This window comes from Neoarius graeffei, chromosome 11 (assembly GCF_027579695.1).
Source record: "Neoarius graeffei isolate fNeoGra1 chromosome 11, fNeoGra1.pri, whole genome shotgun sequence".
Lineage (NCBI taxonomy): Eukaryota > Metazoa > Chordata > Actinopteri > Siluriformes > Ariidae > Neoarius > Neoarius graeffei.
Window position 1 is genome coordinate 811,804 of NC_083579.1, and position 72,089 is coordinate 883,892.

At 42.7% G+C, this 72,089-nt stretch overlaps 2 protein-coding genes across 4 annotated transcripts; one reads left to right on the top strand and one right to left on the bottom strand.

The window, feature by feature from the left end:
* Nucleotides 1-2,838: 2,838 nt before the first annotated feature.
* Nucleotides 2,839-10,733, bottom strand: ankrd1a (ankyrin repeat domain 1a (cardiac muscle)). Its single transcript, XM_060932844.1, has 9 exons — nucleotides 10,596-10,733; nucleotides 9,592-9,750; nucleotides 9,332-9,457; nucleotides 9,111-9,218; nucleotides 6,160-6,258; nucleotides 5,644-5,742; nucleotides 5,031-5,129; nucleotides 4,822-4,920; nucleotides 2,839-3,296 (listed from the first exon to the last, which is right to left on the bottom strand). The coding sequence occupies exons 1-9, from the start codon at nucleotides 10,620-10,622 to the stop codon at nucleotides 3,198-3,200; spliced, it is 915 nt and encodes a 304-aa protein (XP_060788827.1). The 5' UTR covers nucleotides 10,623-10,733; the 3' UTR covers nucleotides 2,839-3,197.
* Nucleotides 10,734-21,810: 11,077 nt separating this feature from the next.
* pcgf5a (polycomb group ring finger 5a) lies at nucleotides 21,811-37,603 on the top strand. 3 transcript variants are annotated; one of them, XM_060932846.1, is made up of 9 exons: nucleotides 21,811-21,895; nucleotides 23,685-23,939; nucleotides 24,168-24,264; nucleotides 24,390-24,445; nucleotides 30,533-30,592; nucleotides 30,854-31,005; nucleotides 33,651-33,749; nucleotides 34,808-34,897; nucleotides 36,879-37,603. In XM_060932846.1, the coding sequence occupies exons 2-9, from the start codon at nucleotides 23,828-23,830 to the stop codon at nucleotides 36,924-36,926; spliced, it is 714 nt and encodes a 237-aa protein (XP_060788829.1). In that variant the 5' UTR covers nucleotides 21,811-21,895; nucleotides 23,685-23,827; the 3' UTR covers nucleotides 36,927-37,603. The 3 variants fall into 3 exon arrangements, with proteins under 3 accessions (XP_060788829.1, XP_060788828.1, XP_060788830.1); XM_060932845.1 differs by having other exon boundaries at nucleotides 23,728-23,939; XM_060932847.1 differs by lacking the exon at nucleotides 30,533-30,592 and having other exon boundaries at nucleotides 23,728-23,939.
* Nucleotides 37,604-72,089: the final 34,486 nt, after the last annotated feature.

Below are 72,089 nucleotides of genomic sequence, written 5' to 3' on the forward strand. Positions count from 1 at the left end.
TGAGAAAAGAAGAGGCAAAAACTCAAATGCACAGAAGATCCAAAGGTCAAAACAAAATCCACAAAGTCCAAAAGAAAGAAGCAAAAACCAAGAATACAAAGACACAGGCAAGGTACATGGGACAGAGGGAACTAGCACTAACAGCATAGCATAGGAAAAAGACTCCGTGACAAGGGAACAAACAGAGGGGTATTTATACACACAATAAATTGAACACAGGTGACGATAATGAAGACAAACAGGCAATCAACACAAACACAAAACACAGGAACAGTGGCGGCCTCTAGAGGCCAAAACAAACATGACAAGAAAAGGAAATAACAGCGGCCTCTAAAGGCCAAAACAGTCCCAGTCCTAACACTGGTACAGCTCTGGTCAATTAGGAGTCTGTGTTATTAGCCCTTATGAGATTTTCATCCATCCAGCCATTATCTGTCAATGCTTATCCTGTGCAGGGTTTCAGGCAAGCTGGAGCCTATCCCAGCTGACTATGGGTGAGAGGCGGGGTACACCCTGGACAAGTCACTAGGTCATCACAGGGTTGACACATAAACAACCATTCACATTCACACCTACAGTCAATTTAGAGCTATCAATTCGTCTAACCTGCATGTCTTTGGCTTGTGGGTGAAATCGGAGCACCTGGAGGAAACCCACGCAGACATGGGGAGAACATGCAAACTCCACCCAGAAAGGCCCCTATCAGCCACTGGGATTGAATCCAGAACCTTCTTGCTGTGAGGCAACAGTGATAACTACGACACCACCGTGCTGCCCCTTACGGGATTTGCTAAATGATATTCAGTCTTATCAAAAGGTGCAGCTGGATGGAAAAGAGACTTTGAACGAGTGCAAGAGCAGGAGTGGATGCTGTGTGCTCCATGTTACTTGGCCTTTTCTCATATGGTCTCTGGTTCCTTGATCTAATAAATATGGTGTACACTGTACTGGCCATCTCAGTGATCTGCTCCCTAAAGTGACACTGATATCTGAAATGATGCAAGCAAGAGGCACTAATTCATTAGCAGGTTGATTCCCACTTACTAAGTCAGTGCAGTGCTTGTCTACCTCACAGCAACAACCATCATCAGCTGAAAGCATGTCATACAGCAACAGTAGGGTCGCCTCCATACTAAATCAACACAAAAGGGTGTATGTGTGTGTGTGTGTGTGTGTGTGTGTGTGTGTTTATAAATATGTGTATGCATTTATAAATTTTCACAAAAAATTGAGGAAGCAATTTGCAGTCAATTTTTGGGGGCTATTTTTTTTTTTACCCCAGGTAAAAAAGTTTAACCTACTTTATATTTAATTGATTTTTGGTTAAAAACAAACTGTCAATAATAGTGCTGAAAGCACAGGTTCAGAGTGGCCTCCAAACATGGCCACGATGGACTACAACGCCCAAGCGTCATAGTGCCCCTCCTCCCCAGAATACTAGACACACCTGTTTCATAATCACCTACTCACCTACTGTATATAAGACTCAGACAAACGGACAATGTGAAGTATTGCTGTGTCCCGACCTGACTTTACTGAGCCTTATTCTCTTGTTTTCGTATTCCCGTGACTCTGACTTTATTGCTCTGTTTATTCCCAACCTTAATTTAATTTAGTCTCCGTTACACTGTTTGCACATCGACCGAATTTAGCCTGCCCCTGACTATGCTGCCTGGATTACAACTTGGATTTGGCTACCAGTTTGTGCTCCCCTGTGTCTGCATCCAGTAAGTGCCTGCCCCCTGACACAAATGTCATGTGACCTCATTGACTGGATTTAGCAACTGCAGATGCCTTTAGCAGCTACTAATGCCTATATCAAGGCCGTGTACTGCAAAGACGCTCTTAGCAAAGTTCCTCTTAAGACGCTTTCTTACGAGTGAGTTCGAGAAAATCATGTACAGAGACAACGTTCATTGCTTAAGAGCATCTTTAAACTCACTCTTTAACCCTAATTTGCAACATTATCGGGAAACCCACCCCTAGCCATTTTCCTCTGACCTCTCTTATCAACAAGGCGTTTGTTTCCACCCACAGAACTGTCACTCACTCACTCAGTGTTTTTTGTTTTCCGCACCATTCTGTGTAAACTCTAGAGACTGTTGTGTGTGAAAACCCCAGGAGATCAGCAGCTTCTGAAATACTCAAACCAGTCCATCTGGATCAAACCAACACCCAGACCACAGTGAAAGTCACAGAGATAATACTTTTTCTTCATTCTGATCTTAATGCTTTACTGTCCCAACTTTTTTTTGAAATGTGTTGCAAGAATCAAAATTGAAATATCTTTATTTTGAAAAAAGGGGAAACCCCCCCCCAATAAAATTCACAAGTTAAAATATCTAATAATGTGCTGATGACTGAGTGCAATACAGGTCAAAGATTATTTGCAAATCACTGCTTTCAGTTTTAATTTCAACATACCGTCCCAACTTTTTCTCATTTGGGGTTGTGAATGAAATACAGAAGAAAAATCATACTGCAATTTAAAGAAAAAACAAACAAAAAAATCTTTATTAAAATATAATAAATAAATGAAGCAAAGGAACTGAAAAGAACAAAATGGAATTGAGCAAGTTGGAATAATTACACTGAAAGGAAAAGTAAAAATACAAATTAAACAAAGGCATCAGAACAGTCAGTCCTTTCCAAAAACTAAATCTGCTCATAAATCAGCCGACATCCTGAAACCTGTCATCACTTTCTCAACATCATTATCATCATTGACTGACAGTGACAAGACCCATGATGGCCACTAACACCCCCCCCCCCACACACACACACACCCCAAAATAAAGTAAAGAAAAATCAGAATTAAATTCCCAGACTCTTCACCCTTATTCAATCAGAAGTCTAAAATATTTCTATAAAAGTTGTGGTGCTTTAGTTGCGATGTGGCCTGCGGAAATGAAAATAGTCACTGTGCAGCCGAACACCATCATCAAGTCAAGAAACATCCAGAAAGCACATTAACTTTTCCAAATCCATCAGCTTTCTGTTTCTCCAACATGGACCGTTATTGGAAGTTAATATTTCACCACCATTAAAAACACATCCGCATAGAAATTTTTATATAAATAATGTCAATGAAATTGCCAGCAATTACCATCACTGTTTGTCTGATTTAAAGTGAATCAGATGAAATGAAGCCTGGTATTATTTCCCTCTCAATGTTGTTTTAATGATATTTTCTCTCTTCACTCAGTAACAGCATGCGTCTCGTCTTTAAAGTCACTCAAGATGTTTTTAGCTCCACTTTGCCACAGGAGCAGACTTTCCATCGGCGTCTTTCCATCCTGAGAGACACAAAATCACACAGAAATAACAAATAATTACATGTTAGTTACAGCACTGTCTAAAAAATTAAAGCAAGTTTTAGAACAGTCCAAAATTCTGGAACTAAACTGAAATTGGGATTATATGTCATGATGGAATGTCTACACAAAATACAAACATGCTAATCAATACTGAACTGGAGCAAAAATCAATATTGATTGCAAAAAAAAAAGTCACGGACAAATTTTTGGGAAAATATCAGTTCGAGTTCAGTTTAAAAAATGAATGACAAAGAAATTATTAAAAATTGAAAAGAATAAAACACAACCACAACTCTACCAGTCTCTAAATCAGTGAATGGGTAAAGACAGAATTAGTCAGAGAAACAAGTAAGATGTTAAGGTGCTAACACCACCATGCTTCACAGTTGCCCCTTTTCCACCAAAGCAGTTCCAGGGCTGGTTCAGGGCCAGTGCTTAGTTTGGAACTGGGTTTTCTGTTTCCACTGACAAAGAACTGGCTCTGGGCCAGAAAAACCAGTTCCAGGCTAGCACCAACTCTCTGCTGGGCCAGAGGAAAGAACCGCTTACGTCAGTGTGTGTGTGTGTGTGTGTGTGTGTGTGTGTGGGGGGGGTTGTTAAGACCAACAACAATCGTAAGACCGTGAAAGGTCGCCATTTTTAAGCGCCGAGAAGCAGCAGCTGTACAAACGCAAAGTCATCCATTATTGTTGTTGTTGTTGTTGCTGCTTCTTCTTCTCCATGTTGTTGTTGCTTCGATATTCGCGCCAAGGTTTATGCAAACGCAGCGACGTAACTGACGTATACATCAATGTAATGACGTGGCTCCCCTTAGCACTACGAGCTATGGAAAAGCAAACTGGTTCTCAGCTGGCTCACAAGTTGAACGAGTTGTGAACCAGCACCAGCACTGGCCCCGAACCAGCCCTGGAACTGATTTGGTGGAAAAGGGGTATGTGTGGATGGTGTTCTCAGGGGGTTTGTATTTCCACCAGGCATAGCACTCTGTGCCAAGGACAAAAACCTTGGTTTTGGTCTCATCAGACCTGAGAACCTTCAAAATCTTCAAAGTGGATTCGTACTGCTATAAAACAAAAAAAGACAAACAAACAATAAATAAATAAATAAAAATCTTGTGGAAGGTTCAGATTGTGGTTTTCCTGTGAACAGCTTCTCTTCTCTGAACTGTGGATCTCCCCAGATCCTTCCTTAACCTTGGACTCCTGATTGCTTCTCTGACTAATCCCTCTTCAGTTTTCATAAATCTTTGTAAATCAATATCTGCTGCATTTAAATAAAATAACTCCTGGTTTGACCTTCAGTTGCTTGAACGATTAGTTTCTGCCTAATGATCGCTCTGGTTTATCGCTCTTCCTCACTGGTTTGTCTTGGACCTGCACTTGCAGGTGCTTCATGACCTTTAATGAGAATTTGTGTTTTATGTTGCCAATGTAACATGTCATTTCTTTTCCCGGTTGTTCCAAATCATTAGCAGCATAACCACTGCAATATTATTTGCACTCACATTATTGATGTTCTTGATGTTAGCGCCGTACATCAGCAGTAGTTTGATCATCTTGAACCTGTTGATCCTCACTGCATCATGTAATGGTGTGTCTCCATCCTATACACACACACACACACACACAGAGTCAGTTTTGATGATTATAGGAATATTTTATATTTTATATGATTATCCCTCCTGTAACAGTGGTGCTGTTCTGGAGCTCTTACTCTGTCTCTAGCGTTAATATCAGCTCCGCAGTGGATCAGATGTTCTGCACACTCATAGTGACCCGTCCGAACTGCCACGTGCAGCGGCGTGCTGAGTAACTGAACACACACACGCACACACAGCATAATGAGGATGTTGTATTCATTCAAGCGTTTGGTTGCATATGGTTATGGTGAGGGGTTGACTGGGGGCAGATTCAGCAATTAGGAAGATGATGTGTACATTACAGATGTTTTTTAATATTGATTTAATGTAATAAAAATTTAATTTAATTTAATTTGTGCTGCATTTGATTACATCAGAAGACAGAATTATAATACTGGATCAAAAATGAATAATTAGTGCATATAGTATATAAATATATCTATATAATATATAAACAAATACATTTTAAAATCATAGCCTACATCAACCCTAATTCAACATTCATTTTTGCAGATTTTTATTTATTTATTTATTTACGTTGCTATGGACATTAAACAAAGTCTATACAGACACATAGAGTATTCTTATTTTTTCCTTTAGGAAATTTTGCTTATTTATAGAAATGACATTTTTTTAAAATATATTTTTGGTCATTTTATTCTTACATTTTTGTGAGGAAGCTCTTACTTTGTCTCTGGTGTTCAGTTTTCCTCCTTCGTTAAGCAGCAGCTCCAGTGCAGGAAGACTGCCTCCTCTACAGGCCCAGTGTACTGCTGTCGCATCCAACTACACACACACACACACACACACACACACTTGTATTAAGTACAGGTGTGATGTGATTGCATGGGAAATATGAAGCAGGTAGCAGCACATCCCTGAGTGTTTTATTCCTCTTACACCACAGCAATTTACCAACGATTACAAATGATTAATTTATTAAAGAATGACATGGTATAGCTTTATCCATTTATAGTTACATTCAATGTTTGTTTCTGCTCTCGGTTATGTTATAACAGCTGTAAACAGTTGTTCCCTCACCAGTCACTCTTTATTCTCTCTTCTGAACGCAAGACAAAAAAATGCAGCTTGTTACCAAGAAACTGCAAAGAAATGTAAACTCCTCTGTCCTGATGGCATCAGAAAACTTTGGCTAAAGTTACAGCTTTACTGTAATCAGTATACACTATGTTTACACTCTACCTTGTCTGTGTTCTCTATGGACGTTCCGGCCTCGAGAAGTTTCTTCATGACATCGATGTGACCACGATAACATGCTTTATGCAGAGCAGAGCGCTTAAACTGTAGACAGGAAGAGACAGGAAGAGAGGTATGAGTGATATTCCACATGGTGTGTTTTATTTCTGTCACAGTTTCTCATACCTGTAGAGTTAAAGGCTTAAATTCACAGTTGTAGCTCATACGGTATATATTGACATTAATGTTTATAAATCACACATTTACCAAATACACATTCTTGTACGTTTCTTGCTATGAGTGCATGTTATAATAAAAATTATACAGACTGATAAACACATGGGTACACATATAATTTATTATCTTTCTATTTGTCTATCTAAAGAATAGGAGTCATTTTTAATGGAGTAATTTGTGTTTATTTTTGCACAAATTAACATTTTGTGATTTAAATTTCATTCAATATGAATTATTATTATTATTATTATTATTATTATTAATGAGATGAGATGAGATGAGATTATATTTTCTGTATTAAACAGAGTAGCTTTGTTTCTCTTTCAACATTAAACCATCTACTTTACTGAATATCAAAGGAAGCAAATAGCAATTACTTATAATGTTCAGAAAATAAAATACATCAGGAAAAAAACCACAAGCACGCCTACACAAATTAATAAAAAATGAAGAAACTTCATAAATACATTTTAAACTTTTTGTACATTAATACAGAGCTCATCATCTTTCAACTGCTGTTGAGATAGACGACACAATGCTCCACCAGCGGGGCCCATCAGACATTGCCCAAGCTAATTCCTCAAAGACTAACCTGGAGTCTCTGGATAGAGTATCAGGGAACACTAAAGGTCTATTTTCCCTTTTTGGGCATGGTAATTTCCACAAAATGACATCAGAGGTGATTTGATCTTCTGCTTGGAAACAATGGCTGGTGAATCAAGCTCTCCTTTGTGCCACTGTTCTAGAGATGGATGGGACTTCACCAGAGATCACAGTTTTGGTTGGGTGGTCTTTCCAGGATAGGTTTTGGACCCGCATTAGCAGTCTTGTGTATGTACCATCAAGGCGTTTTTCAAGTTCTTTACTAATGGTCCATGTTTCAGCACCATGAAGTGCTGAACAGCCCACACTTGACCCTTTCTTGATATACAGTCCTTTATACAGCCAGTTACAAAAGATCCAAGAAATTTAAAGTCATTCACCTCTTTTATAACAGAACCATCTCTTGAACGGATTAGATTGTGGTCCCCATCTTCATTTATAGCCATGCAATCCGTATTCTTTGTATTGCTGCTTCATCTAGAGACACAAGGAGCTCTTGTGCTAATGTCAGCTGCTCGGCTATTGAGGTATTTCACCTGACGTCACAGGGTCACGTGATGCCCTGGTGTCTGCCATTTTGAACGTCAAGCTAGCTAATGTCAACAACAGTAGCTAGTATGTTACTGTAGCAATGTTTATGTTCAGTCATTTGGATGACTGTTAAAACCTTTCAGTCTCAAGTTTTTCCTTTACTGGATTTACTAGTTTACTGAGCTAGCGCGCTCGGGCAAGCTGGGAGCTAGCGCGCGCCGGCCGCCGGGGAGCTAGCGCACGCTAGCTCAGTAAACTAGTAAATCCAGTAAAGGAAAAACTTGAGACTGAAAGGTTTTAACAGTCATCCAAATGACTGAACGTAAACATTGCTACAGTAACATACCAGCTACTGTTGTTGACATTAGCTAGTGCTAACAGCTAGCTGCTAGTGCACTGCTACAACTACACCGACCCTAATAATACAGTTCTTGGTCATTGCCTGGTAACAGCAAATTTATAACGGGCCATGTCTCAACAGACTAAGAAGTTATTTCAATGACATTTAATAACATTTTGTTTATCCTGAGGACCGAAAGTAAATGAAAATGTGAACAAACCTTAGCTGTAATAAGATGGCGACCACCGGCTCCAGGGACGACCCGCTGATGTAGGCATGTTACCCAGCCTGACACAAAATATTTGTAGGCATCCAAACTCTTATACGCTTTCAGATCAATACCTGTGTATGGCGATGGGTTTTTAACGACATAGGTATACAGATCATGTGGGCCGAAGTCAGGTAAAGACGAGGGCTTCGTGTACTTCTGTACGTCAGTGAGCAATCCTGGTGGAAGCAGGTAAACGTCGTTCTCTAAGCCTGCTAACCTCAATTTTTGCAAATACCTCTCCCTCTGCTCGCCCTGTAAATGCCCTACATCGCTGGATAGTGAAGGTGTTTTCTGCATCTCGCTCCTTTTTCTTTTATGTTTTTCATTTGTCACCTTCCTCGCATTCAAACTGATTCGAGCCGTGCCGTCCAAAATGGCAGCGTCACATGACTTGGTCACGTGGGTGAAATACCTCAATAAAAGCAACGTTGTCAGCATAGTCTAGAACATTTAGGTGCTTACAGCTCTGACAACCAGATCATCTGCCTATGGCAAGACCATTATGGTTGATGGTGTCAACTGACTGTCTTAGGACATAATCCACAGTGATGATAAAAAGAAAAGGATATCAGCTTGGAGTATACATGCTGTTGTTGGAAACGCCTTTGTGGACCATCCAGAATCTGTACAAAGCATGATGGATTATGGTACATAACCGCAATCACCTTAACTATCTCCTCTGACACTCCATAATTGAGTAGGATATGGAGCATCACTTTCCTGTTCACACTGTCAAATGCTTTTGAGACATCTACAAACAAGAGTGATGCATTCTTTGAGACTTTCAGTCCTTCAATTATTTGTCTGAGCGCAAGGATCTGTGGTAGTGTAGAGCTTCCTTTGCAGAAACCACTTTGGTTTCTTTGAAGGAGTGGCTCAATGTGTGGAGTTATTCAAATTTAATCTGTGTGTGTGTGTGTGTGTGTGTGTGTGTGTGTGTGTGTGTGTGTGTGTGTGTGTGTGTAAAACACTCACATGATCAGAAGTGTTTGGGTCTCCACCATCAGAGAGAAACTTCTCCACCACTGGCAGATTATTTTCTGCTGCAGCTATTAAAAACATTGGTTCGTCCACTATTTCAGGCTATAAAACACACACACACACACACACACACACATAGTTTTATTAGTAATAATGTAAATAATGTTTTATGTTTGTTATCTCTCTTGGCCTGTCTGTCTGCCTGTCTGTGTCACCAGGATCTCGGGTTCAGGTTGTTTCTGATGTATTTGTCTCTTCCTCTCTTTCCTCCTCTGTCTGAGCTGCAGGATGTTGTACAGATCATCAACTGTCTCTAACTTCAGATGTCCTGATATGTCCACCTGAGAGAGAGAGAGAGAGAGAGAGAGAGAAAACATAGAAAGACAGAGAGAAATAGAGACAGACAGATGTAAATATGACAGGTAAATAATATTGATAATTAACAGTCAATTTGTGTGTGTGTGTGTGCACCGACATTGAGTTTGATGTTGTGTTGTGTGTCCTGTGTGCTGTCACTCTGCAGTGTGTTTGTTGGTGTCCCATCCTGTTTCTCACGGGTCACAGTGGATTCATACTCGCCAGCCTCTACACACACATGCCCCGCCTCCTTCTCCTCACTGCTCCGCCCTGTCACCTGTGATTGGACCACACACCTGTCAATCACCTGGACATGGACGGTCTAATACACATGAAGGAACAGATGTTTTTTCTCTCTCTCTCTCTCTCTCTCTCTCTCTCTCCCCACACACTGTGTTCATAGACACATCATGTATTCATGTTTTGTGTGTGTGTGTGTGTGTGTGTGTGTGTGTGTGCAGTTGCTCTTTCTGAAGCATGACTGATGTGACTTAATCACCATGCAAGTTTTAGTGCAAGCATATGGTGTCCACACACACACACACACACACACACACACATCCTCAAGCACCCATTTTCAGTTTGTCTCTGTGCATCAGTAACAACATGCAAGTATACGTGTGTGTGTATAGAGTAGCTTCAGTATTTTAGTTTATATTACCTCACAGCATTGTCAGATAACATTAGCTAACTTGCTATGCGAGATTAGCTGTGTGGATGATTAACGATTTTAGCATCAAATACTTTACATTAACTCTATATTACCACTATATAAACTCAACTCTAACTCTATATTAACACTATATTAATGCTACAGTAACTCTACGTATATTAACTCTATATTAACTCTACACTGTGCTAACTGTCCCAGCCTGCATGTCATAATCTGGTAGTAAAATTCAAATAAAAAAATAAATGTATTTATTGTAATATCATCATCATCATCATCTATACTGTTGTTGTGGAAAAATAACATTAAAACTATCAGATTTAATGATCACAAAATACAAATAATAATAATAATAATAATAATAATTAATGATTTACTTAATTACAACAATCATATTTAAAACAGGATGTAATTATCACACAGATAATAAGCTTATCGCATAAAATTCTTACCAAATCTGCAACACGTAGCAATCCCATTATCGCTCTCTGTCCTTTATCTTTTCTTCTTCTTTATTCTTTGCCTCTGTCTGTCTCACTCGCTTTCCTTCTGTCTTTCTCTCAGCGCTGATGTCTGAGAATGAGTATCTGATCTCCGTCTCCTGGGTCCAGTCCCAAAGCGTCTCTGCTCTGTAAAGCTCTGTGGACTTCCTTTCTGTCATCCCTCTTAAATACACTCTCTCTCTCTGTCTCTCTCTCTCTCTCTCTCTCTCTCTCACACACACACACACACACACACACACACACTGAAAAGGAGCATGACAATATAAGACAGTGACATCATCCCTGACCTCAGACCATTCATGACTGTTCATCATTCTGTGATTTCACTGCATCGGTGTCTCCAAAAGACACATTCCAACAACTCGAGGCACCTCAAAACAATTCCAGCCATCTCTCTCTCTCTCTCTCTCTCTCTCTCTCACACACACACACACACACACACACACACACACACACACACACACACACACACACACACCTGACACTGGAATTTAGTAACTGTATCTATGCTCAAACAAGGGCATCATGATGAAGCACAGTTACTGCCCGTATCATCAGCAGAACTCCTTCAGTAGAACATATTGCTCCTGCCCTCCAGCAGCTTCACTGGCTTCCTGTTAAACACCAGAGCGACTCCAAGATTCTGCCTCTCACTTTTAAGGCCCTTCATAACCCATAACCGAGCCTCTCCAGATCTCTCACTCACTTCACACCTGCACACTTTCTCGTACTCTCAGATCTTCTTCCATCAGTCTCGTTACACCTCCAGCTTGTTTGAAAACCATGGGGTTTCAAGCCTTCAGTCATGTTGCTCCTCACCTCTGGAACGCTCTTCCTCATCACATTCGGAATATTGATTCTCTTCCAACCTTTAAATCCCCCCTTCAGACAATTTGTATTAAAAAATGTCACTGTGTAGTTTTTATTCATTTATGGTTACATTTCATGTTGTACGATGTCACCAGCCTTTCTTTGTTTTAATTAATAAGACAAAAAAGCATGGCTTGTCTCAGTGTAAGCATTAATCCGTTAATCTGTTTCTGTGCCACGTAACAAATCCGCTGTACACGTCCCTGTGAATGGGCTGTTACTATAGAAACGATAACGTATCAGAACAAGAGTCAAGTCAAGTCAGTTTATTTGCATCACCTTTTTAACAGCAGACACTGTTGCAAAGCAGCTTTACAGAAAATTAAAGACTTTAAACAATTTTATCTCTAATAAATTTATCTATCCCTGATGAGCAAGCCTGTGGTGATGGTGGCAAGGAAAAGAGCATTAATATAAACCTGCGCTACCGTCAGAGCTACTGTTATAGAGAATTAATCAACACCTTCTGACCAATCAGAGTCCAGCACTCAGCAGTGCTGCAGTAGCTGCTACAGCGTTAGTGAGAATAGGAGCTATTTTGTCTCGTGGATGTTCCACAACATTAAATGTAACTATAAATGGACAAAAATATGGCCTAATTATTAGACGTGTGTATTGTGTCCATATGTAGCTAAGAATTGGCAGAGAAATGATCCTGATATCATTTTACACACTAACATAAAATATAAAGAAGTTTAAACATTATACTAACCTAAATCATGTGCTAACTAAATCCTGTATGTGTGTGTGTCACAGTGATGTCATCAATTCCTGAAAATGTGCGCTATATTTACTGCGTGGCTCGAGGTGAGAGTGAGATGATACCACACACACACACACACACACACACACACAGAGAGAGAGAGAGAGAGAGAGAGAGAAAACACTGACCACAAGCTCCTCAGGAATGAACATCTACAGCTTCACTTACACACACACACACACACACACACACACACACATCTCTTTCTTTCAACACAACAAAAAGTCAAAAAGTCCTGTGTTTAATGAAGAGTTACAATATAAAGTGAACACATATGGTGTTGAATGCTAGCTCAATTCAACATGGCATATGCTAGTTACACTGGTTAGCTAGCAATAGTTAGCTTTTCCTAGCTATTCAGTGTAACTAGCATTACATTATAAACTATATAATGAGCATATAAAATTAATACTGCAAATAAACTTTTGCTCTGTTGCTTTTCATGGTGTTAGCATTACTTCATCACACACTCATTAGCTAGCTACAACATAAACGATGGAGAAATATGATGACCTTATTTGCTAATCAGCTGACACAGGGCTGACACATAGACACAGACAACCATTCACACTCACATTCACACCTACGCTCAATTTAGAGTCACCAGTTAACCTAACCTGCATGTCTTTGGACTGTGGGGGAAACCGGAGCACCCGGAGGAAACCCACGCGGACACGGGGAGAACATGCAAACTCCGCACAGAAAGGCCCTCGCCGGCCCCGGGGCTCGAACCCAGACCTTCTTGCTGTGAGGCGACAGCGCTAACCACTACACCACCGTGCCGCCCTCAAATGTTCAAATATTCAAGTTAAATACTTAGCAACAGTATCAATAAATCCACACATGAACAATAGCAATGATATCTCTGACCACAGCTAATGTGCAAAATATTAAAGTTAAATACTTAACAATATCAACAAATCCACACATGAACAATGGCAAAACATCTAGACTTAATTATACAATAAAGATACCTATGAAAAAAGGTGATTTCTTTTTCACACACACTGTGATATCCGGACTCCAGAATTCATCACACCTGCTCCTGCTTAGCAACTTCTAGAATGTTCACCTCTGTTGCGCACATAGAAAAACCAACAGCTGATCTAAGCTGCGCTAACAGCTCTGTGCACACACGGAGCTACACATTTCACGTGTCCCGCTCCCAGAATCACACTGTACCATTAGTAAAAAGGGTGGAGGGGTGAAATGACAATATCATAAATAATTCAAGAAAAATGTTATAGCAAATCATAACCATGTATAATTTGCATATTTTAACAGATGAAATGAAATATTTTATTTCAAAAACTTACACAAGGCAATACTATTAAAATAATATTAATATCCCTCACAGGCCCCCCTGTCAGTGCCAGGCCCTTAGAATCGTCCTAACTTTCCCCCCCTAGCGGCGCCCCTGCCCACGCTGCTCAGTCGCAAACGTCGCGAGTGGCGAAAACTGGGACATATCTGTGTCCCGACAGACTTTTGTCGGGACTCGGGACACACAACCCCAAATCGGGACTGTCCCGGTAAAACCGGGACGTCTGGTCACCCTAGTTAAAAATGATGTATGTTCATATACAGTGTGTTATGGCTAACACACACTAACACATACACACACACTCATGGATAACATTAAAAACGGAGGGCTTTTTTCTTTTAGAGCCTTAACAGGCCAGTATTCTAATAAGAAGAACACTAAGTAGATGTGAATTGTGGTGTTAGCAGGAATTACAGTGTTACTTCCTGGTGTTAAATGAACACAGTATTTGTTTTAAATGTAGACCTGTAGAGTTGAAACTCTTACGAGCTCATGTAACACAAAATCAACACTTGGCCGGTGATGCTGATTGTGTCACATAAACACCAGTCATACTGAATTAACATTTATTGGGTGAATGTTTACAGTCTTTGTGTGTTTATTAAACGTTAAGTCAGCAATGTAAGCCTTCACACAAACACTGCCCTCAATACTATATATATATATATATATATATATATATATTAGTGCTGTCAAGCGATTAAAATATTTAATCGCGATTAATGTCGCGACTGTCATAGTTAACTCGCGATTAATCGCAATTTAATCGCACATTTTTGTCACATGAAAAACCATTGTAATTCTCTTATCAGCATAAAAAAGTGAATGAGCTTGCTTTGTACCAATGTTTTTTTTTTTTTTATTGCAGAGCATAACACGTCTTGTCACAGCCACTGACATCCATAACTTCCATATTAGATGAGAAAACCAAGGGATGAAAAATAAAGTGCATATCACTGTGAAACTAAAAAAATGTTTTATTTTACTCTTCATTAGTTTCTTTTGAAGAGAAGTATTTGCCATAAAAGAAGAAAAAAACAGATAAAAATAAAAACATTCATCATACGTTCAAAAACGTTCATCATAGTGTGGCACTGTATTATCTAATTCTCACTGCTTATAACTCTACACCCCCCCGGTGGAGATGAGCTGGGAAACTGAAGACTGAAGGAACAGTATTGAAAAGTATTTTTCCAGTCTCACCTGTGAAAGGTAATCCCATGTGATCTCGTTTGGACGGTAAACCTGTTGGTACAGTTAAACGCAGCACATGAATGAGGCATCTTTATTCTCGGCTACTGTCTAGACGCTATACCAGAGACGGTTGAAGAATCTCCACTTTGCCCCATCCAATATGGCGGCGAGGATGTTTATATGTCTATGCCTTTCTCCATCACTCACACGTACTCTTATTGAAGCAGCGCGCGACAAGCCTCAACAGGAACTACGGGTGACTCGCAGGGCCAAATTAGAATTTGCGTTAACGGCACAATTTTTTTAAATTGCGTTAAATTGAGATCGCGTTAACGCATTATTATCGCGTTAACTTTGACAGCACTAATATATATATATATATATATATATATATATATATATATATATATATATATATATATATACACACACACACACACAGTGGTGCTTGAAAGTTTGTGAACCCTTTAGAATTTTCTATATTTCTGCATAAATATGACCTAAAACATCATTAGATTTTCACACAAGGCCTAAAAAGAGATAAAGAGAACCCAGTTAAACAAATGAGACAAAAATATTATACTTGGTCATTTATTTATTGAGGAAAATGATCCAATATTACATATCTGTGAATGGCAAAAGTATGTGAACCTTTGCTTTCAGTATCTGGTGTGACCCCCTTGTGCAGCAATAACTGCAACTAAACGTTTGCGGTAACTGTTGATCAGTCCTGCACACCGGCTTGGAGGAATTTTAGCCCGTTCCTCCGTACAGAACAGCTTCAACTCTGGGATGTTGGTGGGTTTCCTCACATGAACTGCTCGCTTCAGGTTCTTCCACAACATTTCCATTGGATTAAGGTCAGGACTTTGACTTGGCCATTCCAAAACATTCACTTTATTCTTCTTTAACCATTCTTTGGTAGAACGACTTGTGTGCTTAGGGTCGTTGTCTTGCTGCATGACTCACCTTCTCTTGAGATTCAGTTCATGGACAGATGTCCTGACATTTTCCTTTAGAATTCGCTGCTATAATTCAGAATTCATTGTTCCATCAATGATGGCAAGCCGTCCTGGCCCAGATGCAGCAAAACCGGCCCAAACCATGACACTACCACCACCATGTTTCACAGATGGGATAAGGTTCTTATGCTGGAATGCAGTGTTTTCCTTTCTCCAAACATAACGGTTCTCATTTAAACCAAAAAGTTCTATTTTGGTCTCATCCATCCACAAAACATTTTTCCAACAGCCTTCTGGCTTGTCCACGTGATCTTTAGCAAATTGCAGATGAGCAGCAATGTTCTTTTTGGAGAGCAGTGACTTTCTCCTTGCAACCCTGCCATGCACACCATTGTTGTTCAGTGTTCTCCTGATGATGGACTCATGAACATTAACATTAGCCAATGTGAGAGAGGCCTTCAGTTGCTTAGAAGTTACCCTGGAGTCCTTTGTGACCTGGCCGACTATTACACGCCTTGCTCTTGAAGTGATCTTTGTTGGTTGACCACTCCTGGGGAGGGTAACAATGGTGTTGAATTTCCTCCATTTGTACACAATCTGTCTGACTGTGGATTGGTGGAGTCCAAACTCTTTAGAGATGGTTTTGTAACCTTTTCCAGCCTGATGAGCATCAGCAATGCTTTTTCTGAGGTCCTCAGAAATCTCTTTTGTTTGTGCCATGATACACTTCCACAAACGTGTTGTGAAGATCAGACTTTGATAGATCCCTGTTCTTTAAATAAAACAGGGTGCCCACTCACACCTGATTGTCATCCCATTGATTGAAAACACCTGACTCTAATTTCACCTTCAAGCGAACTGCTAAACCTAGAGGTTCACGTACTTTTGCCACTCACAGATATATAATATTGGATCATTTTCCTCAATAAATAAATGACCGAGTATAATATTTCTATCTCATTTGTTTAACTGGATTCTCTTTATCTACTTTTAGGACTTGTGTGAAAATCTGATGATGTTTTAGGTCATATTTATGCAGAAATATAGAAAATTCTAAAGGGTTCACAAACTTTCAAGCACCACTGTGTGTGTGTGTGTGTGTGTGTGTGTGTGTGTGTGTGTGTGTGTGTGTGTGTGTGTGTGTGTGTGAACAGAGCAGAAGATGCAGCATGAAATGTACTATTTTTCACAAGCCTGCGACAACTTTGGTCTCACCATCAGCACCCAAAAGACTGAGGTAATGTACCAGCCCATGCCTGGAATGCCCTACCAAGAACCACATAACAGTGAATAAGCAGAACATTAAGGCAGTCACCAAATTCGTTTACCTGGGCAGCACCCTTTCCTGAGCAGTGACCATAGATGTTGAGGTGAACAACAGGATTGCAAAGGCCAGTGCCGCTTTCAGGAGACTTTGTGAGAATGTCTGGGAACAGAGAGGGCTCAGCCTTACTACTAAGCTGAAGGTCTACCATGCTGTGATGCTTACCACCCTGCTTTACACCTGCAAGACCTGGACTGTCTACAGCAGAGATGATAAGTAGCTCAATCACTTCCACTTGACCTGCCTCTGCAAACTCTAACATATCATGTGGCAGGACAAAATCCTGGACACTGAGATCCTAAAATGGGCTGGACTTCCCAGCATTAACACTCTTCTGCAGAAAGCCCAAGCCAGATGGACTGGCCATGTTGTCAGGATGCCAGACAGTTGACTGCCCAAATAGTTGTTGTATGGAGAGCTGTATTAAGGCAAGCACTCGTCGGGGGGGCAGAAGAAACGCTTCAAGGACAATCTCAAAGTATCCCTCAAAACCCTAAAAATCAATCTCAACTCCTGGGAGTCACTTGCTCAGGATCGTCCAGCATGGCGAGCAAAGCTCACCAGTGGTGCACGTGCAGCAGAGATGAAACTCATCACCGAGGCCCAGAAGAAATGAGCTGCGTGGGAGGCTCAAACTATCGCTACCCCACTACAGCACCTACCCACGCATGCCCAACATGTGGGCACACCTTCAAAGCCCGGATTAGCCTCATCAGTCACCTCCAGACCCATAACCACCACCCACCAAATTGAAGTCATGGTCATCTTTGACCCCAAAGGATGAACATCATATAATGTGTTATAATGTCACATCTTTATGATGAATGTGTTATTCATTCTTTAAATGTAAACAGAAACAGTTATCGCTGCCAACCAATCAGAAGAGCTGGAGACTCTGGGAGGATCAAAATAAACACACACACAAACACACACATACACACACACTTCCTGATATGGTCATTTGGACTCCAGACTGTTTTTATGGTTTTCCACAAAGGTATGTAACACATGTGCACACACACTAAGGAACAGGTGGAAACAAACACACACACACACACACACACACACACACACACTGCTATATAAGTATATCTATATGTATATAATTGTTTAGCCCTGCAACGACCTGGTGACCTGTCCAGGGTGTACCCCACCTCTCGCCCATAGTCAGCTGGGATGGGCTCCAGCTTGCCTGCGACCCTGCACAGGATAAGCGGCTACAGATAATGGATGGATGGATGGATGGATGGATGGATGGATGGGTATATAATTGTAACGATTATGGAACCAGTTGCTGGAAGTTTTGTTCCCAAATTTTTTCATGTTGTCAGTAAAATCACCATAGCAACTGATGACTTTATATATAAATGTAGGTCAAGTTGAAATAGCAAACATATTAAACATGACTGTGTGGTTTTTAAATGTTTAACCTAAATGTTTAATCCTTTCCATTTTGACAACGCTCAGCTAGTCAGCAGGAAAACACTGGGAATGACGTCATCGGAGTGAAATATCGGGAAATATGTCACTCAGATCCGGGATGGGCGGCACGGTGGTGTAGTGGTTAGCGCTGTCGCCTCACAGCAAGAAGGTCCTGGGTTCGAGCCCCGGGGCCGGCGAGGGCCTTTCTGTGTGGAGTTTGCATGTTCTCCCCGTGTCCGCGTGGGTTTCCTCCGGGTGCTCCGGTTTCCCCCACAGTCCAAAGACATGCAGGTTAGGTTAACTGGTGACTCTAAATTGAGCGTAGGTGTGAATGTGAGTGTGAATGGTTGTCTGTGTCTATGTGTCAGCCCTGTGATGACCTGGCGACTTGTCCAGGGTGAACCCCGCCTTTCGCCCGTAGTCAGCTGGGATAGGATCCAGCTCGCCTGCGACCCTGTAGAAGGATAAAGCGGCTAGAGATAATGAATGAATGAGATCCGGGATGTATTTTGTATGAAAAATGTGAGTTTTTCAACATGAGAAGATAAACTTCATATCTTCAAGCCAATGTGTGATTTTCTTTTTATTATACTGATACATTCACAAACAAAGTATCCAAATTTATCAAAACGAATCATCGATTTCCTCATGAGTGACATATAGAGATTTATGTCACGGTTTTGGTTCTTCATGTCCCGGATGGAGCTGAGATGAAAAATGTGAGTGGTGTACAGTATTTCCCAGTAAAACACTCGTTTCCATATAACCTAAAAGAATAAAGTGCTAAGACATGTTTAATTGCATTTCCCAGAATGCACTGCAGCCAGGAAGCATGTGATTGATTGTTGCAGAAAAAAGATGCAATAGGAGATAAATGTATAAACTGCACAGATTTGTTTATCTGTGTCCTTTTTTGTCTTAGCTGTTTATAAATGTATATTATTGTGCAGGAGCAGTTTCTCAGTGTGTGGATTCTTCTCATCTAACCAAATCGCCGTTACTCTGAAACAGCTGAGGTGAGAGTTCTAGGAAATGCAGACTTTCCTCTTTGATTGTGCAATGTAAAAGAATAAAGCATTAAGTGATTTTTAACTACATTTCCCAGAATGCACTGCAGCCAGGAATCAGGTCACAGGAATATTCCCATCACTTGTCATCACTGAGGAGGCATCTTTCCCTTCCTCACGCAGGAATTTTTGATCTTTAAATTTGGCTTGAGCTCCTACAATTCGATTGGCTCAGCAGGTTACTGTCACCTTGATTCTTCATTTTCTCTAGAAGGAAGATGGTGAAGAAGACGTTATCAAGAATAACCTTTAGGTGTGTTCAGACTGAAGAGTTTTTGGGACTTATTGAGAGGAACTACCCCTGAGGAGCTCTCCTGAGAACTACATACCTTCCAGGGCTTTTCTTCTGTTTGTATTCACAACACCAGTAAGAACACTGAAGTGGTGCAAGATGGCTTGATGCTAGCAGGAAATGCAAGCAAAGATTTTTATATTTTGCTCAGGTGTGTCAAAATTGTGCTGTATTTCCTCCAAAGTTTTAAAAATGGTGATTGATGGTGCTGCGTTGGCTTGTGTTCAACCAGTCAACATACATTTATGTCTTGACCAATCACCATACACTTCCATCGCTCGTGGTTCCTCTGATTCTGGAAGAGTACCTACCCTGAAGTAGATTTTTAAAAATCCCACAAAATGGCATTCTAAGGACTATGATTGTTCTCAGTTCCTGCAGTACGGGGACACAAAACAGTGGGAACTTCCTCTGACAGTTCTCAGAACTATGAAAGTGTCTTGTGAGACTCTTCTCTTTTACTGTATGTCCTCACACAGCTGGAGAACAGCTTCTGTTGCCATGCCAAGTTCCCCTACATGACCTCTGCCTCCACTGGCTCCCTGGTGGAGCTCAAACTGGTGGTACATGTAACCAGATGCCCCACTTTGAAGCCCCAGGGCTTGTGTTTCTTGGGAATGCTTTGTTTTTGAGGTTGATGGACATTGGCCTCATTAATACCATTTTGGCTGACCAACACATTGTAATTCTGAGGGAGCCTCCTTGCAGCATATATACTATAATTATATTATATATCCATGGACCATTTTTAAAAACTATTTAGACAATAAATATCTATCTGGCATATCACTTCAGTGACATGGCCACTCTGATGGCTTCAGCCATCAAAGTCTCTAGGGAAGAATTACAGTCGTGGGTTCCTGATGCTTTCTATTGGATTATTATAGAGGTTTTCTCCTCTCAATCATTCACACTCACACCTATGGACAATTTAGAGTCACCAGTTAACCTAACCTGCATGTCTTTGGACTGTGGGGGAAACCGGAGCACCCGGAGGAAACCCACACAGACACGGGGAGAACATGCAAACTCCACACAGAAAGGCCCCCATTGGCTGCTGGGCTCGAACCCAGAACCTTCTTGCTTTGAGGTGACAGTGCTAACCACTACACCACCGTGCCACCAATAATAAATATATCATAATATTAATGACCTCATGCTATTTTATCCAAGTAACACATGGAGTCCTGATAAACAGGATGTAACCACGGACAGTGAGTGCACACTGATTCAACAGAACATAGGTTTTTACTGGTTATTAATATTCCAGAGGTCACAGAGTCATGTCCAATGACATCCGCCATTTTGGATTTATGATGCGATATTTCAGGGTAACAAACATTAATAAAGGCCCTGATTACACAGAGAGACAGTAAAGGGTGAGGGGACGCCCCTCTGATGGTTTGTAGTCAGAACTGAAAATCATGTGGTTTAAAATGATGTTTAAAAACAGTCTGTAGTGGACACAGTGCAGGAAATATAAATTAAATAAAATACACAGATGAGCCTTTTATTCTTCTTCTTATTATTATTATTATTATTATTATTGTTTCTTGTGACAAAAATCTATTTTAATTATTTTAAACATTATATGTATATTTTACATCCTACTACTACTAATAATAGTACTTTTTAATGAATATGTTTAAAACATTAATTCTAAATTAATGTTTTATAAATTAATGTCTAATTGTAATTTATTTATAATTATTTTATAATTTATCATGAGTAATTATTAATTAATGTTAAATTATAATTAAAACATTATCATTCAAACTAATTTAGTATTATATTTTAATTATCAGAAACAAAACGTTAATAATAATAATAATAATAATAATAATAATAATGTGTTCCGGCCGGTTGGGCTGCCCGCGCGCTCTCGGGGTTGAGGATGAGATGAGAGTGAGCGCGCGTGACCCCGCCTCTCCGCTTCCTGCGCGAGCTGTGCCGCTTCACTCGTTCCGTTTTTACCGCCTTCAGAACTCGCGTGCGTCATTAACGGCGGCACGACGGAGCACCGGTGAGTCGGTGAGTAGATCCGAGCGCGTGGAAGTGAGCACGCGGTTCCGTTACACCGTTATTTTATTTTAGGGCATGGAAGTGTGTGTGTGTGTGTGTGTGTGTGTGTGTGCACGCGCAAAGTTTTGCTCGGGGGTTCGGAATAACCAGAACCCGGTCCAAAACAAAACCCGGACAGACTCCCCCCCCTTTTAAACGATGAGCGGTGACGTCACTGGTGGTATGGCGTACAGAGACGGAATGTGCGCGCGCGTGTGATGAGGGAAACTGGGTTTCGCGCGTGTCCGCTTCGCGCGCTAACATTCTAATGTGACGTAACCTATTTGCGAGGCGTTAACGGCACACACACACACACACACACACCGGTAACTCTGTGGTGCGCGAGCTGACGCCACCTGTCCCGCGCGCTGCGCGGCTGCTATCAAAATGACGTCACATGAAGGTTCACAGAGATGACGTAGCTGGGAAACAAACACATACAAGCATTATACACACTGTTACATAACAGCTTAGATAGGTTGGCTGTGACGTCATGGGGCGGAGCAACGGCACATTTAGCCCCCTATTGAGTCAATCTACTACACAATGAGTGTAAAAGTTTTACTCTGGAGTCTAAATATTATTTATAGTGTGCACTGTGATCATCATGAGAATTATACACAATACAAAAGCGTGTGTGTGTGTGTTCTGTAAGCACTTTATCCCACTCAGAGTGCTTGTAGATCTGCAGTGTATCAGTTACACTCATTCCTATAGTCAGTCCACCTACTGCCAGATGTGAGGAACCTGAAGGACCCTGGAGGAGATCGTCACAGACACGAGGAGAACATGTGAAGCTCCACACATGCAGGAAACTGAGCTCAGGATCCGACTGGGATTACTTTTCTTTGTTTTGGACTTGTTTTCCAGAGCTCCTTGTTTTCTAGTTCCTGGTTTAGACCTTGCCAGTTTTCCTGATTCTCCAACATGGATTAGTCCAGGGGCGGCACGGTGGTGTAGTGGTTAGCGCTGTCGCCTCACAGCAAGAAGGTCCGGGTTCGAGCCCCGTGGCCGGCGAGGGCCTTTCTGTGCGGAGTTTGCATGTTCTCCCCGTGTCCGCGTGGGTTTCCTCCGGGTGCTCCGGTTTCCCCCACAGTCCAAAGACATGCAGGTTAGGTTAACTGGTGACTCTAAATTGAGCGTAGGTGTGAATGTGAGTGTGAATGGTTGTCTGTGTCTATGTGTCAGCCCTGTGATGACCTGGCGACTTGTCCAGGGTGAACCCCGCCTCTTACCTGAAGTTAGCTGGGATTGGCTCCAGCTTCCCCCACAACAATAAGTGGGATAGATGGTGGATGGATGAGTCCAGTCTAATGTTGTCTTCCTGTCTGTCGTCTCACTCTGCTATAGTTATTGACTCATGAGTTGCTTAAAATAAAAAACACGCTGTCCTGTTTGTAACACATGCACACATTAATGGTTGCGTATTAAGAGATCAGTCACTTTAGTCACATATCAAAATGTTTGTAAGTGAATGTACTGTCAGTGTTTCTCTCTTACTGTATATAGATGACTTTTAACAAACTGGAATCTGGGAGTCATAATGACTGATTATGATCGTCAGTTCCTGTATATGTGTGTGTGTGTGTGTGTGTGTGTGTATATGAAATTGACAGGTTTTTTTTGAGAATCATCCAGAAGTTACTCTTAGTGAACCCACACATACGTTCCAGCAGTGAGACAGGACTTTCCACAAACGTCACAAATCTGTTTTCACTTGCTCAGAACCTGAGTTAGGTGTATGTTTCTTTTCTTTAAGCTGTTCATTTCAGACCTTTTAAAACTCCTCACTTGTCGAGCAGAAGGAGGATGCAGTGGCTGCCTCAATCCGGTGATACAGCACTGTCACCATGGCGACCCAGTGCTTGTTTTTGACCCCTGACCTCTGACCTTCTGCTGAAGATGGCAACCCAGAGAAGGCACCTGGTCAGGGACTTTAACCGCTACATCACCTGCTCCGTGTGCCGGGGTTACCTGATCAAACCCACCGCCGTCACCGAGTGCCTCCACACCTGTGAGTGCACTTATGACCTTTGAACCTTATCATGTCATCATCAGTGTTCATCATGACCATGTTCTCTAGTAAACCTGGTCTTCCAAGGAATCCGCTAAATCCCCAAAGATTCACAGATATCCTATGATCGAATACAGAATAAACTGCACACTGGACTGCTGACAGCATCAGACAAAATGAATAATAATATGAAATAAATCGTGTGTGTGTGTGTGTGTGTGTGTCCAGTCTGTAAGAGCTGCATCGTCCAACACTTTGAGGAGAGTAATGAGTGTCCTGAATGTGGCATTCAAGTCCATGAAACCAATCCTCTAGAGATGCTGAGGTAACACACACACACGCAAACACACACACACACACACACACACACACACACACACACACACACACACACCTGTATCTCTCTCCTATTAGTTCTGTAGTTCTCACATTTCACCTTTCTCTGTTAAGGTTGGATAAAACATTGGAGGAAATCATCTTTAAGCTGGTGCCTGGTCTGAGAGAGAGTGAGACACACACAGACACACACATGCTTTTTTTACACACATCTTTTACACGTATATATATATATATATATACATACATACACACACACACACACACACACACACACACACACACACACAACCCCGATTCCAAAAAAGTTGGGACAAAGTACAAATTGTAAATAAAAACGGAATGCAATGATGTGGAAGTTTCAAAATTCCATATTTTATTCAGAATAGAACATAGATGACATATCAAATGTTTAAACTGAGAAAATGTATCATTTAAAGAGAAAAATTAGGTGATTTTAAATTTCATGACAACAACACATCTCAAAAAAGTTGGGACAAGGCCATGTTTCCCACTGTGAGACATCCCCTTTTCTCTTTACAACAGTCTGTAAACGTCTGGGGACTGAGGAGACAACAGGGCCTAAATTTGGGCGCGGGATTGCGGGTATTGCGCATATTTTTTAAAATTCCCGCACCTTTAATGATTCTAATGCGAGAGATTCCCGCACACATTACTGCATTGCCTGACAACGTCAATCTAATAATGGATCAGTGTGAATGCGCGACTACCTTCTGTTCTCAAGGTTACTTGAATTGAACCGTCCTTTTACTGACTGACCCCCCTCTTATCTCCCCCCGTAGCCTCATCTCATTATCTGTAGCCGCTTTATCCTGTTCTACAGGGTCGCAGGCGAGCTGGAGCCTATCCCAGCTGACTACGGGCGAAAGGCGGGGTTCACCCTGGACAAGTCGCCAGGTCATCACAGGGCTGACTCATAGACACAGACAACCATTCACACTCACATTCACACCTACGCTCAATTTAGAGTCACCAGTTAACCTAACCTGCATGTCTTTGGACTGTGGGGGAAACCGGAGCACCCGGAGGAAACCCACGCGGACACGGGGAGAACATGCAAACTCCGCACAGAAAGGCCCTCGCCGGCCACGGGGCTCGAACCCGGACCTTCTTGCTGTGAGGCGACAGCACTAACCACTACACCACCGTGCCACCCCCCCGTAGCCTACTCAGAAAAAAAAAACAGCAGACACAGACAGTTCACACACACACACACACACACACACACACACACACACACACACACACACACAGATACAGCGCGTGCGCTCTTCATCTCTCAGACTTTAGCTGTAAAACACATGGACCGCTGGCTAAAACGTACAAGTGCAGTGGCAGAAGTTTCCCCTGCTAAAAGGAAAACTCCTGAATTCGATGGTGGTAATAGCAGTGTGAGTGACACCGTTGAGAATACTGCTGAGAATACACAGGACAAGACAGCTAACGTTAACATCGACGTTGCAAAGAGGAAGCGCAGAAACAACTTTCAGGCAACCTGGCTGAAAATATATCCTTGGCTTGAATTTAATGATGGTGAAATGAGCTGCTCGATTTGCAAAGCCCATAGCACTGCAATTTTTAAAAGCAGATGTTTTAAGACGTCAACGTTAATTTGCCATTCAAATGGCGTTTCCCATACCGCAGCAATGAAACGCAAGCGTGAGGCTAATTTAGCAAAGAATGCCATGGCTAATGCGATCGAAGTAGTCCAGTTCCAGTGCGAGGAGGAAACAAAAGGCCTTCTAAAAACCGCATACTTTGTTGCAGAGGAGGAAATGCCCAACTCAAAATTTAGCCCCTTAGTTAAATTTTTGGAGACGGAGTGTCCCGCTTTCAAAAAACCGTCACCAGACAGTTATGGAACTTATGTGAATGAGAAGGGAGCAACAGAAATGCACCAGGCTATCACAGACACACTCACAGAAGATCTTGACGCTGCTGTGCTAAAAAGTCCTGTGTTTGCCTTAATACTAGATGAATCCACTGATATAAGTAACATGAAGCGACTTATTACATATGTGAGGTACATAAATGATGACAAGATTAAAACAGCATTGTTCAGGAACAGTGAAATTATGGATGGAAGAGCAGATACCATATTTGAGGATGTAAAGAAGTTGATGACAGAAAAGAAATTGGAAGGCAAAAAACTTGTAGCAGTCTGTACTGATGGAGCTGCGGTCATGACCGGCTGCCGCCGAGGAGTTATTAAGAAACTCAGAGATGAATTCAACTCTGCTTTGATAGGGGTACATTGCACTGCTCATCGACTTTCTCTCGCGGCCAGTGATGCAGCCAGATGTGTGAAAAATGTGAAAAAATTTCAAGAAGATTTAAGTCTATTCTTCTGTTTTTCAGTAACTCCGCTGTTAGGAGCAACAAGCTCCATGAATTGCAGAGACAGTTAGGTGAGGCTGAACTGAACTTCACCAAGCCACATACAGTCAGGTGGCGCTCAGTCCACAATGCTGTGTCTGTGGTGTGTAGATCACTGAAATCTCTTAGAGACGTCCTGGAACACATGGCTGCATCCAATAACCAGGATGCTGACAAAGCCAAAGGTTTACTGAACTCTGTCAGGCAGTTCAATTTTGTTGCCCTCTGTCACACACTCAAAGATGTACTTATGCATGTTGTCATTCTCTCTAAACATTTTCAAAGACAAGCTCTGGACTTCTCCACAGTCCAACCAATGGTTGAAGGTACCAAAGAGGCTCTGAGAGAAATAATAGTCCACCCTGGCCCAGCGGAGCAGGAATTCTTTAGCTCTCAGATGGCAACAAGTTTAAAGGAGACAAGCTTTTTGACCTCAACACTCAAAAGCCTGCCTTTGACATCATGAAGAGTAGGTATATTGGGGCACTTATTGATGAAATTGACAGAAGATTCCCTGCTGATGCACTCACTATTTTGGAACCGAAAAAAGCCATAGTGGCAAAGCGATCCTCTGAAAATTTTTCTCTTTATGGTGCAGAGAAACTTGAAAACCTCCTAGCACACTTTTCAACTGATGTAAGTGCAGGTGAAGCTCGGTCAGAGTTCGCATTGCTTAAGCAAGTCATAGTTTCCAGCGATTTGTATGCTTCATTCTTCTTTCAACAGTTTGCAGAGTCTGTGTTGCTTGATCATGGTGGCATCTTCACTGAAATGGAGAAACTCATTAAGATGGCAATGGTCATGACAGTTGCCAGTGTGTCATGTGAACATGGGTTCAGCACACAAAACAGGATTAAGACCAAATTCAGAAATTCATTGAGTAACACCAGCCTCACCAATTTAATGATCATTTCTGAGCTTGGCCCTCCCCGAGAGCAGTTCGATTTCAAAAGAGCTGTAATCAAGTGGGAAAAGATGAAGCAGAGGCGACAGAGGACAGGGAGAGATTAAAGCAAGGAAAAGGAGCGATAAAAAGGAATTTGCAAAGGATACTGATGCAGATCAGAGATGACTACTAAGAGAAGGAAAAGGGACGACTACACAGATATGCAGTGCTGCGGTCAGCAAAGACTGGTCATGTAAATAAAAAGTTCATAAATTCATTCATACATTTTTTGAAAGTTTTTTTTTTGATTAGAGACATGAAGAGGACAAGGATTAGATCAGAGCATGGCTATAAGAAAAAAGTATTTACAAGGAAAAGCAAAGGACACTGATGCTGACAAAAGGGAGGACCACTAGGAGAAAGAGTAGGAAAGACTACATGTGTACAAGAATCCTGCACTCAGCAAAGATGAATTGTTCAGTGTTGAGAACAATTTGATTTTTTTTTAAATTAAAGATGGCATATGACACAGGAGACAGGGCTATATGGTATAAGAGAATCCTGACAAGTCAACAAAGACTGTTGTCATGTTAACGTTCTATATGTGGACTGAAACAAAGTTTGTAAATTCATTCAGTGTTAAGAACAGTTTGATAGTGTTTTCTTATTTTAATTGTAGACATTAAACAGAGGACAGGGATGATCAGCTCAGACATGAGAATAGAAAAATGATATAAAAGTTGATAAAAAAAAGATGATATAAAAATGTTATAAAAGGAAAAAGCAAAGGTCACTGATTAAAGAGATGGTCACTGAAAGAAGAGACAAATTTAAGAGAATCCTGAAAAGTCAGCAGACTGGTTTAAGTTAGATTTTAAGTTAGACTTGTTGTGTCAATAAATTCATTGAGTGCTATTAAGAACAGACTGATTTTTTTCTTTTTTTATAATTAAACGAAGCAGTGACACTTAAAGAATAGTGCATGAAGATGAGGAAGAAGCAGCTGTGTAAAGCAACACTAAGGAGGTTGTAAAATTAGCTTCACTAAAAGGCACACAACCTTCCAAACTCTTCCTCGAGCCTTACTCGCACTGCTAGAAAACGGCTATTGGTGTTTGATGGCATAATACAGTCAGTCAGCAATGTCATGCTGTAAAGGATCTCTTTCATTTTGTGGTGGTTTTCTACCCTCCACCCGAAACTGAACAGTCCATATCTTAGACGGCTGGTGGGAATAATACTTGCATTTATCCACCCGGCCTTTGTCTGACAATGCTATCCAAATTTGGAGATATCAAAATGAAAAGTCTACTAAAAAGGATCCCTCAAATGGTGACAAAAGGTTACAGACTGTAGAGATCTTCAATCTGAGTAGTGGCAGAAGGTAAGACCTAAGCTATTTAAGCCCACAAGTAGCGTTCCCCGCAAACTGTATAATGTTTGGGGGGAAACTGTGTAAATCCCCCCCATTTGAGTCACTGAGGGGGGAATTCCCCCCCATTCTGAAAAATGAAATTCAGGCCCTGGACAAGTTGCTCAAGTTTAGGGATAGGAATGTTAACCCATTCTTGTCTAATGTAGGATTCTAGTTGCTCAACTGTCTTAGGTCTTTTTTGTCGTATCTTCCGTTTTATGATGCGCCAAATGTTTTCTATGGGTGAAAGATCTGGACTGCAGGCTGGCCAGTTCAGTACCCGGACCCTTCTTCTACACAGCCATGATGCTGTAATTGATGCAGTATGTGGTTTGGCATTGTCATGTTGGAAAATGCAAGGTCTTCCCTGAAAGAGACGTCGTCTGGATGGGAGCATATGTTGCTCTAGAACCTGGATATACCTTTCAGCATTGATGGTGTCTTTCCAGATGTGTAAGCTGCCCATGCCACACGCACTAATGCAACCCCATACCATCAGAGATGCAGGCTTCTGAACTGAGCGCTGATAACAACTCGGGTCGTCCTTCTCCTCTTTAGTCCGAATGACACGGCGTCCCTGATTTCCATAAAGAACTTCAAATTTTGATTCGTCTGACCACAGAACAGTTTTCCACTTTGCCACAGTCCATTTTAAATGAGCCTTGGCCCAGAGAAGACGTCTGCGCTTCTGGATCATGTTTAGATACGGCTTCTTCTTTGAACTATAGAGTTTTAGCTGGCAACAGCGGATGGCACGGTGAATTGTGTTCACAGATAATGTTCTCTGGAAATATTCCTGAGCCCATTTTGTGATTTCCAATACAGAAGCATGCCTGTATGTGATGCAGTGCCGTCTAAGGGCCCGAAGATCACGGGCACCCAGTATGGTTTTCCAGCCTTGACCCTTACGCACAGAGGTTCTTCCGGATTCTCTGAATCTTTTGATGATATTATGCACTGTAGATGATGATATGTTCAAACTCTTTGCAATTTTACACTGTCGAACTCCTTTCTGATATTGCTCCACTATTTGTCGGTGCAGAATTAGGGGGATTGGTGATCCTCTTCCCATCTTTACTTCTGAGAGCCGCTGCCACTCCAAGATGCTCTTTTTATACCCAGTCATGTTAATGACCTATTGCCAATTGACCTAATGAGTTGCAATTTGGTCCTCCAGCTGTTCCTTTTTTGTACCTTTAACTTTTCCAGCCTCTTATTGCCCCTGTCCCAACTTTTTTGAGATGTGTTGCTGTCATGAAATTTCAAATGAGCCAATATTTGGCATGAAATTTCAAAACGTCTCACTTTTGACATTTGATATGTTGTCTATGTTCTATTGTGAATACAATATCAGTTTTTGAGATTTGTAAATTATTGCATTCCGTTTTTATTTACAATTTGTACTTTGTCCCAACTTTTTGGGAATCAGGGTTGTGTGTGTGTGTGTATATATATATATATATATATATATATATATATATATATATATATATATATATATATATATAAAATGTATGTGTGTGTGCGTGTGTGTGTGTTTTACTATCATTACTAAACCAGAGGAGGAACAACAGGAAATGGATTTCTGGCGGAAAAATAAATCCAAAGCTAATGGGGAAGGTAAGACACACACACACACACACACACACACTGTCCTGGTCAGTGTATAATACATCTGACTATAATAATTTTCTTTCTTTATTAATTAATTAATTTGTTTGTTTGTTTACATAACCCTCATGCACAATATCTTCACTGTGGAGTCTTTAAACTATTGGCACCCCCTGTGATCGATTCCGTCTTCTTCAGTAGGCAACAAAAGCACAGCTTGCTTTAAATGATCTGTAGTGTTACGTGTGTGTGTGTGTGTGTGTGTCTTAGATGGTCCAAGGGCTAAAAGGTCTCGTGTGAGTGAGGATGAAGAGGACAGAGAGGAAGGTGAACGAGGTGATTATCACAGGAACGACCCACAGATTGCCATCTGCCTTGACTGCCTGAGGAACAATGGCCAATCAGGAGAGAGCACAGTGAAGGTGGGCGTGGCTTATTCCATTTACAAATAAAACTAACAAATCCAGATTCAAGCAGAAGGATGACTGGAAATGATTGTGTATTTATTTGAGATTTCATTTTTCAGCTGAATGAAAGACTAAATATATAAAAAAAACTTATGAAAATTTAAAACTATGATAACTCTGGATCACACACTGCACCCGGGGCATTAATTTTTACCCCCAGTGAGAAGGAGGACTCGGGGTATTAGATATAATGTGGATCAGAGCCAACACACCTTTCATCCCGAGTTAGAGAGCCGTTTTCTCTGTTCTGTGTGTCTGGGTTGAAAAGACTCACGGTGCCATTAGCAGGAGAGTGAGAGCCTCACTTCAAAAGGAAGCTCAGTGGGAAACTCGACACTCATTCTGCTGGAGTCTGATCAGACTGATCCAATCTGAACCATCTGTAGGTGTTTTCAGACCAAACAGATGTCTAAGGGCTCATTGAGAGGACTAACCCTGTGGGGATCCCCCCTGAGTACCACAGACCTTCCAGGGTGTTTTTCTATTTGCATTCACGCCAACAGTAGGAACACTGAAGTAAGCGAGACGTTCGTAGGAAATACCAGCAAAATTGTTTATATTTTGCTCGGACGAGTCAAAATCACTCTGTATTTCCTCCGTCGTATATATGCTCCATAAAGCCTGGACTTCAGATTTTCAACTGTCAGTCCATTTGTCTGTGTGTTTTATGTGGCTGATGTCTATATGGCAAAAGTTTTATATGGATTTTTTTAAAATAGCATTTGACCAATCAACCAATTTACATCACTCATGGTTCCTCCTGTGCTGGGAGAGAACCTACCCTGAAGGAAGAGCTGAAAAAGTCCCTCAGAAGGGCATTCTAAAAATTATAAAAGAGTTCCTCTGATCCTAAAGTGCCTCACGTGTCCAATCCGGGGTGTTTCTAGAGTGGGCCTGGAGTGCTCTGGGGTGGTGAGAGTCTCAGAAAGTCTTTTCACTGACCCCAGTGTTAGAGCAGCCGTGAGCCACGTGTCAGGAACACTATTCTGGATTTACCACCACCACCAACAACAACAATAACACTGCATTTAATCATGAAGGAATCAGTCTTTTTAAATGAGTCATTAAAGTAGGGTGACCAGATTCCCCGAGTCTAAAACCGGGACACTTTGCGCGTGACCGTGATACTCGTGCACACACGCGCGTTTTGATGTAAACATGCGCGGCTCAAACCGGCTCAGACAGGTGCCTTTATCATTTTGTAGAAGTCACTTTTATCAACATTTCAGAGAATAATCAAGTATTTTCTTGTTATCTACATGTACTTCTATCACAATTCAGTTAAAGTAAGAAAATCAGACAGCAGGTGTGATGATGGGGAATAGGCCAACAGCCTAAACTTCAACTGATTTGTTTCACCTTTGTGAAAACGCCAAGAAAATGCATTGCTTGTATATTAACATCAACATTTTATGCGATGACCTTTTTTTTTAAACAATAGGCTATGCATTGTAACAGGAATGAGCGCATGAGCCTAATCGCTCTCACCTCCGAACCTTTAACCAAAATGCCTCTGTTTAATCTTAACCAGTGTCGGCTATTAACTCTTTTGAAAACGTGAACCCTGAGTTGACAACAGCATCAAACACGTCAAGACAATCTGTGATACAGATTAAAGACACATGAAACAGATGAAAGACAGCAAAAAATGTTTCAGAAACACAGCCACCCTAAAGAAGATGCCATTTTATTGCATATATTTACATGATGAGTGAATTTGCTCCAGTAGCGCTTTATTGCCCGAGAGCCTGCTGGGAAACTGCGAGCAAGTATCGTCGAAATTGGCCCGGGTAATGAGCAAGACTTCGAGAGTAGGCGCGGTCATGCGATTCCTCTCGTCAGTCCAGGTGTTGCTCATGAGTGAAAATATTCGCTCAGCTGGAGCAGTGGTGCCAGGTAGGCACATGGCAAACTGGCAAAGCTGGCTGACATTGCTGTAAGGAATCTCCCTGCTCTTGAAGTGCGTGAACATCTCCGCCCAGCGCTCATCCGTTCAGCATTGTCGCGCAGTAGTTGACAGCTGCTAGCGAAAAAAAAGCCGTTATAACGCGGCCTCTATATTGCAACATTGTACAAATAGATACATTGTAAGGTTGACTGCGCACACGCGCACACTGATGCTGAATTGCTAGAAGCTTTATTGACATCGCGTTGGCTATATATGATCGCTGTAACCGGGACAGTTTGTTAGTGTTTGGTGTGAACTGGGACATTTCAGCGTCCCGACGGACCTTTGTCAGGACTGGGGACACGCAACTCAAAATCAGGACTGTCCCGGTCAAACCGGTACGTCTGGTCACGTTACATTAAAGTGAACAAAGTGAATTAGAAGTGATTCAGTCCTTCTGAATGAGTCACTAAGGCAAATTAATCAGTATCTATCACAAGAGATGTTTTATTAATCAGTGATTCAGTCTTTGTGAATCACTCAGTAAGGTGAATAAATGAGTTGTTTATGTGAATCAGTTACTATCCATTAATGGAATGAACGTCTGCTATGATTATTTTTTTGTTTTTTTTAGACTGCATCTTGTAATTTATGTCCTACTTTGCTGAGTGGATATAAATAAATTGTTTAAACGCGTGTGTGCGTGTTACAGGGTCTGATGAAGAAGTTTATCCGCTGCTCCACTCGTGTCACCGTCGGCACCATTAAGAAGTTTCTTTGTGTGAAGCTGAAATTACCGAGCTCTTATGAGGTAGGACATCAGAGTGCACTACCAAATGCCCTTATTTTATTATTTATCATACACAACGGTTCAAAAGTTTGGAATCAGTGTTTTCAGTCAAATACTTTTTTAAAGATACAACTAAAAGAAAAAATATCAGAATGAATCAGTGTCACTAACTCAATGTTTATAGTTTATGAACGAGTCTGTATTTTTGAATGAATCACTGCATGCGAACAAATCAGGATCAGTCACTCGACTCGTTAATGGCCGGAAATGATTCATTCTTTTTGAGCAAGTCATTAAGGTGGACAAGTCAATATCAGTCAGTCGACATGTTTCTTTTTCATTTTCTTCATCAAATGATTCCTTTATTACAATACTCACAGCTGGCTGCAATAAAGGAATCATTTGATGAACCAAAGAGTCTCTGTCTGTGTCTTAAGGTGAATTTCTACCTATTAGAGGTGTCTTTTTCAGCTGTATTTGCACCTGTGTCTGCTGAAGCTGATCCATCCTTGATTCAGTGAATCTTTTCACTGAAAACTGAGATTCGCTCATCTTTGGGTCAGTGAATCAGTTGACTCAGTGACCTTATTTAGTCAGGAAAAAATGTAAAAAAAAAAACCCTCTTCTAAGGTTGAACACAAACATGTTATGCAATATAAAAAAATCTCAAAAATTATTACCTATTTTATATGCATGACATGACCTGTTTGTTGTGTGTCTTAGACACAGACATGATGAAACATACAACTGAATGAATCAGTGAGCAAACCTGAACGAATCATTATAAGTGAATGATTGCAAATGATTCAAATCACTGCAAAGACTAAAAAAATTAATTTCTCTTGTTCACCCGAGGAAACGCTAAAGCTTTCATGAGCATGGCAGAACCAAATCGATTCTCCGACCGAGGAGTCATTTACAAATGTAAACAAATCATTCAGCTTGTTTTGGTTCCAAAATAATGAAAACAAAATAAATTAAATAATTTGTCCAAAATAAGAAGGCAGCTGTCCATGTGTCACCTTCTGTGTAATTGTGTGTGTGTGTGTGTGTGTGTGTGTGTGTGTGTGTTTTCCCAGCTGGATGTTTTGTGTAACGGGGAGATCATGGGGAAGGACCACACCCTGGAATTCATCTACCGAACCCGCTGGAGACTGCAGGGCGACACTGTGAGTGTGTATGAGTGTGTGTGTGTATGAGTGTGTGTGTGTGTGTGTGTGTGTGTGAATTGTTACCAAGGCTAAAAGGGAAAGTCGATATGTGATTGGCTGACAGACATGCACACACACAGTAAAAACAGAAGTTCAAAATTAAATATAGGCTTAAAGGATGTGTGTGATAATTATTTTAACCCCTACACACACACACACACACACACACACACACACACACACACACACACACAGCTGTCAGTGTGGGTGGGAATGACAGTAGCAAAAGCTCTTTGCAGCCACTGACAGCCCTGTGACTCACTTTTCTCCAGTTACAGACAGGAAAACAGCGTGCGTGCACACACACACACACACACACACACACACACGATCTGAAAGTGGCTTTGCATAAATGGTTTCATGTCCTTAACTAACCTTGTGAGACAGTGAGAGACAGGATAAAAAAAACAGAGAGAGAGAGCGAGATGAAGTGACAGAGACAGGAAGTGACACTAGAGGGGGCGTGGCTTCACTCTGGCTATTTTTTAGTATTGTAATGCATGCAGGATTGTATTAGTGCGTTATACTGAAAATAGTCAGAAATGAAAAATCTTTCAGTGACATTCCCAGTAAATATAATTAACAGATGTTATATACTTAGTATATTTGATGATTGATATGCTATATGACCAAAAGTATGTGCCCCCTGACCATCATACTCATGTCCTTGTTGTACATCCCATTCCAGATTTATTCCCTCTTTCCTGTTATAATAAGTTCTCTTCTCTTCTCTTCTCTTCTCTTCTCTTCTCTTCTCTTCTCTTCTCTTCTCTTCTCTTCTCTTCTCTTCTCTTCTCTTCTCTTCTCTTCTCTTCTCTTCTCTTCTGGGAAACCTTTCTACTGGATTTTGGGGCATGGCTGTGGGGATTTGTGTTCATTCAGTTCAGCTACAAGAGCATTAGTGAGATCAGCCACTGATGATGCGTGAGGAGCGTCCAGTTCCAGTTTATCCCAGATGTATTCAGTGTGGTTGAGGTCACTTTGTGGCTCTGAATTGAAACACATTTGAATGTGATGGCCAGGGGTGTACATACTTTTAGCCATAGAGAATGTAAAAATTCACAAATCTTCATCAAAGTCCATTAGCAGGGATTATAATATTGACACACGGCAACACACACAGGGATACTCCATCTTCACAAATCACAATCGTGATACAATAAGTAAATAAACCAATGAGAAGAGAGGGGCGGAGATGAGACAGGACTCAAAATAAAACACAGGTGTTGTGCTGTTGCTGCTGAGAGAGGAAATTCATGAGAGTACAGTATAGAACCAGAAACCCTCATTTAACCCCCACCGTGACTGAGCAGGAGAAACACGTCACTGAAGATGAACCGATGTGATGAATTAGTGATTAAGTAAAAAGCACATGCTCCTCTACTCTGAACTGATGTTAAATGAGTTCTACTGTAGATACTGTTTAACATACACACGGATTTGGTCGTAAAATCTAACACTGAGGTAACTACACACCACGTCAGTCTTCAGTTAGCTGGAGAGCATGTTGATAATAAAAGGCCAGCATGGAGGTGTCTGTAGTTTTTCACCTGATTTATAGCTCAAAAATGGCATCATTTCTTTCCTCTTTATCTCTCTCTGCATTTAGCCACTGATCCGATGTCCTGCCTTGTGCTAAATAATTTACATAAATCAGTGTGATTGGATGAAACGAAGGATCTGATACAGAAACTGTGATGTTTAGAAAAACATAGTTTTCTTTTCTACTTTGCCGTGTTTGCATGTTGACCACGTGCCAATCAGTGACTTCTGACTTAAAGTGTAGTTTTATGAGAGTAGTTCCAATGTTTATCATCTCAGCAGCCAATCAGGACCCAGTGTAGCGGCAGTGAGGCGTGCTGATGAACAAACAAATGTTTAAGTTGTAAATATAAACACATATATTACTGTGTGCTTTAAGTGTGTTTTCTCTCCCCAGGAATACCCCATGGTTCTCGAGTATCGTCCTCGCATTGATTTCGGCTGAAACCCAAACCGAGCTGCAGTGATGGACAGATGACAGAGAGAGAGAGAGAGAGAAGACTAAACACAGAAATGGCCAGTTTGTGTCTCTCATTCAACTTCCTCATTGTTCATCAATCACTTATTCCTGTGTGACAGGTCTTGGCTCCGCCCCCTGCGACACAACCATTTCTCTGTGAACGAAAAAAAAAACATTCAGCACTTCAGAAATGTACTTCAGGCAACTTTGGAAAGAAAGAAAGACTGTGTATGACAAGAGTCTTCCATTTTTTTATATTCTTGAAGACGAAGCAAATGTTTGGAAACGTAAATGAATAAACGTGCCTCTTTTGTACACACACACACACACACACACACACACACAGAGGAAAAGATTAACTACTTTAAAAAATGCATTTACTGGAAAGAAAGACTGCAGCCATTTTGTTTTCAAGCTTTTTTAAGGACATCAGTGCTGAGAAATCACTAATACTGGAGGAAATAATGAACAAAATGAAGTAGCAACCAGTTAACATAACAGACACACAGTCAAGGGTCACGCTAATCCTTTTCCACCAGCTTCCATTCATTGTTCGCCGTGTTAGCATGCCCAGTCTGAGACATTACAGAGAAACTTATTTCATTTTTACTAACCCCATTTTCAGAAAAGTTGGATATTTTCCAAAATGCAATAAAACCAATAATGTGTGATTTGTTAATTCACGTGAACCTTTATTTAACTGACAAAAGTACAAAGAAAAGATTTTCAGTAGTTTTACTGACCGACTTAACTGTATTTTATAAATAGAAACAAAGTTAGAATTTGATTCCTGCAACATAAAAAAAAGTTGGGACAGAAACAAAATAAGACTGAAAAGTTTATCGGCTATTCAACTAACACCATTCTGGAAGATTCCACATTCAGCAGGTTAATTGGTCACATGATTGGGTTTAGAAGGAGCAGCACCAAAGGCTCAGTGTGTGTAAGTAAGGATGGGCGTGGCTCACTGCTTTGTGCCAAAATTCATGAAAGAATTGTTCGTCAATTCAAAAAGAACATTTCCCAACGCAAGATTTTAGGTCTTTCAAAATCTACAGAACATAATACTGTGAAAAGATTCAGGGAGTTCGGAGACATCTCAGTGTGTAAAGGGCGAGGTCGGAAACCACTGTTGAATGGGCGTGACCTTCGAGCCCTCAGGCGGCACTGCCTGAGAAACCGTCATGCTAATGTGACAAATACAGCCACATGGGCTCGGGAGGACTTCAGAAAACCGTCGTCACTTAACACAGTCCACCGCTGCATCCAGAAATACAACCTGAAACTGTATTACACAAGGAGGAAGCCATTCATCAACTCTATACAGAAACACCGCTGATTTCTCTGGGCTGGAACTCATCTCAGATGGACCAAAAGACAGTGGAAATGTGTGCTGTGGTCAGATGAGTCACATTTCAGCTCGTTTTCAGGAAAACCGGACATCGAGTTCTCAGTGTCAAAGGCGAACACGAACATCCAGTTTGTTATCAGAGAAAAGTGTAAAAGCAGCATCTGTGACGGTATGGGGGAGGATCAGTGCCCACCGCATGGGGGAGTTACATGTGTGTGAAGGTACCATTGATATATCGGGATTTTAGAGAGACATATTCATCGAGGTGACGTCTCTTCCCAGGAACTCCATGCTTATTTGAGCAGGACAATGCCACGCCTCGTTCTGCACGGGCTACAACAGCATGGCTTCATAGACACAGAGTGGCTGTGCTTGACTGGCCTGCTGCCAGTCCAGATCTGTCTCCTATTGAGAATGTATGGAGCATCATGAACAGGAGAATCAGACAACGGAGACCACGGACTGTTGAGCAGCTGAAGTCTTGTATCGAGCAAAAATGGACAAAAATTCCAATCGTAAAACTGCAACAATTCGTATCCTCAGATCCCATACGATTAAAAAGTGTTATTAAAAGAAAGGGGATGGAACACAACAGTAATAATGCCCCTGTCCCTAACCCTTACTTTGTTTATATTTACAAAATACAGTTAAGTTGGTCAGTAAAACTATTGAAAATATTTTCTTTGTACTTTTGTCAGTTAAATAAATGTTAACATGAATTAACAAATCACAGATTTTTGTTTTTATTGCATTTTGGAAAATATTCAGCTTTTCTAGAAATGAGGTTCGTATGATATATGTTTTGTAACATTATTATTTTATTATTATTATTTCTGGGCGGCACGGTGGTGTAGTGGTTAGCGCTGTCGCCTCACAGCAAGAAGGTCCTGGGTTCGAGCCCCGTGGCCGGCGAGGGCCTTTCTGTGCGGAGTTTGCATGTTCTCCCCGTGTCCGCGTGGGTTTCCTCCGGGTGCTCCGGTTTCCCCCACAGTCCAAAGACATGCAGGTTAGGTTAACTGGTGACTCTAAATTGAGCGTAGGTGTGAATGTGAGTGTGAATGGTTGTCTGTGTCTATGTGTCAGCCCTGTGATGACCTGGCGACTTGTCCAGGGTGAACCCCGCCTTTCACCCGTAGTCAGCTGGGATAGGCTCCAGCTCGCCTGCGACCCTGTAGAAGGATAAAGCGGCTACAGATAATGAGATGAGATTATTATTTCTGATATTTATAAAACGACTCTGAGCCCAGATCTGTAAGCTATGTCTGAAATCACGTACTTCACTTACTCTTTGAGTTATTTTATAAACATCCATGTACTAGATCGTCAGCTATGTAGTGTACAATGTATGAGTATAGTGCGTAGTGTGCGATTTGAGACACACACACACACACACACGTCAGGACATTTCAAATATGATTAACAAATATCTATATTGTGAAATTAATTGAAATCTGGTTTCCTTAATCACATTATCATCATCATCATCATCATTACCAATCTGTGACATTAAATTAACCAGCGGAGAAAATGGGATTAAAAAAAAATTTAAACAAAGCTGTATTTTTGTAACTCAGTGACTCACTTGTGTAACGATGAGATTTGATGTTTTTAATAATCTGAGATGCTGCTGCTGTAATTTATTATTCTATTTTGAAATATAACTTGTGCTTCTCCTCTTTAAAACTGCACGTGACTGCTGTACAGGACGTGATCTCTTTACTGTTTAAGTACTGTGAAGATTAAAAACGTGGAAAATATCACGATTATTTTTCTTATCCTAGCAGTTGTTTATCTGTTTATAGTTACATTTAATATTCAGTGAAACAAGTGAGTTCCTGTTGTCATGTACGTTATAGCAGCTATACTTGCTCGTTTCCTCACCAGCCTCTCTTTATTCTCTCTCGAACTTAATAAGACAAAAAATAAAAATGCAGCTTGTTGTATTTTGTTACTGAGGAACTGTAAATAAGCATAAACTCCTCTGTCCTGGAAGTTTCAGCTTCACCTCTGACTGTTACACAGCGCTGACACTGGAGACTCCTTCCAGAAACATTGCACACACACACACTTCTCCTTACGCTGAGAAAACTTCGCCATGTCAACGATTACACGCATCGTTTAATCTGTTACTATAGAAACAATAACTAATTAGAACAAAAGTGTTCATGTAAACCTGTGCTACTGTCAGAGCTGCTGTTCTAGAGAATTAATCAACACCTTCTGTGGTATAAAAACTTGTTTCACAGACTTTCCACAACATTAATGGATAAAAAGTATGACGTGTCACTCTTTTATAAATAAAAGATTATAATTGTTGGTACATTGCTGTGGTGTAAGAGGAATAAAACACTTGGGGGTGTGCTCATACTCAGTATTTTACCGGTACTGTAACACACACACACACCACATACAGTGTTAATTCCATCCTGCAGTGATGTAATTGGAGATATGTTGAAGTTGTTCTTGTTAGTGAGAGATGCAGGTTTCTTGAGGTTTTTGTTTTAAGATGAAATAATTTGCCTGGTGAAATTGTGGAAGTGGGTCGGAGAGGAGATAAAGAGAGGAGGCGAGTGAATAAAGCTGATCTCAGGACAGTGAGATGATTAATGACCCCTCACTCCGTGTGTGTTACTGTGTGTTGCATCATAACACTTTTCTGTGCAGATACCATCTAATTATAATCAGCTGTGTGTGTGTGTGTGTGTGTGTGTGTGTGTGTGCATGTGAAGGCTTGTTCTCTGAACCACAGCTCGTCTCATTTGTACCTGTCGTGTGTGTTATTGGAGCTACACGTCTCTCAGCACACTGATGACACGAATGATTTATATACAGCAGTCTGACCATGTGGCTGCTGTCAATCATCATCTTTCATCAATCTCTCTCTCTATTTCTCTCTCTCTCTCTGTTGCATGCTGGGAGTGTGTGTGAGTGAGTGTGTGAGGATTCATGGTGAGAGCGTGATTGTTTGGGGTTTATCCCGTTCTTTTTTCATACTTTATTTCTTGCTTTAAGCATTAAAATAACTTTCAGTTTAGCGTTATCTAAGAATTTGTATTAATTGTTGATTTAGATTTGTTCGGAGGAAAGTGGTGACGTGGTGGGGTGTAGGAATGGCGTCTCACCCGGTTGGGTGTGGCCCTTCCCTTTCACTCCGCCACGGAATCAGGTGTGTCCCTGAAGCGGGATCGAGTGTGGAGGATGTGCTGCTCGCAGTCGGTTAACAGGTCGGATATGAAAATATCGCTTTGGCGTCTAGGATGAATAAAGCAGTGGTAATATTTTTTAAAGAAGAACGGCTGGTGAATCGTCTTGTTGAGACCGGGGTGTGGATAAATGAAGTGTTTGTGCCAATTACGCCACGAGTTTCGCCCACAGTTAAAGTCGCCATCTCTAATGTTCCCCCTTTTATCCCGAACAGTGACATCGAGTGCGAGCTCTCAAGGTTCGGGAAATTCACCACAATGAGAGTGATTCCACTGGGCTGTAAGAACGAGGCCCTGAAACATGTGCTGTCTTTTAGGCGGCAGGTCTTTCATGTTCCTCGAGTCTCCAACATTAGATGTTTCCTGTCGTGTTTTGCACGGAAATAAATCTTACATGCTGTATGCGACTACGGGGAGAATGCAGTGTTTTGAATGCGGCGATATCAGTCATAAAAAGTTTGCATGTCCTCATAAAGCTCAGGCCGATGAGGGCGAAGGGACCAGCGCTAGTTCGGTTGTGGTCCAAAAGGGACCCAAAGAAACAGAGAAACAAATGGAGATTTCTGACTCGAGCGTCCCGGCTGTGGAAGAACCAGCGGGACAAAAAAAAAAAAATCAGTGACTGTAACGTTTCAATGGGAAACACAGCAGATAAAACTGAAACAGAAACTGATCCTCTAACGGAGGCAGTCAGTGGATCAGAACCCTGCGGTGCTGAACGATGGGGAAGGCACTGATCTGGGGTCAGATAGCGGGGCAGAGACCATCACTCCAGAGCCAGTTACTGACCCACCTGTCACAGACATCACTGTACTGAACACCGGAGAGCCACCGGCAGAAGAAGGGGGTGATGAGGTGACGGGGAATGAGGATGCTCTGTCTGAGATCTCCAGCCTGTCTGATCTGGGCTCGCAGGCGATGGATGAACAGCTCGACTCTCGAGAGGAAATTAACACGCTTTTAGATCAAACATTTGGGAAAACAGTAGAGGCGAGTGATTACTTCTCTGATTTGGATAAGTTTATTGTGTCAGTGGTTATGTTACAGTGGACAGTCGGTTATGATGTACTGTGCAGGAAAAAGAGATTCAGACTTAAGGAAATGTTGGCAAAATTGCAGAGGGGCAAGACCCCCGTCACTCGGGGGAAAAGTGATAAAGTCACGTGGTGAAGTCTATCCTCCTGTTTTCCTCTCTGTTACTGCTGATCCTGCCCTTTTTCTCATTTCCTAATGCAGTCTTTCCTTTTAGGGTCTCTAAATATTAATGGGGCTAGAAATAGTGATAAAAGAGCTGTACTAGCAGGATACTTACGAATTTAAAAAGTTGAGGTTATATTCTTGGAAGAGACGCATTCTGACAGCACTAATGAGGTGGAGTCGGGTGTTTGGAGGGAAGGGAACCATATTTTAAGTCATGGATCGAACACTAGTGCAGGAGCAGCAATTCTCTTCGCAAGAAATATTAATGTAACAGTGATCTCAGTAACCAAGCTCGTAAAGGGGAGGGGTTTAGTTGTTGAAGCTGAAATTCAGGGCACCTTGTTTCTTTTTATAAATGTTTACGCACCTGATAGCGGCCCAGAGCGCTCGAGTGTTTTAGGAAAGATAGTCACCATGCTGCAACAGTGCGGTAAAGATTGTTTTATGGTAATGGGGGGGGAACACACACTGGAACTGCACTACTGATTTTATTTTAGACAGAAATGGGGAGGAGCCGCATCCCCAGTCTAGTCAGCTGCTTCACAGCCTCATAAACAAGGCCAATTTAGTAGATGTATGGAGAAGCAGAAATGTAAAATCAAGACAGTACACATGGGTGAAGGTGTCTGATGCTGTTTTTTCTGCTGCTAGACGAGACAGAATATATGTGAGCAGTTCATATAATAATAGAATAATCAATGCTTTTATATTCCCCAATGGTTTTACTGATCACCACATGACGACTGTTGACATATACGTGATTAAACTACCACGCCCACATTATTATTGGCATTTTAATGTAAAACTGTTACTCGATACAGTGTTTTGTGAATGTTTATTTTATTTGGAATCACTGGAAACAGAAGAAAAATGAATTTGAGAATCTGAGTCAATGGTGGGAGGTGGGGAAAACTCAGATATAAACTTTTTGCCAGAACTATACTGCATGTGCTACTGCGAACATAAAAGCAACTATTAAGAAGCTGGAGAAGGAGATTTTGTACTTTGAAAACAACTTAGAAAATCAAAATGATCAGGAGGTGAGCAGGGCATTACAGGAAAAGAAGCAGGACTTGAGTTTCTTTCTTTGGGAACGAGTGAAGGGGGCTCTGGAGAGAGCCAGAATAGCTGTAGTGACAGACATGGACACCCCCAGTGCTTTCTTCTTCAAACTTGAGCAGAAGACGGCACAACAGAGACAAATGCTGCATCTTTGTCGACCTGATGGGTCCCTGACAACGGACCCAGCTGAAATGAGGAAGCTGGCAGTGTCCTTCTGCTCCGAGCTCTACGGAATTGGTAATGGTGATGAAGAGAGCACAGCCCAGGTTCTACAGGGACTATCAGAACTCAGCCCAAGGCAGAGGGAAACCCTGGACACCAACATCACATTCAGGGAACTTACACAAACTGTTCAGCAGCAATCAGCAGGACGTGCACCTGCAATAAATGGACTGCCAGCTGAGGTCTACAAGCACTTCTGGGGAGTGCTGGGGAAGGACTATCACAACGTGATGAAGGACTGTGCGACAAGGAGGCTACTGCCTAGTAGCAGCCGGTGTGCTGTTCTGTCACTGCTGGCAAAGAAAGGAGATCTGAGCTCACTCAAGAACTGGCGGCCCGTTTCCCTTCTCTGCCTGGACTATAAGATTTTAGCAAAGTGTCTGGCAACTAGACTGAACGTTTTTTTTAAGCACTCTGAGTCATAAGGATCAGTCATACTGTGTGCCTGACAGATCTATCATGGACAATTTGTTTTTAATTACTGACATTATAAACATTGGAATTACAGAAAAATATAATGTGGGCTTTCTGTCACTAGATCAAGAAAAAGCTTTTGATCGGGTAGGACATGACTACCTTTTTAATATTCTAAAAAGATTTGGGTTTGGGGAAACTTTTATCTCTTGGATTAAACTTCTGTATGCTGATGCTTCAGTCATGGTGAAAGTGGGGGTGGACTGAGCTGTCTGGTTCCAATACAGAGGGGTATCAGACAGAGCTGTCCGCTCTCTGGACAACTATATAGTCTCACTATTGAACCTCTCCTCAGCAGGTTGAGGAGAGAATTCAGTGGTTTTAGTATTCCAGGTGACCCCACAGGAGAAAAATGTATATTGTCTGCATATGCGGATGATGTCACAGTTTTTATTATGAAGCAGGAGAACGTAGCAGGACTTCATGCCAGTCTGGCAATATATGAGAGTGTGTCCTCAGCCAAAGTCAACTGGGGAAAGAGTGAGGGACTCCTCATAGGTGGGTGGGAGAACACTGGACCACCACGAATACCAGGAGGCTTACAATGGGGAAAGGATGGGATGAAGTTCCTGGGTGTTTTTAGGGACAGACAATTTTAAGAAAAAGAATTGGGAGGGCATGCTGGAGAAGATGGTTGCCAAGCTGTCAAAATGGAATTGGGTATCGTCTCAGTTGTCCTACAGGGGGAAGGTCTTGGTGACCAACAACCTGGCTGCCTCCACTTTATGGCACAAACTTAGACAACCTTTACTGTCATTCAGTATGCAACAAGTGTACACAGAACGAAATTTTGTTGCAATTTGGCTCAGCACAGAATTAAATATGAAAGAGTATTAAATTATGCAGCAGCAAAAATATTATAAAGTGCAATAGTATAAAGTGACCTGTGGAATTAGGAATTGTTCAAGTATAAATAGAAGTTTAGAGTTTGGATTTGGAGTTCAGGAGTCTAGTGACCTGGGGGGAAATGCTGTTACAGAACCTGGTGGTCCTGCACTGAATGCTGCAGAACCTCTTTCCAGAGGCCAGGAGGGAGAATAGTCCATAGTGAGGGTGTGAGGGGTCACTGATGATGTTTCTGGCTTGGGACATGCAGTGCGCCTAGGTGCGATGTCCTGAATGGAGGGAAGAGAAGTCCCAATGATTTTCTCCACTGTCCTCACCACTATCCTCACATTCTTCCAGTCAGAAGCACTGCAGCCTCCACACCACGTAGAGATGCAGCTTGTCAGAATGCTCTCCATGGTGCTTCTGTAGAATGTAGTAAGGATGGGCGGGGGCAGGTGGGCTCTCCTCATCCAATGCAGGAAGTGCAGATGCTGCTGTGCCTTCTTGACCAGTGACACAGCGTTCCCAGACCAGGTGAATTTGTCTGTGATGTACACCCCCAGGAACTTGGTGCTATTGACCACTTCCACAGCCATGTTGTTGATGAGAAGTGGAGAGTGGCTGGGCTGGCTCTTTCTGAAGTCAACAATGATCTCTTTGGTTTTGTCCACATTCAGGATCAGGTGGTTTTCTCTGCACCAGCCCACCAGCTGCTCCACCTCCTCTCTGTAGGCCAGGTCGTTGTTGTCCCTGATGAGGCCCACCACTGTTGTGTCATCCGCAAACTTCACAATGTGGTTACTAGCAGCCCTGGGGACGCAGTCTTGTGTCAGAGTGAAGAGCAGAGGGCTCAGGACACAGCCCTGAGGGGAGCCTGTGCTGAGGGTGATGATACTGGAGGTGTTCTATCCAACCCATACTGACTGTGGTTTTTCAGTGAGGAAGTCTAGCAGCCAGTTGCACAGGGGGGTACTGAAGCCCAGGGAACCCAGTTTGTTCACCAGTTGCTGTGGAATTATGGTATTAAATGCTGAACTGAAGTCCAGGAACAGCATCCGCACATGGTTCCAAACTTGGCGTCCTGGAACCACCTGTGGATCTCATACGTGAAATGCAGAGGAGACTGGTGAATTTTTTCTGGTCGGGCCAACACCGGACTAGGGCACCAGTGCTTTTATCTACCAGTACAAGAAGGGGGACAGGGCCTGATCAACATACACAGCCAGATCCCCACTTTCCGGTTGCAGGCAGCGCAGAAGCTGCTGTACAACGAAGATGCAGTATGGAAAAAAACAGCAAACACATTCCTGAGGAAAGTGGAGGGCTTTAGCTACACCCAGCAGCTGCTCTTGTTGAACACATGGCAGATGGAGTTGGGGAGCCTTCCCAACTTCTACCAGTTGATGCTGCAAACATGGCAGCAGGTGTTTATGGTTCACAGGAGCTAGAGAACTGGATCTTCAGAGAGCCTCTGTTGTATAATCCATGGATCCCATCAAGACTGCTGAACTCCGCAAGTGTACAGGCATCTCTGCGGAGGAGTGGGTGCACGACACTGGCTCAGCTGAGAGAGGGCGATGGGTGGAAATTGTCAGCCTTCATACAAAATGTCACTGGCTTACGGTCCCCTCGCCTAGTAGAAAAATTCATCAGTGAGCTCCAAGAGGCGCTGCCTGAGGGCTGCGGAGGAACCTCAAGGAGGCTCGACACAGAGACAAGCGAGCACAACAATGATTGCCCACCCTTCATTGTTTCAGCAGCTGTGGAACAACCACAAGAGGAGGAGGGGGGCATGCTCCTCTCTTTTCAAACTCCAGTGCTGGGGAACATCAAGAGCCTCTCCAAGAAGACAATCTACACTACTTGTGTAAAAGTGACACACCAGGTAGCACTGAGAGGACTGAAGGCCTCGGGGTGGTCAGATTTGTTTGGCCCAGACTTTTCCATGAAAGTACGCTGGCAAGCCCTCTACAAACCTCCCACAGAGAAGCAAACTGCTGATCTACAGTGGAGAGTGATCCACAAACCCATAGCCACAAACAGACACGTGGCACAGCTGAATCCAGCAGTAGCAAGGGAGTGTTCCTTCTGTGGTCAAGACAAAGAGGTACGTAGTGCACCTGTTCCTGAACTGCAGTCAGGTACAGAACTTGTTTAGACTGTTGAAGGTGTGGTTTAGGGACCTAGGGGAGGAGTTCTTGCCTGAAACATTCATAGGAGGGCTTAAATATAGTGTTGCCTAGAAGGGAAAAGTTTGTTTATTTAATTTTTTATCAGGCTTGGCAAAAATGGCTATCTGGAAAACCAGAAAAAATAACAACCTTGGGGCTGGTACAACAGATGTGGTGGGCGTGGTGAAGGGGATGTTGGGAGCACGGCTGAAGCTTGAATATTCTTATTATGGTTTGATTAATGATGTTGAAAGGTTTTGAGCAATATGGGGAATATCTGAAGTCTTTTGTCAGATAAATGAGGATGGTCAGCTGATTTTTAATTTTTAATGATTGGTAATGATTCTTATGACTTACTGCTCTTACAGTTTTTAGTTTTTAGTTTGTCTTACTATTTATGGAAATGTACAAAATTGTTTTTGTTTGTATTTTTTTTGTTTTATCTAGTTGTTTTTTTATATTTGGGTGTTTGTCCCTTTTTAGGATCTTTTAGAAACAGTATATATTTATTAACTTGTTAAACTATTTGCACATTATTTTAGTGATATTCATATATTGTTTCTGAAGTAGAGCTGTCTTCAGTGATTGAATAAAGGGACATAAAATCTCAATTTCTCTCTCTCTCTGTGTTTCTCTCTCTGTCACCATCCCAGCTTTCTCTGACCTCTGTGTCTATATTAGAGGTGACACACACACACACACACACACACACACACACACACACACACACACACTTTCAGCCTGATGTCAGTCATTTGTTCATCTCTCATGACACTGCATCTTTAGCATTCTACCTCTCATCTGTCCTTTTACAGAGCATTAATCAATCACTTGTTCCTTCATCGCTGTCTTTAGTCATGTGATCTGTTTACTGAAACGTCATTGGTCGATGTTTATACAGTTATTAATAAGGGCTCTACAATTTAAAGAGGAGATGTCAGAGGGCACTTTTGAATGAAATCATCACTGCTTCCTGTCTGAGTGATGACATCACCACTCTGTGTGTGTGTGTGTGTGTGTGTGTGTGTGTGTGTGTTGGTGATAGACATATTCTAATAATACAATCCCAAAAAGGGCGGCACGGTGGTGTAGTGGATAGCGCTGTCGCCTCACAGCAAGAAGGTCCTGGGTTCGAGCCCCGGTGCCGGCGAGGGCCTTTCTGTGTGGAGTTTGCATGTTCTCCCCGTGTCCGCGTGGGTTTCCTCCGGGTGCTCCGGTTTCCCCCACAGTCCAAAGACATGCAGGTTAGGTTAACTGGTGACTCTAAATTGACCGTAGGTGTGAGTGTGAATGGCTGTCTGTGTCTATGTGTCCGCCCTGTGATGACCTGGCGACTTGTCCAGGGTGAACCCCGCCTTTCGCCCATAGTCAGCTGGGATAGGCTCCAGCTTGCCTGCGACCCTGTAGAAGGATAAAGCGGCTAGAGATAATGAGATGAGATGAGACAATCCCAAAAAATCAGAAAAAGTTGGGACGATATGTTGGAGTTGAAATTTAAATTAAAACTGAAAACAGTGATGTGTAAATAATCTTTGACCTGTATTGCACTTAACAGTCAACAGCACATTATTTGATGTTTTACTCATTAATTTTATTGGATTTTTTCCACAATATAAACATTTCAATTCTGATTCTTGCAACACATTTCGAATAAAGTTGGGACAATAAAGTGTTTCCCACTTTATAATGTTCCTGTTCCTTCTCCCAACACTTAAAGATGTTTATGGACTGAAGACTCCAAGTGATGAAGTGTTTCAGGTGTTATTTTTGTCCCGTACTTCCTGTAAACAGGTCTTAAGGTGTGTAACAGTACGGGGTCGTCACGGTCATATTTTTCAGTTCTAAATTCTCCACACATTCTCACAACACCACTAGATACAGAATATTCAAAACCAACTATTTTTTACCCAACACACTGAGAACACCATCCCCACTGTGAAGCATGGTAGTGGTAGCACAGAGGTGGGCAATTATTTTTTCCATGGGGCCACATGAGAAACAGAAAATTTTGTGGAGGGCCGGACCAAAAGGCTGAACTAAATTCTGCATAATATTAATTGTATTTCTTTATATAAAGCAATAAATAACATTGTTTTTACAAGCTGCTAAGACTGGTAAGAGGATGGAAAAAACCAGGTTGCCTTACAAAAGATGTAATTTATTCAATCAAATTTCCCAAAACAATGGTTAACAAAATGTGAACGTTTGTACCATTTTTTTTCAGTCACATTCACCCCAAAACACAAAAAAAGACATCACAATATTGTCTTTCTACTCCACATATCAAGCAAGATACATCATATTATAATAATGATGCTGTGTCGATTCGGTGTAGGTATCAGATCTACAGATCGGCTCCGGCGCCTGCTGGTGACGTCACACTATGTGATTGGCTGGACCGTTTGAAGGATGACATACAAGTTTGTGGTTGGTCTGGACAAATTACGGAAGTAGTTATCACGGGATTAGGTTTTGTGGGATTTCATGTCATGTTCATGTCGCACGCATTGCGTTTTTGTTGAACACAACTTCAAAATAAAAGCAATGCACATTCAGTCCATGCATGAGGTAAAATTAGAAAATACGTTTATTTTGTAATTTCTAATTAACCTGACGCGGGCCGGTCAGAATGAACTAAAGGGCCGGATGCAGCCTGCGGGCCGTAAAATGCCCAGGTCTGTGGTAGCACCATATTCAGAGTTCCCTTGGTCTCTTAGTTGTTTCTTTGACTAATCCCCTTTTAACCCAGTCATTGATACTTGATGGTGTCCATACTCGAGTTCTTCACGCCAACCTTCACACATCATGTCTTCATGGAGCTCGCTTTGTGCACAGGGGCATTGTCATGCTGGAACAGGTTTGGGCCTTTTAGTTCCACTGAAGGGAAACTGTAAAGCTACAGCAAACAGAGACATTCTATACAACTGTGTGTTTCAGACTTTGTGGAGGCAACAATTTGAGGGAGAAACACATATGTTTCTTCCTCAAACTACTCCACTCCTTTGATCTCTCCCTGCTACACTCACCTCTAACCCACAAAGTTGGCAATCTTCTAGACCTCGTCATCCTCAGAAACTGCTCTACCTGAGATCCCACAGTTACCCCTCTCCATCTGTCTGACCACTTCATTTCATTCTCCCTCCCTTTTCCCCTCCACCCCTCCTCCCCCTCCTACCCCCACTGTTACAGTCCATCGTAACCTCCACTTCCTCTCTCCCTCTGGTTCTGGGTCACTGCTCTTGCGGTCGACCGGTCGGAGCGTTGAGTGGTTTTCCTATTTTTATTTTTTCTATTGTGTTTTGTTTTGTTTGTGTTTTTGGTTTGTTTGTTTTATTACACTGTCGGAATGTATTTTTCCGGAATTATTTACACGCTGGCAGTTTTACACATGTTGGTTTATTCGATTGCTGCTTCACCCTCAGAGACAATAAGGATTACATACTCGCGGGAGCTGCTGCTGCATCTCAACCTCAGTCCGGTTCCGTTCTCCCCCGATACTCTTCCTGAGGATATTCAGAAACGAACATCTGAGGCGGATCAGTCCAACTCCAAACAGAGACTTCACAAGGCGACCAGACAGGGAAAAAAGAAGGGAGGTATCAGAGCGCGACTTTGGCGAGCAACAGGTAAACAGCTGACACTGCCGGCAGTCATCCTCACCAATGTCCGCTCACTAAGGAATAAAACGGACGAACTTCAGGCTAATGTGAACCATCTGCATGAGTACAGGAATGCTCTATTCTGGCATTTACTGAAACTTGGCTCAACCATGGTGATGACAACAAAGTGCTGTACATCGATGGATTTGGCACCCCCATCAGGCTCGACCGTGACAGTGACGTCACTGGTAAACAACATGGTGGTGGTGTGTGTTTCTATATCAACCCCCAGTGGTGCTCCACTGTCCATGTCAGAGAGAAGCTGAGCACTCCAGACATTGAGCTCCTGGCTCTGTCTCTTTGTCCCTTTTACCTTCCCAGAGAGTTCCCTCAACTCTTTTTCGTCCTGGTTTACATACACCCCAAAGCTAACTCCACTTCAGCAACTGACCTCATCAAAAGCTCCCTGGACAAATTTGAACATTTATCCCCTGATTCCCCCAAATTCATTCTTGGAGATTTTAATCACTGCAATCCTGGAAAATCTTTGAAAGGCTTTGAACAATACATCCATTGCTCCACTCGTCTGGGAAAGGCACTTGATAGATGCTATGGTTCTGTCCCAGATGCCTACAGAGCTGTCACTCTTCCTCCCCTCGGCTCTGCTGATCACCTCACCATCCTGCTCGCTCCTGCCTACATCCCAGTCATCAGGAAAATTAAGAAGATTACCAGGACTATCAAGCAGTGGACTAACAAGAGTATAGCAAGCCTCCAGGGTTGCTTCGAGTCTACTAACTGGACTAACCTCCTTTCCTCTTCTGATGACATAAACGAACAGGTGGATGTCGTCTCATCATACATCAACTTCTGTGAGAAAAACATTATACCCTCCAAGACTGTTACCATCTTCCCTAACAATAAACCCTGGGTTACCAAGGAGCTAAAAACCATTATCAATAAGAAGAAACAGATCTTCTTCTCTGGGTCAGAGATGGAGAAAAAGGAGGTTAATAAAGAGGTCAAGAGGGCTATTAAGATTGCCAAGCTGAACTACAAGAACAAAGTGGAAGAAAAGTTTTCTCATGGAAACCTCCGCTCAGCTTGGCAGGGCCTGAAGAGAATGGCAGCTGTTAACCTTCCTATCAGTAACAACTCTGTTAACATCCCTGGCAGTACACCAACAGACCTCCCCAATGACCTTAATTCCTTCTTCTCCAGATTTGAGATCAACAACTCCACCCAGTTAGAGGACATCAGATCCAACCTCATACCTGATGACCTTTGCATCTCTTTCCCTACCACTGACATAGTGAGGGCCCTTAAGAGGTCTAAGGTTAACAGTGCACCTGGAGCCAATAACGTCAGTGGCTGGGTCCTTAGATACTGTGCGGACCAGTTAGGGAGTGTTTTCCAGAAACTGTTTCAAACCTCCATCAACACAGGAACTGTCCCCAAATGTTGGAAACACTCAACAATTGTCCCCATTCCCAAGAGAAGCCCTCCAAGGCCCTGAATGATCTGCGCCCAGTGGCCCTCTCCTCCCAGGTGATGAAGGCTATGGAGAGGCTTGTCAGGCAATACATTCTCACTCTGACCAATTCACAACTTGATCCGCTCCAGTTTGCATATCAAAGCCATAAAGGTGTCAACGATGCCAAAGCCTTCATCATCGACACTATCCACAGACACCTGGAGCTTCCCAATACCTCCGCCAGACTCCTGTTTGCAGATTTCTCCTCAGCCTTTAATACCCTGCAACCACATATTCTGGCAGAGAGACTCCACTGGAACTTCAACATGAGCAGCCAGCTCATCCTCTGAATCCTGGACTTTCTAACCAACCGAACCCAGCGTGTCCGGATTAACAATAACCTGTCTGATCTCCTCACCACCTCCACTGGCTCCCCACAAGGCTGTGTGCTTTCTCCGCTGCTCTTCATTCTGTACACTGATGAGTGCAGATCAATGTACCCCAACTGTCACCTGGTTAAGTTTGCTGATGACACAGTACTCCTGTCCCTCCTGTCCGGCCCTTCCCTCCATCGTGGACCTGCTCTTCAGCAGTTCGTAGAGTGGTGTGACTCTTCCTGCCTGGAGTTGAATGTTAGTAAAACTAAGGAGATGGTGGTGACCTTCTCCAGCAGCCAAAGGGAACTGGCGGCGGCTGTCACCACTATGGTCCATGGTTTTCCGGTCGAGACAGTTGAGAAATATAAATACCTGGGAACCATTCTGGACTGCCAACTGAGGTTCTCTTCCAACACAGAAGGGATCCTGAGGAAGTGCCACCAGAGAATGTACCTACTAAGGAAACTGAACTCTTTTTCTGTCAGTCAGAACATCTTGTTGACATTCTATTATACATTCTTTGAAAGTGTTTTAGCTTTTTCTATATGCTGTTGGTATTACTCCATTACTGTACAGGACAGGAACTGCCTGCATAATATTGTCAAGGTGTGTTCTAAGATTATTGGACTTCCTGCTCGCCACCTGAATACTGTGTACGAGCAGCAGGCTAGCGGCCTGGCTCGTTGAATTCTTAAGGACTCGACTCATGCTTTGTTCCCGGCATTTGAGCAGCTGCCATCTGGTCGCAAGTTCCACTGTCCAGCCTGTAAGACCCAGAGGAGGAGAGCAACCTTTGTTCCAAGTGTTATTCTCCTCCTGAACTCTAAGAAGTCTAAGACAGTTACAATAACTTAAGTCTTCTATACAATACTCTAGTGCAATATCACATGTCCTGATGTGCAATATTACAATATCACCTTGTCACTTTAACTACAATGTCACTCTAATCATATTGTCATTTTAATTTTATCCACGTGTCATTTTATTTATTTGCCATATTTTATCTGCTGCTTTTTTTTTTTTACTTTGTTACTGGCAACAGGCCTGCCATTGTATATTGTACATAATACGCTGTTTTTTTTCCCACCCATTTTTGTGATTTTATTCTTTTTGTGATTTTATTTTCTTGCTCTTTTAATGTACTGCTCTTCGCCCTTCTAATTGCCCTTCGGGGATAAATAAAGTTTTGTCTAAGTCTAAGTCTCCTCTCTTGCCTCCTCTGTCACTGCCTCCCTCCTCCTGCTTGAATCTTTTGCCAATCTCCCCACTGAATCTGCTGCATCCTCTCTGCTCTCCTATCTCTCCTCATCACTGGACACATTATTGTATCTCCTCTTGTCTCCAGGCCAGCAAGATCTTCCCCTCCTAGTCCCTGGATGTCTGAAACACTTTGCTCCAACAGAATCAGTCTACGTGCAGCAAAGAGGAAGTGGAGAAAATCCAGGGCCCCAGCTGACCTGTCCCACCACCAGTCTCTCTTTGTTGAGTTCACAGATTCAGTCAAATCAGCCAAGATCAAGTTTTATCATTCCAAAATTCATACCTCCATCTCTAACCCTCATCAACTGTTTTCTGTTTTCCCTTTTCTCCTCAACTCTCCACCAGCTGCACCTCAGTCCTCCATCACTGCAGAGAACTTTGTGGTCTTTTTTGAGGAAAAGATCATAGGCATCCATAACTCCTTTACCACACCTGCCTCCCCCCACCCCCTCTCCACCCACCCTGTTTCTTCCCCCTTGCGCTCTGCTTTTTCCCCTCTTTCCACTTCTGATATTTCCCAGCTCCTGCTTTCTCACCATTCTACCACCTGTGCCCTTGACCCTATTCCCTCATCTCTCCTCCAGACCATCACTCCTGACATCCTCCCATGTCAACTTTTATCACCTCCCTTGTCAACTTCTTGTCCTCCGGATACTTTCTCTCCAGCTTCAAATGGACCCACATCACTCCTCAGCTGAAAAAACCCACCTTAGACCCCTCTGTCATCCAAAACTACTGCCTGGTTTCTCTTCTCCCCTTCCTATCAAAGATGCTTGAACATGCTGTTGCTAACCAACTTTCCTCTTTTCTCTCATGGAACAACCTCCTGGATCCTCACCAGTCCGGCTTCTGAATCGGACACTCAACTGAGTTTGTGCTTCCCTCCATCAGTGAGGCACTTCATGCAGCACATGCTGCCTCCCTCTCTTCTGTCTTGATTCTCCTCGACCTTTCTGCTACATTTGACACTGTTGATCACTCCATCCTCCTGTCATCCTTATCAGCTCTGGGGATCTGTGGAACAGCCCTAGACTGGTTCAAGTCCTACCTCTCAGGTTACTCCTTTCAGGTTACCTGGTCTGGTAATGTATCAGCACCATGCCCTCTTACCATTGGTGTCCCTCAAGCTTCAGTCCTTGGTCTGCTTCTCTTCTTCCTCTATACCCAGTCTCTCGACCCAATTATCTCTGCTCATGGTCTATCCTACCACTGTTATGACACCCAACTGTTTCTCTCTTTTCCTCCTTCTGACACACAGATCTCCGCTCGCATCTCTGCTTGCCTGCATGACATCCAGAGCTGGATGGACAACCATCACCTGAAGCTCAACCCAGGCAAGATGGAGGTATTCTACATTCCTGCTCCATCCTCTCCACCCCTGGACATTGTCATCTCCCTTGGGACATCTCTAGGTCACTTTCACCCAGTCACTTTCATCCAATGCGAAGAACCTAGGGGTCATGTTCGATGACAGACTTTCCTCTTCAGTGAACATCACTGCAGTGACCTGGATGTGTAGATTCCTCCTCTACAACATCTGAAGGATCCACCCCTTCCTCATCACTTACTCTACTCAGCTCCTGGTCCAAGCGCTGATCCTCTCCTGCTTGGACTACTGCAACTCTCTCCTTGCTTGCCTTCCAGCATCTGCCATCAGACCCCTGCAGCTCATCCAGAACACTGCAGCTTGCCTGGTCTACAACCTACCTTGTTCTTCCCATGTCACCCCTCTGCTCACTGACCTGCACTGGCTACCTTTTGCAGCTCGCATCAAATTTAAGACATTGGTGCTAGCTTACCAGGCTCTCAAGGGGTTAAGGCCAACGTACCTACAGAGTCTGATCTGCCCCTACATGCCAGCCAAATCCCTATGCTCCACTACTACTGGTCACCTGGCTCTTCCTCTCTGCTTCTGCCCAGCCTGCTCAAGACTGCTCTGTCCTGGCTCCCTGTTGGTGGAATGACCTTCCCACTGAGGTCAGAACTGCCGACTCCCTGACCACCTTCAAATGCAGACTGAAGACCTACCTCTTCAGGCTGCACCTCTCCCTTGCTTCTCCACCCACTGTGTCACTGCATATTGGTCTTGACCAACCCAGGCTGTGTACAGTCTAGCCTGGGGTTAGCTGTTTGAATTCTTTATTTAGTTGTATCCTGTATGGTTGGTTTGTTTCCTTGGCTGTTTGCTGAGTGTTGTTGCTTCAACAGAATATTACACTCAATGTCGTTCTGTCACTTGTTCAGTTGGCACTCAAACTTTCTTTTCTCAAAGTTCAGCACCTCGTGTACCTGACTTGCACTTGTTGTACATTGCTTTGGATAAGAGCATCTGCTAAATGCCATGTAATATAATGCAATGGATGTGATGGTCAGGCATACACATACCTTTGACAATCTCGTGTCGCATGGCAATTAAGTTCATTTCAGTTCCAGGTTGTAACACTCCAAAATGTGAATATGTTCAAGGGGTGTGAATACTTATGCACACCACTGTAAGTTATTGCTGGTTTAATAATGCACTGTTGCCCCTTTTCCACCAAAGCAGTTCCAGGGCTGGTTCGGGGCCAGTGCTTAGTTTGGAACCGGGTTTTCTGTTTCCACTGACAAAGAACTGGCTCTGGGGCCAGAAAAACCAGTTCCAGGCTAGCACCAACTCTCTGCTGGGCCAGAGGAAAGAACCGCTTACGTCAGCAGGGGGGCGGAGTTGTTAAGACCAACAACAATAACAAGACCGCGAAAGATCGACATTTTTAAGCGACGAGAAGCAGCAGCTGTACAAACGCGAAGTCATCCATTATTATTATTATTGTTGTTGTTTTTGTTGTTGCTGCTTCTTCCATGTTGTTTTTGCTACGATATTCATGCCAAGATTTATGCAAACGTAGTGACGTAACTGACGTATACAACGACGTAACTGATGTATACAGCTACGTAATGACGTGGCTTCCCTTAGCACCGCGAGCTATGGAAAAGCAAACTGGTTCTCAGCTGGCTCGCAAGTTGAACAAGTTGTGAACCAGCACCAGAACTGGCCCCGAACCAGCCCTGGAACTGATTTGGTGGAAAAGGGGTATGTTTCATCGATGTCAGGTGGCAGATCAGGACTCAGATGCAGATAAACTAAAGGTGTATTCAGCAAGAATGCAGGCAAATCCACAACATGAGACAAAAACAAGGTCAGTGTGAACAAGCAAAGTTCCAGCAATGTATGAACTGCATAAACTGGGCAAAGCAAAGAGCAAAGATGAGGAAACCAGAAACAAGATCAAAACCAGAAGGCACTCTGACTAAATATAAGGTTTGGTACTAAAACACAGAGTGTACACTTGGCGATAACTTTGTTCAAGTTTCAGTTTGTAAATATGGTGAATTATTTGTTTTGTGTTCTATCAACAACTGATGAGTTAAAATTCTTGTTCTGATCCTCATTATTTCCTCTTGAACTCATAAAATTTCTCCTCTGTGAGATGAACCTCACACTGAAGGCCAGCAGACGGAGACAAAGACTTTCTCTTAAAGTACATTTAGCGTCGCGTCTAGTGTGTGGACTGTTTGGTGTAACTCTCATGAAATATGTGTTCAATCAACAAAACAGCCAATCAGTCAATCAATCAATCATTCAAGCAAGTAACCAACCAATCAATCAGATAACCGAGAGAAAGAGAGAGAGAGAGAGAGCCATTATTTAATCAGTGTAAAAGAGATAAAAATTGTTCCGTGTGCTTTGTGTGTGTTATAATGTCAGTGAGCTGTAGTGTACAAGAGAGAAGAAGCCTTTATTTATCACACGTACACTCAAGCACAGCAAAATTCTTCTCTGTATTTAACCCATCTGAAGCAGTGAACACACATATGCACACACACAAGTGAGCAATGAGCACACACACACATACCCAGAGCAGTGGGCAGCTGTGCTACAGCACCCGGCGAGCAGTTGGGGGTTAGGTGCCTTGCTCAAGGGCACTTCAGCCTGACTTTCAGCCCAAGGCTGCCTCATGTTAACCTAACAGCATGTCTTTGGACTGTGTGGGAAACTGGAGCACCCGGAGGAAACCCACACAGACACGGGGAGAACATGCAAACTCCACACAGAAAGGCCCCCATCAGCCACCGGGCTCGAACCCAGAACCTTTTTGCTGTGAGGTGACATTGCTAACCACTACACCACCATGCTGTGTAGCCAGGGCATTACATGCTGTATCTATTTTGTGTGTTTATTTGTTTTGGAAATGTGTCATATATGTCAGGGATTTACATTAGCACCCGCCCACCCGCCAAATGCGGGTAAAATTTGGCTTTGGCAGGTAATGACTTTAGTCTCACTAGCCACTTTGGTGGGTGGTTTATTCTGTGGTATGACAATATATTTTAATTGTAGTTTTCTTTTCTCTGAAGGCATCTGATATAATAAACGCATTGCAATGTAATATTATGTGCCTACAACTCCCATGAGCCCCTGCATAAACATTCTGACAACATGTTAGAATTATTTAGAACATTCGTTAACGTCTCAGATAAAATCAGTGATACGGTAACCTGCGGTTAATGAACGAAACAACAAAGTTGCTGACGACTGACAGGCGCACTATGTGGCGGTGCATAGCTGGAGTTTCAAACCCTGCTGCTCAGGAAAAAAGGGGCAGAGATGATCAGGGCCGGAGCAGCATTTTAAAATCACAGAGGTCCGTGATGCGCAAAGCGCGCGCCGAAAAATGTTCGCCATATTTAAATGAGAGGGTGAATTACACATCACACAAGAGATCTATTCCTGAAATTACTTTTAATGGTGTTTGAACTGAATATCATCAGTTTTGAAAAAAAAAATCATGTATGTGGCAAGAGTAAGAATAATTGAAGCTTGTTTAATGGTTTGATCTGGCCCAAGCAATGAGGACAAAGATCCCCTAACCATGTAGCCTATGGAACTGAGATACATTAACAATCTGGCATCCGTTACACCGACACACAAAAACATTCTGGGAAAAAAATCAGTCTACACCACCATGTTTTAGGCAAAGTTATCCAAGGCAAACATAAGTTGAAACTTTCCACTCTATTGCTTTGGCTTATCGAATGATTTATTTTTTAAATCACAAACAAGGCAGGCTACAACTGCGCTGCTTCGAAAATGCCAATTTAACAGCTTCATGAAAGTGCACTGATGGTTACCATGGAAACCCCGTGTCTCCTGCACTGTGTTCCTCCATCGAGTCGCGTGCTCAGTCACTTTTGTGTTCTTGGCCTCAGAGCCGCGCGCGCGAAACAGACACAGAAGACAGAATCAGCGTTTAACATAATTAACAATGCACTTTTTACAGAGACGTTTTAATGTTATTCTTTATTTTTTTTATCCAGTTGAATATTTAGCGTACAAATGTATTTTCAGCTCTTAAAAATGACTGAGGTCTGGACCACGGGGGCCTCAGAGCTGGCTACGGCCATGGAGTTGAACAAGACACTAATAGGAAGATAAGACAGTTCAATGGCAAATGGAAGTTCAGGTGAGATTGGCTAGTTCATAGCAAAACCGAAAATACCATGTACTGTGAAGACTGTAGAAAGTCTGGCAAAGACAGGCACCAGTAATTTTAAACTTGAAACTATAAAGGACCATGAAAAGTCAAATGCACACATCGGTACTATAACATCAAAACAGGCGAAGACAGCTGGTCACTACAGGACAGCATTGCTTTCAGTCCCTGGCTGTCATGAAGTCGGCTGAGCTGGAGAGGATGGAGCTGCTGGTTAGAAACGTTCACGCGATTGGAAAGAAGTTGATCCGCCCCAGCTATCAACTTATGGCCTGCTGGAAGCCTCAGGTCACAAAGACCATTTTTCATGGACCATTCAGACTCATTTGATGATGAATGTAATGAGGACATTTAATGTCTCTCTACACATGTTCACACACACACACACACACACACACACACACACACTATTTATAGATAATACGTAATATACATAATAATACTTGATAATACACATAATACTTGCATATCAAAATGTTTTGAATTGGACTTTTAATATTAGAATCAGTTCAGTTGTACTGAATGTTATTTTTCATAATACGATATTTCATATTGTAAGGGGCTTGAATTTGAGTTCAATAAACAGAATACTCTGTTTATATTTTTGTCTGAATTGGTTGCATGTTTTTATATAGGGAGCGACCTTAACAGCACTGAATACCTGAGTGCTACTGTAGAGATACATTATACGCTGCCGTTCATAATTAAATCTAGATCTTCCGAACTTTAACGTATCATGGTGAAGAAAAAACTGCGATTTCCTGGCAACAAAATTGTGGCTAGTGAAAAGGCTGAATGGCTAGTGACTCGGGAAAACCACTAGCCACAGTGGCCGGTGAGCAAAAAAGTTAATGTAAAGCCCTGGTATATGTACTGCAGTAATATACAAACACAAACTCAGTTCCAGAACATTTTATAGTTGTTACACGTTATAGTGGTGTTGTAGCGGTGAAGCAAATGCATTATACACACCAGCTTTTTACTCATTTCTAACATTTCATAACTATTCAATAATAATTTCATAATTATTAAATCTAATTTCAATACATGTCTAAAAATAAAAGAGTTGTTGTTGTTGCCGGATTAACACACGGTTTGGATCAAATGATATATGTTCGAGTACACTGGATGGTAGGAGCTCATCTCCATGCTACTGGTTATTTATCTGCAGGTGTGTAAACATATTCAACATTTCCAATGTGTACACACACACACACACACACACACACACACACACACACACACACACACACAGTACCTCGTGACAAGTGCTTGACATGCAGCTTTCAGTCAACATCATAAGACTTAGAAATATTATTAAAAACGGCATGTGTCAAAATTATTGGCACCCCACTAGAAATTCATGTCAACCTGATTAACTGGTTGTTGATTTTATTTTTTTATTTTTTTTAGACAACTTATTTATACAGCCAGGCAACAAAAACTTAATAAAACTAAGTTTAAACTGGTTTTAAATAACCAGTAGTATGGAGATGAGCTCGTACCATCCAGTGTACTCGAACATATATCATTTGATCCAAACTGTGTGTTAATGCTAATGATGACTGCAGTCTCGAAAAGAGCTTTTCCATGACAGAGTACAGAGCAGTACAGGTTCTAATCTAATGTGATGAGTTGGTTCGTGAATTTACTATAATGAAGGTATGTGTATATGTATATACATATAAGAGTATATTTTCAACAGTATAATTGATTTAATTATAATCACCATGGTAACAGCAGGGTGCGTTGATGGTGATGTCATCATTGATACTATAGCTGAAATGCAGTTTGTTTGATGTGTAATTAGCATTGAATAATTTAAGTTCGTGTGTAAAACAGTAATTTATGTTTATTTATAAGAGGTAGGAATATGTACATTGTTTACCTGTGGATGTGATTATAGTTTATATTTACATGAATTAATCATTTGATATTTTGTCCTTTTAAATGTGTGGATAATTTAGTTTAAAATGTATAATATCTCACTTGTATAGCGTTTTGTAATATTTTGAGATTAGATGACTATAGTCATTGATTCCTAGTTACAGTGGTACTTTATTCTGGGAGTCACATACCGTAAGACTGTTGGTTCTTGTTGTTGTGGAGAGGGCCCTGGGCAGTCAGGCAAGGAGAGAGTGGAATGATTTTTTTTTTTTTTTACCTCTCTCAGGATCTCTCTCTCTCTGTAGATTATGTAACTTCATTTTGGAAATGAAGATTTGTTTTGTATCACTGTTTTTGAGTGGAAGTAAATTGGTTAAATTTTACTCGTGGTCCTGTCGTATTTAATTCGCCTTTTTTTTTGGGGGGGGGGGGGGGGGATGTGGATAAAGATGCTGCGAGTTGGCAGAGTTTCAAGCTAAGGCTCCATACAGGAAAACTACAGATACTGTTGTTTTTAAAATGTCCATGTGTGATCAAACAAAGCCAATACTTTAATCTTAACCCAAATAAAGAGAATGGCGAGTGAATATTTTGCCAAAACATCATACTGTGCAAAAGTTTTAGGCACTATGGTTTTTTAGCGCAAACTTTGTTATAGATTTCTATTTTATGACTTCTACATTATCGAGTCAGTACAAAACCATTTTAGAGTCCAAATGTTCGTTTTCCAGCACAAAATTAAATGTTACATGGAAAAAAAAAGTTTGTATCTGAGCAGTATATTCCATAAGAGAGCACTTTTCAGATGAAAAAAGAAAGCATAATGAAGGCTGCTGGGTTTCGGTGTAAAATGAAGAAGTGAGTGTGACAGTCAAAGTGTCCAGAAGAACTGCGGCTGGTTCTGTAAGATGCTCAGGAAAACCTACAGATCATTTCCACATAAAACTGACCTCACTGGACCTCAGACGGATATTTAAAAAAACAAACAAAGGATTGCCTCACACCAAATATTGACTTTTTTCATGCATTACTGCTTACTGATCTTTATAGTATTTTTTTTAATGGAGAAACATTAAATTTCAATATTTTTGAAGGCATCTTTACTCTATAGCATTTCTTTGCATGTGCCTAAGATGTCTGCACAGTACTGTATAACAATCCAAACCTCAAATTTCAAAATTTCTAAACCCTGATGTCTCATCCCATGCACTAAGCATGTGTATGTACTGCATGCTGTGGTACAGTGAGCACAGTAGAGTTTATAATCAAGATAAACATCAGTGAAAAGATTTGGTTTCGAGGAAATAAATAAAATGAATGAGAAAAACATTAATAATAAAGTAAATACTACAGTAATAATAATTAAAATAAACTGTTTAAGTTTATTTGAATAATAAAACTGTGATCTTTCTTCCTAAAGTCTACATTCAAATTAGATTAGAAAAGAGAAATAGACATAGTTCTAGCCAGAGATATAATCTGAAAAGTTCTGTGTCTGTTTTGTTTTCCAATTATTGATCTGGGCGGCACGGTGGTGTAGTGGTTAGCGCTGTCGCCTCACAGCAAGAAGGTCCGGGTTCGAGCCCCGTGGCCGGCGAGGGCCTTTCTGTGTGGAGTTTGCATGTTCTCCCCGTGTCCGCGTGGGTTTCCTCCGGGTGCTCCGGTTTCCCCCACAGTCCAAAGACATGCAGGTTAGGTTAACTGGTGACTCTAAATTGAGCGTAGGTGTGAATGTGAGTGTGAATGGTTGTCTGTGTCTATGTGTCAGCCCTGTGATGACCTGGCGACTTGTCCAGGGTGTACCCCGCCTTTCGCCCGTAGTCAGCTGGGATAGGCTCCAGCTTGCCTGCGACCCTGTAGAACAGGATAAAGCGGCTACAGATAATGAGATGAGACGAGAATTATTGATCTGAACTGCACTTCCCCTGAGTGTGTGTGTGTGTGGGGGGAGGGCAGTTGGGGAGTGGCAGCAAAACTCTGTGCACCTGTTAGTGGAGTTACTGTAGTAGTATGGCTGGTGGACATGATGAACTGCAGGTGACACACACACCAGGCTGCTGTAGCCATCTATCAGCATGAGAACAAACAGCTTTCTAAAACATAAGGCTGTTGTTTGGACAGGGAGAGTTTTATCGATGTTCTATCGAGAGTTTTCATCACATCGCTCCTGTGGAGGACGGCCCCATGTGGACAGTTGAAAGTCACACCTGGAGGACGCTCTGGACTCTTACAGTAATGCTTTTATTGCTGAGGACTACAGTTGACTTGCTAACTTTAGGACTGCAGTTGTCATGAACAGTTTTGCACTCAAGTTTCCATCAATGAAGAGTTTATAACATCAATGAAACTGACTTCATGTTAAAACTGTTAATATTATAGTCATGCTGTCTGTTGCCGCCCAAATGAGGATGGGTTCCCTTTTGAGTCTGGTTCCTCTCGAGGTTTCTTCCTCATGTCGTCTGAGGGAGTTTTTCCTTGCCACTGTTGCCACAGGCTTCATGATTGGGGATAGATTAGGGATAAAATTAGCTCATGTTTTAAGTCGTTCAAATTCTGTAAAGCTGCTTTGTGACAATGTCTATTGTTAAAAGTGCGATACAAATAAACTTGAAACTTTTAGAGTTCATGTGGATTAGTGTTCCATATCACTGACAGTCTCTACAGGTCAGAACTGAAAACTGTGTGTGTGTGTGTGTGTGTGTGTGCGCGCGTGCACATTTTCTGAAATCAGATTTCATCCCATGTACGCACACACACACACACACACACACACACACACACACACACACACACACAGAAAGTGAATGCAATTTACTGAAACACAGGCTGTGTTCCAATCTTGTATTTAATACGTCCTCTGTCACTTCCCCTTGGTGGCTAATTATCACCATTTACCCAGAATTCATTGCTACAGTCTGATAGATGTTGATTCCTTTTCAAAATGGCAGATGAAACTAAAAATTGGTCCCAAGTGTTTTATTCCTCTTATACCACAGCAATTTATCAACAATTGAAATTGATAATACATTTTATCCATTTAATGTTCTCACTTACATTATAGCAGCTATTAACAAGTTGTTCTTTCACCAGCCTCTCTTTATTCTCTTTTGTGAGGTTAATAAGACAAAAACAAAAAAAACGCACAGCTTGGAAAATACACAAAAATATGAAAATTGATCACCACCTTCTGACAAATAAGAGTCCAGAACCCAGCAGCGCTATGGCATAAAATTAGAGGCCTCAACTCTGCCCTACTTTTGAAGCCTCTGAGCTGTTTAGAACCAGTGCCAGGAAACTCATCACTGCAGGAATGGGATTCCAGAATACCATCACACAGTTTACATGCCTCAGCGCCGCTCTAACTTGCTGCCTCAGGATGACTCTTTACAATTTACAGCAATACAACTGTAACATTTAAAGGAATTCAATGCCGTGTTCTCTTATTAAACTCTTCTGAGAAATAACACTTTAGGAACACTGGGACACAATGTCCTATTCCCCCAGATTACCCTTTTCCAGGAACCATTAAACCCAATAGGCTCCGTTTTTATTCAGCTATATGTATAGTGTCCTACACTCTCAGAAAATAAAAGGTGTATAATGGCTTGTCACTAGGGCAGAAATCTTGAAGGTACTTATTTATACCCTTTATATACTAAGACAAGACAAGAAGCCTTTATCTATCACATGCGCACTTTAGCACAATGAAATTCCTCTCTAAATTTAACCCATCTGAAGCAGTGAACACACACACACACACACACACACACACACACACACACACACACACACACACACACACACAGAGCAGTGGGCAGCTGTGCTACAGCACCTAGGGAGCAGTTGAGGGTGAGGTGCCTTGCTCAAGGGCACTTCAGCCCAACCTCAGGCCAAGGCCACCCCATGTTAACCTAACCGCATGTCTTTGGACTGTGGGGGAAACCGGAGCACCCGGAGCAAACCCACACAGTGTCAGAAATGGCGAGCTGAGGTGAAGTGAGGACCCAAGAGCAGACTCAAGATAGGCAGTGTACAAAAAGAAACTTCTTTAATGAAGTGCAGGGCAGAGGTACAATAGGGCTCAAGCAAAAATCAGTGGTCAAAGAACGGGCCAAGAGGTCAAAACACAGAAGAGCAGGCAGGCATGGTCAGGGACAAAAAGAGGACAGAAATATCTTCACAAAAACTGAAGAAAACAGGGACAAGGGAAACCCAGGCAGAGGAGGCAAAAAACACAATCCAAAGGAACAGGCAGATAAAACAGAGGCAAAAACTGGTCAGAAAATTAGACAAAAAAAAAACATGGAATGATACAGGCAGGGGGAATCGAGAAGTCACAATACCAAAGGGCTGTAGCGAGGTGAGGAAAGTCTGCAAGAGACAGTCTGGCAACTGGAGTAGTTCCAAACAGCTCTTAAGAATGCCCTGGCTGATGGGAGAGGAGTGGTAGCAGGTGTGGGAGTGCCACTTCAGGGAAGATGGCCTCCAGCAGGGCAGGACTGAATTCCTGTCCCGGATCTGGCCTGGAGCCAGCATGGATGGACTGGACTGTGACAGTACACGCCCTTCAACAAGCGCCTCCAGGCACCTTAGGAAGTGCCTCAGGGTGTTGTTGTTGAAAGCCCATGATGAGGGTGGGATCCATGATGAACCTGGCAGGAACCCAGCTCCTCTCCTCAGGACCATATCCCTCCCAATCAACCAGGTACTGGAGTCATCTGCCTTGGCATCATACCTTCAGCAACCTCCTGACCATGAAGACCTCATCACCATCTATGAACCTGGGAAGAGGAGGGGGTTGGGAGGGTGGGGATAGGGAACTGGAGACAAGGGGTTTGACTTGGGAGACATGGAAAATTGGGTGAATACGGCACATGGTTACGGGTAGAAACAGTCTTACAGAGCAGGGATTAATTACCTTGGAGACGGGAAAAGGCCCAATGAACCTGGGAGCCAATTTGCGGGAGACCATCTTGAGAGGCAGGTGGCAAGTGGAGAGCATCACCCACTGCCCCACCCGATAGATGGGAGCTGCCGAGCGGTGTTTGTCAGCTTGCTCTTTAAAGATCTTGACAGAATGCAGGAGCTTTTTCCTGGTCAATGCCCATGTTCTCCTGCAGCAGCGCACAAACACCTGGGCAGAGGGCATGGCGACTTCTTCTTCTTGGACGGGGAAGAGTGGTGGCTGGTAACCCAGAGAGCACTGGAAGGGGGAAAGACCTGTAGCAGAGGTGGGTAAGGAGTTGTGAGCGTACTCTATCCAAGGATGGGCCTTGCTCCAGGAGGTCGCATCCTTGGATGCCATGCACCCGAGGGCCACTTCCAGCTCCTGGTTGGCCTGTTCCATCTGTCCATTAGTCTGACAGTGGAAACCTGAAGACAGACTGCGAGAAGCTCCAATTAGTTTACAGAAAGCTTTCCAGAATTGGGCAGAGAACTGGGGTCTGCAGTCTGACACGATGTCTGAGGAAGGTCTGTGTAGACGAAAAACATGGAGTATCAGCATATTCAGCGGTCTCTTTGGTGGTGGGAAACTTGGGTAGAGGGATAAAATGAACAGCTTTAGAAAAACGGTCGACAACAGTGAGGATACAAGTATTGCCACTTGAATTAGGGAGTCCTGTGACAAAATCCAGGGCTGTGTGACCAGGGCCGGTGGAGAACAGGAAGGGGTCGCAGCAGGCCAGCAGGGGGTCTGTTGCCAGTCTTGTTCCTGGCGCAGATGTTGCAAGCTGCCACAAACCTCTGGACATCATCCTTGATGGATGGCCACCAAAAACATTGCCGGATGAGTGCCAGAGTCCGGGCTGCTCCTGGGTGGCATGCCATTCTGGAACCATGGCCCCACTGCAACACCTGTGCCCACACAGAAACAGGAACAATGTTTGGAGGCTGCTACAAACTCAGGCTTTTAGCATTGTTACTGACAGAATTCCCCCCCTAAGGAGCTCCATCTGGGAGCAACCTCCTTCCTTGGTTAACCTCTCTTTCTTGGTGTAGGCTTGTCACGGTGCAGGCTTGTCACAGTGCAGGTTGTGGAATTCTTGCATGAGGAGGGGGTCTTAAATGCCCCTGGAATTGACCCAACTACATTCCTCAGGGCCATAACCCTCCCAGTCGACCAAGTACTCTAGTTGTCCCTGTCTGTGGCAGGAATTGAGGCTCTTCTTGACCTGATAGTTGGGCTCGTCTCCAATATCTGGGGAAGGGGTTTCTTGGGTGGGTGTGTCAGAGGCTAGGTGATGGATAGCATATTTGAGGCAGGAGATGTGAAATGTGGGAGCCATCTTGCTGTGAGGAGGGAGCTTGAGCCTGTATAAGACCTCATTGATCTTATGTAGCACTCTGAATGGGCCAATGGACCTGGCTTGTAGCTTTTTATAGTAGTTGGGTTCCCTGAGGTCCTTCATAGAGACCCATACTTGATCACCTGGGGCATACTCTGGGGTGGCACTTTGGTGCTTGTCAGCATAGTGCTTGTACTTGGTGCTGACATTCTCTAGTCTCTGATGAACCTCCTCCCATAACTGTTGACTCCTCTGGGACCAGAAGTCAATGGCTGGAATCTGCATAGGGGTATCATCCCATGGAAAAAGCAGGGGTTGGTATCCAAGTATGCACTGGAACGTGGTTAGCTATGTGGCTGAATGCTTGAGAGACTTTTATGTGTACTAGGCCCATGGAAGAAATCGTGCCCAGTCCTTCTGATTCTGCATGCAAAATATGCAGAGGAGGCAACCCACCTCCTACGTAGTTTGCTTGTTCAGCTTGGCCGTTGGACTGGGGGTGATACCCAGAAGTGAGGCTAACGGACACTCCCAAACTGTCCATGAACCATGACCATAGTCTTGCAATGAACTGGGGGCCCTGGTCACGGACTATGTCCTCAGAGATACCATAGTATCGGAAGATGTGTGAATAAGTGTTTGGTGGTTTCAAAGGCAGTGGGAAAACCTGGTAGTGGGATAAGCTTGAGCAATTTTGAAAGCCTATGACCAGAATGACTGTGTTGCCTTTAACTGGGGTAGGTCAGTAATAAAGTCAATAGCAATGTGTGACCAGGGTCGCTAAGGTACTGGGAGAGGACATAACTTACCAGCAAGGAGAGCTCTGGAAACCTTGGCCTGGGCACAGACAGAGCATGAGGAAACAAAATGGCTGATGAAACAAAATGGTCCGGTGGCAGGAGAGGAGTGTGCCCAGGTGATGAGTTTGCCTCCGAGTTTGGGTGGGACATGCAACAGTCCAGGAGGACAGTTTTCTGGAGGGCTTGTTGGTTGTGCCAGTCTGATTGCTTGGTTGATGTCCCAGGTTATAACTTGCAGGAAAAATTCATGTGGAAGAATCATGGTGGGTTCAGACGAATGTGGTGAGGACGTGTTGACTTGGGAGAGAGCATCAGCCATGGTGTTTCTGGAACCAGGGCGATATGAGATAATGAACTGAAACCTGGTGAAGAATAGAGTCCATCTGGCCTGATGGGGATTCAAATGCTTAGCAGTCTTTAAGTATTCCAGGTTCTTGTGGTCAGTCAGGATTGTGAATGGGTGTGCTGCGCCCTCCAACCAGTGTCTCCATTCCTCCAGGTCCAGCTTGACAGCCAAGAGCTCTTGATTACTGATGTCATAATTCCTCTCTGCAGGTGTGAGCTTCAATGTGACTGGGTGAAGCTAGGGTCTTTCCCCGAACCACTGAGACAAAACCCCTCCTACTCCTGTTTCAGATGTGTCCGCCGCCACAGTGAAGGGTTTAGAAGGATCTGGATGTTGTAGTATGGGAGCTGTGGTAAATGCTAACTTGAGCTGGTTGAAGGCCTGATCAGCTGCAGGATTCCAGTGGAGATGACGGGGTCCATTCTTCAGGAGCGAGGTGAGAGGGGTTGGGATAGTGTTGAACCTGCAGATGAACCAATGATAGGAATTCACGAACCCCAGGAAGTGTTGCAACTCCTTGACAGAAGTGGGAGTGGGCCATGACATCACAGATTTAACTTTAGCCTGGTCCATGCTCACCCCCTCTGAATTGATAATGAAATGTGGCTGACATGGAATTCACATTTTTATGCCTTTACATATATGTGGTTCTGGAGCAGGTGAGCGAGCACTGACCTGACATGCTCATGGTGGATGTTCTCATCTGGGGAGTAGATTAGGATGTCATCAATATATGCAATAGTGTACCTCCCCGACATGTCTCTGAGCACATCATTTATGAGACACTGGAAGACACCGGGTGTGCAAGAAGGGCCATTTGGCATGACTAGGTACTTGAAGTGGCCCGCAGTGGTGCTAAACGCAGTCTTCCATTCATCACCCTCACGAATGCTGACCAGGTTGTAAGCACTATGAAGGTTTAGTTTCAAAAAGATTTTAGCTGATCTGAGCTGTTCTAGGGCTGAAGGCACCAGTGGGAGTGGACAAGGGTATTCCACCATGATCTGATTCAGGCCCCAATAGTCTATGCACAGCTGGAGACCCCCTTCCTTCTTCTCGACAAAGAAGAACCCCACTGAAGCTGGAGATGTCGAGGGCCTAATGTACCCCTGCTGTAAGGCTTCTTGTACATACTCCTCCATAGCAGTTGTTTGGCTAAAGACAAGGGGTAAATGTGGTTTTGAGGAGGAGTCGTACCTGGGAGGAGGTCAATAGCACAGTCGTAGGGATGCTGAGGAGGCAGACCACAGGCTTTCCCTTTACTGAAAACTTCCCCTAAATCGAGGTAACAGGAGGGAACATTGTTGAAGGAGTCAGGCTGAGGGCTCTCTGCATAGGTGGATGAGAACGTTAGTTGGGGAAGTTTCAAATGATTCTGTAAACAGGAAGGAGACCACTGAAGAATGTCCTGTTGTTGCCATGATATCAGAGGATCATGGAGTTGGAGCCATGGATATCCTAATATTATACCGTGGTGTACAGTCTGAGTGATAAGTAGGGATGTGTGTTCAGTGTGAATGGCTCGGACTTGAATCTTGAGGGGAGTTGTGCATGTTGAGACCAAACCTTCTCCTATGGGACCCCTGTCAATGGCCTTTAACTTGATTGGTCTCAGAAGTTCGTGGATGGTCATGGTACCTCTGGGCAAATCACACTGTTTATGAAATTTCCTTCTGACCCTGAGTCAGTGAATGCAGAAAGCACATGGGTAGAGTCTGGCAGCTTTAATAACAGGCACTTGAAAAGAGTGTGAGTTGTGAGTAGTGTCTGAACTCACTGTTAGATGGGCTGGTAGCTTTGCTGGGCTGGCTGTCTTGTGGGGGTCGAATAGGTATTTAGAGATCTGATAACCGGCATCCCCACAGTAAAAGCAGAGGCCCTCACATCATCTTCTTTCCCTTTCTGATCATTGTAGTTATGTATGTGAGACCTCCATAGGCATTACAGGGCTCATGTTGGGAGAGGGAGCAGGAGATAACTATAATGAGGATCGCTTATGAATGAGATGATCCAGTTGAATGGCCAGGTCAATAAGAGAGTCCAGAGAGAGATGTTTGTCATGGCAGGCTAGCTCACTGAGCACTTCTGGACGCAAATCCTGGCAAAACGTGGCTTTCAATGCTGGTTTATTCTAGCTGCTGCTAGGGTGCAGGAATCCAGTGCCTACTCCATGACACTCCTCTCTCCCTGTCAGATCATTAATAAACTCTCTCTGACTTTTATTCCCTTGGGCTAGTAGTCAAAAACTCTGGTGAAGCGCTCCAGAAAACAGTCGTAAGACGTGGTGTGTTCACCCCATGCCGCCACACCGCACTTGCCCACTGGAGAGCTTTACCTGTGAGAAGGCTGATGAATTGAGAAATCTTGTGTTTGTCGGTCACCCCCATGAGAGATGAAAAATACAGTGAACACTGAAGGAGGAATCCCTTGCAGTTGGAAACCTCTCCGGAAAACTTTTCTGGCAGAGGAATACTTCGAGATGCACCAGCGAGTGATGAGGGGCATGGGAGGATGGCCTGCGACACTACAGCAGTCAGCTGTGACATCCTGGTGTTGAGATCGCTGATCATCTGCTGGTGCTCTCCTAACAAACGCCCCTGTGTATTGATCGCAGTCTGCTTTGCCTCCTCTGCTGCATCCATAGATGGCAAAGTATCCTGTCAGAGCGCAGGCACTTACGGATGCAATTGCAGGGGAGAGTGGGTGTGGCGCAAACTGCAAACAGAGCCAAATCGTGGAGCAGGAATCAGTCAGGAAACAGGCGGAGGTCAATTGATCAACAAACAGTGTAGTACAGAGCAGACATGAAGATGAGGTCAGGAATGAACATAAACAGTGGTCTTAATCAGGAAGTCAGTCAGAAAACAAACATCTTAGTAAAATCAGGTATGGGACACAGAACGTTACTTCACATTATTGATTGTTTGAACGGGGTTTAAGCAGGTGAGGTAATTGGCAGGTAAATTGGTGACAGGTGATGTAATTAGTATTCTGGTGATTAGGAGCACTGTGATTCATGGGGAGTGTAGTCTGGCGCGGCCATGTTTGGAAGCTGTTCCGAACTCAGGCTTTCAGC

Coding starts and splice junctions, on each gene's coding strand:
- ankrd1a (XM_060932844.1), bottom strand. CDS start 10,622: ATGGGATTGCTACGTGTTGCAGATTTG. Junction 9,458..9,591: donor AACACAACATCAAACTCAAT/GTCGGTGCACAC, acceptor TCTCTCTCTCAG/GTGGACATATCAGGACATCT. Junction 5,130..5,643: donor AACTGAACACCAGAGACAAA/GTAAGAGCTTCC, acceptor GTGTGTGTTCAG/TTACTCAGCACGCCGCTGCA.
- pcgf5a (XM_060932846.1), top strand. CDS start 23,828: ATGGCAACCCAGAGAAGGCACCTGGTCAGGGACTTTAACCGCTACATC. Junction 24,446..30,532: donor GGTGCCTGGTCTGAGAGAGA/GTGAGACACACA, acceptor TTACTAAACCAG/AGGAGGAACAACAGGAAATG. Junction 30,593..30,853: donor ATCCAAAGCTAATGGGGAAG/GTAAGACACACA, acceptor TGTGTGTCTTAG/ATGGTCCAAGGGCTAAAAGG.